This window comes from Erinaceus europaeus, chromosome 17, assembly GCF_950295315.1.
Source record: "Erinaceus europaeus chromosome 17, mEriEur2.1, whole genome shotgun sequence".
NCBI lineage: Eukaryota > Metazoa > Chordata > Mammalia > Eulipotyphla > Erinaceidae > Erinaceus > Erinaceus europaeus.
In genome coordinates this window covers 6,372,366-6,444,454 of record NC_080178.1, presented here as the reverse complement: position 1 = coordinate 6,444,454, position 72,089 = coordinate 6,372,366, and the positions used below count along the sequence as shown (strand labels likewise).

Here is a 72,089-nt window from a genome sequence, read left to right as displayed (position 1 = left end):
GCTCTGACTAGCCCACATTCTTGTGCTGCATGACACAGCTGCAGTGTTTGATACCGGGGGTCTACTTTTCAATTCCTTGTAGATTTTCTCTGATGCTTATACTACATATGTTATGTTGACACAAATTTCATTCACCTGGCTTTTTAAAAACTGCCATCTTTCATATCATTGTATGCATTCCTTTCGACTTTCTATTTTGAGTCTTTTATCCTCAAGTCACAATAACTATTTATTTTGTTATAAATACTGTGTTCTGGTGCCATGATTTGGATGCCAGAGTTTTTCTTGGGTATCACATATACAATTGAGACCCTGATTCACAGAAAATATAGACTCTAACCACAGATAGGCAGTCCACCCTCAAAAGTGTGACACTGAGTAAGAGCATGCTACTCAGTCTGGCTGCATTGAATGGTTGCATGGGTGCCTCTGGGTCTTTAAAGTGCTTATGTTTCTAAGATGAAAAGACATGGAAAAGTGTTCCAGGAACTGTTTAAGAACAAAATCGATGAAGCTCCGCTACATAAGAGACAGAAAATATTTTTTTAACTTCCTTTTTTTAAAAAAGTTTTTATTTATAAAAAAGTAAACACTGACAAGACCATAGGATAAAATGGGTATAATTCCACACAATTCCCACCTCCAGAACTTCATATCCCATTCCCTCCCCTGATAGCTTTCTTATTCTTTATCCCTCTGGCAATATGGACCATTGTGGGATGCAGAAGGTAGGTCTGGCTTCTGGAACTGCTTCCCAGCTGAACATGGGAGTTGACAGGTTGATCCATACTCCCAGCCAAGAGACAGAAAATCTTAAACATAAAAAAGAAATCACTGAGATTATTTCATTTAAAATTAAAAAAGAAAAAATTAACTTAGCATATTAGTGCTTGTTTTATAAAGTGCCTATAAAGATACTACTCATTTTATGTCATAAGCCAAGATCATTCTTAAACTGAGGAATTAGAGATCTATTAAAATATGAAGACAAAGAGCTTTGATTTAAGACTTTATTTTTATCTAATTAACATGAAAATTGATCTAAAATTTGTACATTCCAGTTTTTTTTAATATTGTCTTAACTTTCTAAATGTTGATCTCCTGGATGATGTATCAGGGAGGGGAGGGCTTCTTTGATTTGGATTTAAAAAATGAAGCCTTGGTGGCCGAGTGGTGGTGCACCTGGTTGAGTGCACATGTTACATTGCACAAGGACCTTTGTTCAAGTCCCTGGTCCCCACCCATGGGAGGAAAGCTTTGTGAGTGGTGAAGCAGGGCTGCAGGTGTCTCTCTGTCTCTCTCCATATATATTTCTCCCCCCTCTAGATTTCTGACTTTCTCTATGCAATAAATAAATATAATAAAAAACTTAAAAAATGAGGCCTCAGGATGCAAATTACTGACAACCCCTTTTTTGAAATATAAATAATCCAGATCAAAATATGATTTCCATCTCCCCTAAAGGAGAAAAATCTTTATTTAAATATCTTATTCAAAGCCTCTTTTATATCTTTATTCCTCAGACTATAGATCATGGGATTCAACATGGGAAATACCACAGTGTAAAATGTAGAAACTATTTTGTCTGTGCCCAAAGAAGAACTGGACCGGGGGATGGCATAGATGTAGAGAATGGAGCCATAATATAGAGTGACAGAGAGCAGGTGGGAGGAGCACGTGGAGAAGGCTTTGAGACGGCCCTGGGTGGAGCGGATCCTCAAAATGGTGGCAATGATGAAGAGGTAGGAGGCCAGGATGAGCACTGTGGGGGTGATGACGTTGGAGGCCAGGAGGAAATACAGTAATGGTTGGTAGTCTAACTTTCTGCCGCAAGCCAACTTTAACAGCGGTAGTAAATCACAGAAGAAATCATCTATGACATTGTCCCCACAAAAGTTCATGGTGAAAATTCTTTTGGAGATGATGGAACAGTTTATAAAGGCACCAAGGTAGGAGGACATGACCAAAAAGGCACAGAGCTTTATGGGCATGGCCTGAGCATACAGCAGAGGCTTAGAGATGGCCATGTAGCGGTCATAAGCCATGGCAGCCAACAGGTAGCACTCAGTGTAGGCCAGTCCACCTGAGAAGAAGAACTGAGCTGCACAGCCAGCAAAGGAGATGCTCTTGTCTTCAGAGATGCATATAACTAGGATCTTTGGGGTGTAGACAGTGGCATACCAGAGATCCAGGAAAGAAAGATTCCCAATGAAAAAATACATGGGTGTGTGTAGCCTGGAGTCATTGCAGATCAAGGCTATGAGGGTGGTGTTTCCCACCAGGGTGAGAGAGTACACTCCCAGGAACAGCACAAAGAGGACCAGCTGCATCGTGGGGTCTGTAGTGAAGCCCACCAGGATGAATTCTGTGACTGTGTGATTGCTCCTCTCCATGGCTGTAGAGACTCTCACCTAAGGGGAGAATGAAGATGTCTGCTTGAATTTGTACTAAATAATTTTTCACCATGGGTGAACCCTAATAGAAATTTCATAGTCACCAATGTTGTGCATGTTCATTATCAACCTTTCCCGTTTTGCAAGAAGTCACTGACTATTTCTATATAGCTTACTATATTATAAATTATTAAGACATGAGAGCTGGGGAAGATAGCTTAGCATAGTGGTTATGCAAAGAGAATTTCATTTTTGAGGCTCCATAGTAGCAGGTTCAATTCTCTGTACCACCATATGCCAGAACTGAGCAGTGCTCTGGTAAAAAAATATATATATATATACATACATTGCATATATATATATGTGTGTACAATGTATATATATATATATATATATATATATATATGTACACACACACACACACACACACATATATATATGAAGGACAGGCATGTTAATGTTTGTTCTTTGAACAAACCTTCTTTCAGTCAAAGATAGAGAACTCTTCACCAGAAAATACTAAGGGAAAAATATGTACAGAGAAGTAAAAGTCAATCCAGAGAATTGTCTATAAGTTATGTGGTTGCCTTATTTGGGAAAGTTCGGTTGACCATCTGTGGTTGTTCCTAATTTTTATTCTGCTAGATTTCAGTGAACGGACTTTGACTTGGGCTTCAATTTGCTTTTGGAAATACCTCAGTCTAAAAGAAAGCTTCCTTAACAATATTCCATCCAACTTGTCAAATTGGTTCATCATTATTTTTTCCTTGACAAACAGTCATCAGCAAATGGATTCATCAGAATAGCTCACCTGGAGAGTGTGTCTGCTTTGCCAAGTACACAACCCTATTTTGAGCCTGGTTTCTTTCTATCTGAAAAAATGAAAATGTCCCATCTGCCTGGAACAGTGAAGCCCTAATGATGACAAAAAGAAATGAGAAAGAGAGAGAGAGAGAGAGAGAGAGAGGGAGAGAAGGGACACCAAAGGCATATATTTACTTTCTTGAACTTTGGTTTTCAAAAATCAAGTCACTTTTGTACTAAATTCTTGATTTCTTTGCTTAAACCAATTCAATGTACTTGTGTCCAAAGTACCAAATGTCACATTTTAGTCATCTGTATTTTAACCTCAACTGTTTCCATGTAGTGGACCACCTGGGAAATAATACAAACTCACATCTGATAACAGATCCTATTAACCTAAGAGAAATTACTCAAGAGAGCCTAAAAAAAAATCAGCATGTTAGTTTACAAAGTTTGGCTGATTAATGAATACAGTAGGATATTACACAATGATGGTATTGTAAAGTATACAGTATTAATTATGATATATATAGTTTAAAATTAGATGTGCCATTAAGTGAACACTCCAATTTTAATATAATAATAATGCAGTACTATTATTTTTTTGTATTCCTAATTTTTAATGTGAAGGATTTTTCCTTTAATGAGAAGAACTAGGAAAAACATTTTTCCTTGATTTTTTTTCATGTTTATTTATTCCCTTTTGTTGCCCTTGTTGTAGTTATTATTGTTGTTGATGTTGCCGTTGTTGGATAGGACATAGAAAAATGGAGAGAGATGGGGAAGACAGAGAGGGGGAGAGAAAGATAGACACACCTGCAGACCTGCTTCACCGCCTGTGAAGCGACTCCCCTGAAGGTGGGGAACCAGGGCCTTGAGCCGGATCCTTATGCTGATCCTTGCACTTGGCGCCACCTGTGCTTAATCTGCAGAGCTACTGCGTGCGATTCCCAAAAAACAAACAAAAAAACCACATTTTCTACTATGCTGACAAGACACACTTTCATCTCTTGACATGAGTGAGCAGTCATTAGGCAGTGAGCAAACTTTACTACTTGTGTTCTGGCTTTTACCTAACACATAAAGAAAAGAAGAAAGAGAAATTTCTAATAAGCTGTGTGTTGCTTAGTTGGACTGGTAGGAAACTAACAGATGTGAGGGACAGACAGTGTAGACACAAGACATACAATGTTCACTCCTTGATTTCTCTCAATCCAACAATTCCTCAGTTTACTGAAAACAATTGCCAAAATTCTTACAAATAAGTATGTCTTACCTCTCCCCATTATTACAAATTGCCCTCTCTGCTCTTATTTTATCTTTTATTCTAGTGACACCAGTCTTCTTTTAATTCCTTGAATAACAGAACAGCAGGAGTTTTGCAATCCAATTTCTTTATGGGGAGAATACTCATCCTCAGGTGTCTTTGTGGTGATCACCTCACCTTTTTAAAATGACTTTAAAGTCTATAATCTTGCCCCTTTTCATATGTTTCTTGATCATCATTGACAACCTAGTTCCTTGAAATTTCTTTTTTTATGAAAATATTTTTCTCAGTGATTTAATAATGATTGACAAGACTGGGATAGGAAGGGTACAATTCCATACAATCCCTACCACTAGAGTTCCATATCTCACTCCTTCCACTGGAAGTTTCCCTAGTCTTTATACCTCTCTGGGAGTATGGAACAAGATTCTTTATGGGTTGCAGAAGGTATTAGTTCTGGCTTCTGTAATTGCTTCTCTGGTGGACATGGGTGTTGACAGGTCCATCTTCAGACAAGACAGAAGAGAGAGGATATCAGACAGAAGTGGATGACTAGATTAGCCCTTCCAACCCCAAATAGATGACTACAATGGAGGAATTCCTAGTGTTAGCAGTGAAATCACTTGGGATGAATATGAAGAATCAGAATGAAAACTACCTCAAGGGAAGTGAAAATAATAGTAGAACTGGAAGAGGAGGAGACTAAAACAAAGGAGCCTCTGGCTTCACTCAGCACAGCTGAGCTCAAAACACATACACTGAGAAAACACCATGCTAACTGACATGATAACTCTTGCAAAAGAAAAAAAAATAGAAATTTCTTATATTCCTCTTCTACTTTACTATTTTAACTTTCCCTCTAGATCTTCACTACTACAAGCTGTCCTTTTACAACTTCACTAAAACTTTGCTCAGCATTGTGATATTTCTATAGGTGTACCACGCTCTAAGCTAGGCTGCATTCATGGCAAAGCAGATACCTGTTTACCTTGGAGGGCCCCCATGGTGTAAGTGAAATGAGTCACTCAACACAAAATGAAAGTTTCTGTGACAGGAAATCTTTGAAAATTGTTGATTGAGTAGTAGAGATGGACCCTTGGAAAAAGATTTTTTTTTTTTTTAAAAACCTTACCTAATCTTCAACTTAGTATTTTTTTTAGTATTTATTTTATTTATTTATTCCCTTTTATTGCCCTTGTTGTTTTATTGTTGTAGTTGTTATTGTTGTTGTCATTGTTGGATAGGACAGAGAGAAATGGAGAGAGGAGGGGAAGACAGAGAGGAGGAGAGAAAGACAGACGCCTGCAGACCTGCTTCACCACCTGTGAAGCGACTCCCCTGCAGGTGGGGAGCCGGGGTTCGAACCGGGATCCTTATGCTGGTCCTTGTGCTTTGCACCACCTGCGCTTAACCCGCTGCGCTACAGCCCAACTCCCAGTATTTTTTTTTATTATATTGTCTTGTATTTGTCCCAGAGTTTTGACATTCCCAAGAATAAAATTCAATCACTTTGAACACTGTTGCGTTAAACCTCGTGTTTGCTATTTAACATGGAATATTTTATTTGACTGCACCCCTCTTAGGTATGTTTAATGAGGAGTGACAATGAATTTAAAGCATATTACTTATAATAAACTTCTATTACTAATATCAATACTATGACAAGAAGTAACAACAATAATAATAGCAGATGGCCAAATGAGTTTTAAAAGGTACTAGTCCCATAATACATGGTTTTCTCTGACCTTTCACTCAACTGCTCAGTTAGTGACTTTCATATTTGGTAATAGGTTAAACAGTTGCCCCAGAGTGCCCTGGAACCCTCATATTTGCTTATAATACCTTAACATAAACCAAAAGGACAATGTCAAGAGATTCAGATGCTGTCACAGATGAGCAGTTCAACCCTCTGGGGTCAGATCATACTTCCAGGTAGTTCTCAGATCCTCATCTGGCAGAGGACCATGTCTGTAACCATCCACAGACAGCCAGCCCCATTGGTGAGAAAAGAACTGTTTTACTCACCTCACAGCAGGACCAACACACTTATCTGCTACGTATAACAAGCAACAAAGGACCATGCCCAGGACACAGATAACTTAAACTTGCTCAGGCTCCCAGATGTATTGGACCTTTTAAACACCTTAGGGCATTGCAGCTTTGAAAGTCTCTATAAAGGCAATTAGCCAAACAAGTGGGGTAGAGGTATGTATAACACAAAAGAAGATTCATCAAAATATAATGACAGAGAAGTGAAGAGATAGCTCACATGACAGGGTGTGTACCTCCTTGAATATGTCCACGTTTGAGACCTGATGCTATCTGAGAAGGCTACAGCACTGGGGGAAGCTCTGGTAACTGCAGTCTCTCTTTCTTTGTGTGTCTCTTTCTCTAGCTGCATGGAGATAGTGGCAAAAATCAGAAACAGCAGGCATGTGAAGGCCTTGGCTCCACAATGAATCTATCAATAGCAATGATATTAATTGCCGTACTTGGAGAAATTCTTCTTTGCAAATCTCCATCCTGGGAACTTTATCTAATGTCAAGTGATGCTATAAATTCTGTATTATAATTCTAGTTGTGGGAAAAAGCATATATTCATGTTAGGCTCTATTATTTAGAAGTGGAATTCACTTATACTGGGTATCTATAAAACTGGTATTATAGACAAGAAGTAAGAAAAAAAATATGGGGCCTGTGTTCAAGTAAGGTGTAGTTGAATAGACAGAACCAAGTATTAAGACACATGTTTAAGAGATTGTTATAATTTTACTTTTTATTTATTTGTCTACTTATTTTTCCATCAGGGCTATCTGTAGGCTTCAGTGTAAGCATTAGGAAACTATCATTCCCAGAAGCCATTTTTTTTTGTCTTTCTATTTTTTAAAAATAAAACAGAGAAAATTTAGTGAGGAGTAGGGAAGACAGAGAAGGAGAGAGAGAGGGTTGGGTGATAGCGCAGTGGATGAAGCTCACGTGGCGCCATGCTCAAGGACCGGCTTAAGGATCCAGGTTCGAGTCCCTGGATCTCTACCTTCAGGGGATTCTTTTCACAAGCGGTGAAGGAGGTCTTCAGGTGTCTGTCTTTCTCTCCCCCTCTCTGACTTCCCCTCCTCTCTCCATTTCTCTCTGTATTATCCAACAATGACGACATTAATCACAATGATAGTCATAACTACAACAGCAATAAAACAACAAGGGCAACAAAAAAGGGGGTAGAGAGAAGGAGAGAGAAACAAAGACACCTGCTGACCTGCTTCACTGCTTGTGAAGTAGCCCTACTGCAGGTAGGGAGCCGGGACTTAAACCAGGGTCCCTGCACATAGTAATGAGTATGCTAGACCAGTTTTGCCCTGGTCTGGCCCTCTATAAAATTCTTTATGTACTTTTCCTATATTTGGGAGCTACTCTCTGCCCTGATCCAGTTTTCTAGTCCTACTCCCAACTCTGACATCATCTCCCCAGACAATACTTGTAGCCCAGCTGCATGTTTGCTGTCAGGCTCAGGCAAAAACTTAGTAATGTCATGGGCCCCTTGGAATATACCTAAAATAGACTTCCTAGCTTCTTCCAGCATGAAGACCCCCAAATCTCTTCTGCTATATTCTTACCTTTAGGTTCCTGCTTTGTTGGGCATTATGCCAGCTGCCCCCTGCTCCATGCTGCATTGCTTGATGCTGTGGTCTATTTACATAATCATTGTTTTGCCTGAGACCCGCCCTGCCTGCAAGGCATTGGTTTAATCCCTACTGGTTAGATGGAAGCTTGCTACCTTTGCACTCTTTTCTCCTCTCCACTCCCTCTCCTAGCCATTTCCTTTTCTGACCTACCACTTCCATTTCAATAGAGATAAAGGCATTCTATCTGGTCAATAAAGGATTGCATTGCGTTCCCGCTCAGCCATGAGTTCCTCTCCCATGTTGCTGAGTAAGCAGCAGCCTAGGTTGGCTCCGGCTGAGTTCTCTCCCCTGTGACGCAACCCAACACTGCTTGTTAAACAATTTGTCCTGCTTTGTATCTTAATGTTTTCCAGCCACCAAATTGCAGATGCTACCAGGATGGCAACCTGACTTCTCTGGGCATATTACCTCACCAATGTGTCCTGGAGCTCCATTTCTCCAGAGACCTACCCCACTAGGGTAACAGAGAGACAGGCTGGGGGTATGGATCCACCTGTCAATGACCATGTTCAGTAGAGAAGCAATTATAGAAGCCAGACCTCACCACCTTGTGCACCTCAATTATGAGTCATTAATCCTGGGTTCATACTCCCAGAGGGATAAAGAACAGGGAAGCCTCCAATGGAGGGGATGGGATATAGAACTCTGATGGAGGGAATTGTGTGGAATTGTACCCCTCTTATCCTATAGTCTTGTAGATCATTATTAAATCAATAAAATGCCTTTATCTATACCTTTATCTATAGATACTGTCAAGTACTTTATGCTGTAGTATATTATTTATCTATAAATGACATAGACCTATGTGGGGACAGGTGTGTGTGTGTGTGTGTGTGTGTGTGTGTGTGTGTGTGTGTGTGCCTAAAGAGTCTGTTATTCTGTTATTGGATTAGGGGAAGTGTTTTGTGCTGTTGGAAGTTATGCACAAAAAGGAAAAGCATATACCTGTGCTTGAATATGAACAGACCATTACTACATAGGAAGAAGCATTTTCTGGCAAAGAAAAATAAACTACTACGCTAAACAAGTTACTCATTGGAGAGTAGAAGAACTATAGAAAATCTTCAAGATCTGTCTAGAGAATGTAAAAAATCAAGAGTCAGTTTTCACTGACTAGAATGTTATCCATGAAAAGCAGGGCCAGATGGTGGCACATCTGGTGAAGTGCATGCATTACAGTGTGCAAGGATCCAGGTTCAAGCCTCTGGTCTCTACCCACAGGGAAAGCTTCACAAGTGGTATAGCAGGGCTACAGGTATCTTTCTTTCACTTTCATCTTCCCTCCCCTCTCAATTTCTCTCTGTCTCTATCTAATAATAAATAATAATAAAAACAAATAAAATAAAAATATTTGGGGGGTGCTAGGAGGTGGCACACTTGGTAAAATGCACACATTATGGTTCACAAGGACACAGGTTTAAGCCCCTGGTCCCCATCCACTGAGTTGAAGCTTCACAAGTTGGGGAATAGAGCTGCAGGTGTTTCTTGGTCTCTCTATCTCAGTATCTCCCCCACCATTCTCAACTCCTTTCCGTCTATCCAATAATAAATAAATACACAAAGAGAAGAAACATAAACAAATATAGTATGGTTTACAAGGATGTAGAATCCATCGGAGAGAGCTGTGGAGGTTCATGTTTCTGACATAAAAGGCGGCTTGGATTATAATGTATCAGCCTTGAACCTTTAAACTGATGATACCTATTCAAATTCCATCTCACTGCCTCCTAACTGTGAGAAGGTATTATACAAGTAATTTAATTCCATTATGCTTTATCAATATTGCTTGTAAAATGTCAGTGTTATTTGTAAGTGATGGACAAGGGATGTACAAAGATTAAAGCATATCACAGTTTTAAAGTTTTTATTTTTATTTATTTATTTATTTTGCCTCCAGGATTATTGCTGAAGCTTGGTGCTTATATCATGAATCCACTGCTCCTGGAGGCTATTTTTTTCCCTTTGGTTGCCCCCACTTTTTTATCATTGTGGTTATTAATATTGTTGTTACTGGAGTCATTGTTGTTGCATAGGACAGAGAGTAGTCACTAAACTGTCTCTTAGACTTTGTAAGAATCATGGTGACTATCAGGGCTATCAGGGTGGGCTAGGGGAGGATACAAGAATTTGATGTTGGCATACAGTGTCATCTAATTGCATCATGACAATTTTATTTTATTTTGTTTTGTATTTTGTCTCCATGGTTATCACTGGGGCTCAGTGCCTGAACTGATCTTGGCAGCCCCCCCCCCCCACCTAATTTTATTTATTATTGGGCAGAACAGAACAGAGGGAAATTGAAAGAGGAGTAGGAGATAGAGAGGAAGAGAGAAAGAGACACACCTGTAAACCTGCCTCACGGATTGTGAAAGGTCCCTACTGCAGGTGGGAAGCCAGGGGGCTCAAACACGGATCCTTGTACAGGTTGTTATTATTATTTATTTTGTTCTATTTATTCTTTTATTTCCTCCATCTCTATACAAAGGGAATAATGCTATTGTCTATATATTTTTTATGTTTGTATTGGAAATGAATATATTGAGTCTTTTGACATTGTAATAGTATGTTTGTAGTGGCAAGACTGTAAATTCTCACACTGGCTTTATTGTTATTACTATTTTTTTGTTATTGGACAGAAGAGAGAGAAATTGAGAGAGGAGGGGGATACAGGAAGGGAGAGGAAAAGAGACACACCTGAAGACTTTACACATAATATGTTTAGTTGCTATGGACAGAGATAACTGAGTCAATATTTTAAATTTATGATGTGGATAACTGAGATTATACTGTCATCCTAGCCTTTTCTAAATTCCATTAGATTTCAGAATGTAATTGTGTGATTCCCAAAAGCAGCATTCAATATTAAGCTATATTGTGGCCACCATATCATTGTTATGATTACCGGTGTTAAGAAATTCAATAAGATGAGTAGACCCTGCTCACTAAAATAATGTGTCACACACTCAAGATGTAGGGATAAGAGTGTGAAGAGGGTTATCAGAGGACACATCAAACAGGAATCCCTCAGAATAGATCATTACATTTTAATTATAGATCTGGGACGTTATCCCTCAAGAATATTACATGTATCCCTAACTCTTAGAACAATGAAACCCAGACAACTTAAAGATTTCACTGTGTATACTCATTACCTCTATCATTAGTCTATAAATGAGCTGAATTGGATTATAGTAAAACTTATTTGTGGTTATGCTAAAAGGAGATTTAATTTATCTCAATGCAATTGCAATTTTTAGTAGATAGATATCATGTCGGTCTTTTCCTTTTTTGGCTTACTTTTGCATGAGTATGCGGTGAGGGTGGTTATGAAGCAGATATTTCTTAATGTTGCTAATGACCTTTGGGTAAGTTTTGTTGACTGTATGAAATAATGATGATAAAATAAAACCAGTCACTACTTAACTAATGGAAACTGTGGAATCAACGGGACTTAATTACGAATCATGAATCTGCCAACTCTTCTGAGAAAGTTGTGTAGACTCTCTGATATTCAGTTATGTTTTTATCTTTCACAACGAATTTAAATTTAATATAGGATTGTGGTGAAGGTGTCACTTTTAGCAAAACATATAAAATTGTTACTCTGTAGAGAATTATAACAAGTAGGAAGAAACATCATTTTTAGCATTTTTGAATTTTTTTGTGAGAAGTTATTGGGGGTTGAAGGAGACATTTGTCCCCATTTTACATTAGATGTCAAATAGCCTGGTCTATATTTAGTTTGGTGAGTTTATCTTTAAGCTATAGTGTTCTAGTTATTTACAAATGTCTTTATTCCTCTCTTTTTATTATGGGGACAGAATCCTGTATGTTCTGACAGTTTACTGGATTCTAGCTAGTTTATGTTCATTGTATTAAGGAGATGACTAAAAACATGCTGAAGAAATTGAGTTTAGAAGTGCTAGTTAAATACCTTCAAAATATAATGTTTAGATGTTAAACCGAAATATTTGCTTTTATTTAAGTATATATAACCCCATATATACATGTATATTATTAATATGTAAATATATGATGTATTTGCTCCTTGCCCAAATATTCATTATCAAGTTATTTTATGCAAGCCATTTAATGTTTTAAATGCAGTTTCTGTCCCAGTGAGTGACAATTAGGAGAGACAGTATTTCTTATTCTATACACTTGACAGTAACACTCTAATGAAGAACACATAAGTCAGAATAATAAACATTAAGCTAAGGAGCCGGGCGGTAGGGCAGTGGGTTAAGCGCACATGGAGCAAAGCACAAGGGCTGGCATAAGGATATTGGTTCGAACCCCCAGCTCCCCACCTGCCAGGGGTTGCTTTGCAAGCTGTGAAGCAAGTCTGCAGGTGTCCATCTTTCTGTCTGTCTTCCCCTCCTCTCTCGATTTCTTTCTGTCCTATCCAATAACAACAGCTATGACAATAATAACAGCTATGATAAGCGCAAAGACAAGGGCAGCAAAATGGAAAAAATGGCTTCCATGAGCAGTGGATTCGTAGTGCAGGCACTAAGCCCCATCGATAACCCTGGAGGTAAAATAAAATAAAATAAAATAAAATAAAATAAACATTAATCTAGATTAAGCTCTTACTGTATATTTATTACTGTGTTTTACATGGGGATTCTCATTTATTTCAATCATGGATGATATGATATGACGATGCTACCCTTGTCCTCTGCCAGAGGTAGAGAATTATGCAAGACTTCTCACTGGTTGAGTGATAGGACTGTACATGTAATCCAATTCTCTGATGGCAAATACTATGCACTTCACCTGTCATACACTGTCCTGCTTATGTGTCCTGTCAGTTAAAAAGGTCACTGTATATGTCACTTGTAATTATGACCACTCATACAATACTACCCAAACATCTTAATGCAGTGGGGGTTTTCAACCAGTGTTTGGAGGAGCTTGAAAGGAATTCTGTAACTTCTCTCACTTTCTCTTTTTTCTTGATACTCTTATATTGAAAATAAAATGTGATATAGTTTCTCTTTCTCTTCAATTCTTTTCTCCCTTTACCCTTGGATTCTATATTTCAGATTATATGCCTTGATAGTTTTTGGAGTATTTAATTTTAAAAATCCTGATCAAAATTAAAACATAAGAATGTCTTTAAAATGAAGCAATATCATTTGAAGCAAAAAAAAAAGATGCTTACCTAAAGTCATTTTTTTTTCATGGACCACAACTATTACTCTCTTAAATGTCTTCTTAGTAGGTTTCTTCACTTGTACAGAAATGTGCCTGTTTTCTTTATAGTGACTTTTCACTGGACTATAAGCTCTGTGAGAGTATCAGATACGTCCATTGTGTTTAGTAGTGTGTGCCTAGCATCTGGTACATAACGATTATCAAAATCATATCTCAGATGGAGAAAAGTTAGAAAAAAAGAAATACAAAATTATAAACTAACGAGTGAATAAATTGCAGCTGTGCCTACCTCCAGGATTCTTCATGACATCTTATTTTTCTAGGTTGCTGCTTTTCACCTACTAAAGTCTGAAAGTCAGTTAAAGATAACTCTATGTGTAAACTAAAAGTAGGGTTGGAGAAGAGGGGCTAGGGATATCTTGGTGAAAGTACCTAGACTCAACAAGTCTAATGGATCTGAGTCCTTTAAGTAATATTTTCATGAAATGCAGACACATGTAACATCGCTGTAAATGTAGATGTTATCTACTTTCTAAAATCTTTACCCATGGCATTTAATGTTCAAGAGTTAGTTGTTTTATAATTATCATTTTTTTAAATATAATGGAACTGTCTAAGACCTCATGAGATGTTAGTGTTGAAACTAGGAGACCTGAATATTAGTGAGACTCACTGGAGGTAGTGAATGCTGTTATTACTGCACAATGTCTGTTTTCTTTTGTAATTTATCTAGGACATCAGAGTGTCTAACAGATAAAGACTATATTAAGTTAACACAGAAAAAATATTGAATATCACTCTTGTTTTTACATATAAGCTAGTGAAGCAACAACGTTCACTGTTCTTTTTCATTTGGGAAGTTCATTTTACAAGCTGTTTTGTTGCTATAAAAGAAAAAAAATTTTTTTTCCTGAAGAGGTGAAGAAAGTGTAAATCTTTAAACCTGAATAGGATCTGAGACAATTGTGAAAGATCCAAAAATCATTGGAGAATATATAGGAGTACCCTGTTTATATAGGATTTGAATGCGAATTTATTTTAGTTTTAAAAAATCCTCCACTTGATTGGGGAGGTTAATAGTTTACACGATGGTTGTTGACACACAGGTATAACCTCTTATCTCCCCATAGTAGAATTTCTTAATCTCATCCAGAAAATATGTCTTGAAAATCAGAAGAAAAATTTTCCATTGGAAGTACAACTCAATATTCAAGATATACTCTCTGATCAAGAAGTATCTTTTCTTTGCTATTTATATCTTAAACTTTCAGCACTGGACATATAGGGCAGATTTTTGTCTGTAGATAGCTTCGCCCTTCTGTGTGAAGAATGAGTATGACAAAGACTAATTACACTGTGACTGAATTTGTGTTCCTGGGACTTTCATCTCAGCCAGAGACACAGCTCATTCTTTTTATTATGTTTCTTTTCTTTTATTTATTAACAATCATTGGGAATATTGTTATTATTACTGTGATTCAGATAGAACCTCGTCTCCAAACACCTATGTACTTCTTCCTCATGAATTTATCCTTCCTGGATATCTGCTATACCTCCACCAATGTCCCGCAAATGCTATCCAATATGGTGGGGAAAATGAAGACCATCCCATTTGCCAGTTGTGCCACTCAGATGTTTTTCTCCCTCTCTTTTGGAATGATTGAATGTGTTCTCCTGGGTGTCATGGCTTATGACAGATATGTGGCCATTTGTCATCCTCTTCATTATACTGTCATTATGAACCACAATACCTGTGTTCAACTGGCCGCTATTTCTTGGGTCAGTAGCTTCCTGAGTTCCATGGTTATCAATGTTCTCACCTTAACTTTACCTTACTGTGGACCCAATGTCCTTGATCACTTTTTCTGTGAGGTCCCCTCTGTCTTGAGGTTGGCCTGCACAGATACGTCATTCACTGAGATGGTTGTTTTTATCTTTAGTGTCATCATTGTCTTCATACCGTTTCTTCTCATCGCTGTGTCCTATGCCCGGATTCTCCTATCGGTTCTCAGGATGCAGTCATCCTCTGGGAGGTACAAAGCATTGTCCACCTGTGCCTCTCATCTGACAGTAGTGGCTTTGTTCTATGGAACTGCAATCTTTATGTATATGAGACCTCAGTCAAAGTCCTCCAGGGCTGGCGGTAAAATCATTGCAGTGTTCTACACTGTAATCACACCCATGCTCAACCCCATGATCTACAGCCTAAGGAATCAGGATGTAAAATTAGCTATCAAGAGAGCTATTGAAAAACAGAGGTCATAGAGTTCCATGAGACCCTAAGTTTAAGTGTCACTATAAGGAAACTGACTTTTGAATGTGAAGTGAGAAAATGTTTTCCTTTGTCAACATTCTGTTTTGCTTTCCATAAAGGACAGATAAGTTAAACTGAAAACTCAACAGTGAATATGTTTTCTTCAAGGAAGAGTCACAAATTGAATGTTTATAAACATATCAATAGATAGTAATGACACTTATTTCCATACTCAGTTAAAAAAAAAAAAACTTTTGGCTGTCCAAAATCATAGACTGCCTAAAATGAATTTTTTTAGGTTATAGTAGTAAGATGAAGCATCCTGCTCTGTTTGGAGGATCTAAGGAATTTTGAAAAGGACATCTACCCCTTAATCAAAATGCACAGTACTTTATATTTTATATTTTTAATATTGGTCTAGTAATGATTAACAAGACTATAAGATGACAGGGGTACAATTCCATATAGTTCCCACCACCAGAGTTCCATGTCCTATCCCCTCCTTTGGAAGTTTTCCTATTCTTTCTCCTTCTGAGAATTTGGGAATATGGACTCAAGTTTTTTTTTGGGGGGAGGGGGACTGCGGGAAGGTGAGAGGTCTGGCTTCTGTAATTGCTTCTCTGTTGGATATGAACCCATATCACCAGGCTTTGTACAGTATTTCAAATAAGAGTCTGTAGACACATTTCACATCTATATTAGTATTTTAGTATCCAAGGAAACAGAGCCCAGTATTCACTTTTTGGTTTAGACTTGTTGTCTACAGCTTCTCAGAGATCTCTCCTGTGTTATTGTCATAAAGAATCTGTCATAATATTTTTTCATTAAAAATTTTACCTAAGCACTGCCTCTTCTACAAATCCTCATGTGTAATTTTTTTTTTGCAATGGATAAATAAATCTTATATCGTATGTCTAATTTTTTTGTTTTGGTAGTTGTTAGCTGAATATATGGATAGAGAGACAATGATAATAAAAGCAGAAAGAATTAATGTACCCACTAAATTTTATTGGATGATCATATGGCAAACTGCTAAAATCAGAAGAAATAGTTTATTCATCATATATATGGACATATAACCAATAGATATAAGGTACTGATAAATAATTATCAGTGTAATAATGCAAACAATCATTGAAGAGTGATGATGTTTTATCAATGGAGAGACTTTGTACAAAACTGGTAGGAAGAGTTGGAGTAAGATTAAGAAGAATCTCATGTGATGTGAAAAAAAACTGTAGAGATAGGAGAGAGTTTGTCATATTTTAGGGGATGTTCAAAACTAGATAGAAGAAGGTCATCAAGGAAGTCTGACTAGGGAGGAAAACAGAACAGATCATGGAGAGATGACTTGACCGTAGAAAGGACATCAAATTTAGGTGTTATCAAGAGTACTATATCATGACTCTTCTAGATGCTTGGGAAGTTCAGATCAACTAAAGGTGATAAAGAGTTATGCAAATGAGCACATTCACTATGTTGAAGCTACATGGCACCTTTGAAATTGATTATTCTTTGAGTGTAGAGAATAGTAAAATGTAATGTAGCATTAATACTCCTCAGGAGATCACCTATACCTTGTGATGATATTACTAAATTAGGTTTACACTCTAATGAACCTTATAAATCTACATTTGTACCCACTACATTATGGTTGTCACTTAGAGTCCAGTTGTTTACACACATACAATTGATTAATTTTACATTTATTTATTGATTTACCTGCCCTCTTTTCTCTTCAGGTCGCTATTCTATTCTTACTCTAGACTATTTTTCATTTCTTTCTTTTTTTGGTATAGCTAGGGTCTGATGGTTGTCCAATTTCACCACTCTGGATCTGGACTGTTTTTTCAAGTTAAAATAGACAGAAAGAAAGTGACAACAAGAAGGAGAGATGCAAGGGCAGGCAGTGGCTCACCTGGCTGAGCACACATTTCAGTGCACAAAGACCCAGGTTCAAGCCCCTGGTCCCTACCTGCGGGGGAAAGCTTCAAAAATGGTGGAGCAGGGCTGCAGGTGTCACTCTGTCTCTTTCCCTCTTTCTGCTTCCCCCACCCTTCTCAATTTATCTCTGTCTCTATCCAATTGTAAATATATAAAGATAAAATAAATAAACAAAAATTAAATAAATAAAACAAAAAGTGAAGCAAGATTTCAGGTATCTCTGTCTCCCTCTCTATCTCCCCATAACCTCTTAATTTCTCTCTGTCTCTAATAATATATAAATAAATAAATAGAAGAAGAGATACCACACCTAATGCCATGCTACCTTCCATGGGGATCTGTAGCTTCAACATGGGCCTTGAACTTGGAAATACAGGCACATGACCCAATGAATTACTTCTTAGGCCCCTTTTTGTTTGTTTGTAAATAAGTGTACAGCCTAGAGTAGCCAAAGTAAGTTGGAAATAGACTATTTTGTTCTATTTTTTGTGTGGATAAACTCTTTCTATTAACTACATTTTATCTTTGTTAATTGATTACTTATAATGAGAATAACAGTGTTGTAATTCCAAGCTCTTAATTCAGCTATATTAATACGAGGACATTTAAACCTCTATAACTCCATCTTCTTCATGCTAATACTTAGGGCCAAAAATGTACTTTAAATTTCAGGTGGCCAGGTGGTAGAGCACCAGGTTAAGTGCACATAATGCAAAGGACAAGGATTATGGTATGAGTGCCCCACCCCCACTCCAGCTCCACACCTGCAGGGGGGTTGCTTTACAAGTTTTGAAGCAGGTCTGTCTATCTTTCTCTCCCCCTCTCTATCTTCCCCTCCCCTCTCAATTTCTCTCTGTCCTATCCAACAATAGCAGTAGGTTTTTTAATACCCAGAGCTGAAACTAGTTGTCAGTAGTTCTCTTCTTTAGCAAAACACAATTATTCATATGTTCAGTAAACATTTATTTCTAACTTAGTACAGCCCAGACCCTGGGTTTCAGGAATGATGTCACATGGGAGCATCAAGGATGACACTGGGGAACTCTATGGATGGTGAGACAGTGCTTCGATATACATCTTCTCTCTCTGTCTTTACTTTACTAAAAACAAATAGTAAAGATTGGGTCAAGGATATCCAGAAGTATTGTACATATATGAAGCTCTCATATGGTGGTCCGGGACTTGAACTAGGGTCCTTTTGCATGGTAACATGTGCTTTCTACCAAGCAAGGCACTTCCAAGCACCTCAGACTATAGAAATTTTAGCACTTAGTTATGTCATTTCTTATAGCCTTGAAAAAAGTATGCTTTGTTTCCTGGAACTTAATAGAGTTATATGTTTATTGACTGAGTACAATAATTACTTATAAAAATAAAAGAGTACCTTATTGATCTAGAAGTATGGGATTTAAACATTTTCATTCAAGCAATCTCTCTTTTAACTGCAGATGATCATATTATACTTAGCATATAAGTGAAGGATTCTGGAATAAGAGGCACCATTTCCTTATATTTCATATACCATATATACTTATATAATAGATCACATTAAAAAAAAACTAAAAACTGAATCTCTGGATTTTTCCTAAATTGTTAAATCAATGTTTCTCTGTAATGTGACAATATGTATATATCGTTGAAAATGCACTATATGATTTGGTAATTTTGATCTAGGTCCATTACAACTTATCTTTAATGACACCCTGCTAGAAGTCCAGTAAATTCGGAGTCTTTTATCCATACAAGTTTTTATAGCCTTTCACATGAAAGGAACTCTTCTAGTCATTAAGACAGCCAACATATTTCCCTGACCTTTGCTTTCATTGCATTGGAATAAGAGTCTGGCTAGAAAGATTATTGATGATATTTATACCTGATGATGTAATAGAGAATTTCAGTGTACCTGAGAAAACACCTTAACTCGTTCCTAATCTCAGTCTCCTTACTTTATCTGCCACTGATACTTTGTTATTTAATCTAGTGAAGTTTTGAAAACATGCTGAGAGGAGTTATAGTTCCTTCTATTGTCAGTCATGAACATGTCATGGTTAAATAGTTTATTTTTTCAAGGAGGGCCTGGGGTAATAGTAAAAGTATGCAAAAAAGATTGATTAGCCAAATTGGAGTCTGTTAAGCTAATTTGTGCATGTTCTATCACTTGTAGTCCAGGCAAGGAAATGAAGTGCTGAAAAGAAAGGGGGACCATCAGATAGTCACATTTAAGAAATGTTCCAAGATTGCCTCCTCCCTTTCTCCGACCCCTAAGGTCCTTAAGGCATTAGACATGACAAATGTGGCAACCTCCCAAGCATGGTGCTGAGAGACAGAACCAAGGTATTTATTTATTTATGTACTTATGTATTTATTTATTTATTTGTATCTGTGGTGCTATACCAGTGCTCACAAAATTACCATAGAGTTTGGGTCTGCAGCTCTTATTATTCAGCTTTTTATAATGTCCTCCTTATTCTTCAACTTTCAGTCATTTTTTTTTATAAATAAAAATTAAAAAAAAACAGTATGCTTTAAGGTGACTATTTCCCCATCATTTCCTATCTCCAATTTTAAACAACATATGGACCAAATTTCCATAAAAATTAATGTATACTGGACATCATGTCTCCCTAAAATCTATTTAATTAGAAAAAATTCTCCCAATGAGATTATATTTCTTTCAAATCATATATTTAAAGGCTATGAAATATCCTTCCTGATTTAATACACTCAACACATAGATGGTTTGGTTCTGTGGGTAGTGTTTATTGCATGCTATTTGCATCTTTATATGGCTTAACACCATATTTCTATCACTACCACTTACTAGTCGATTAGTAGATTTTCAATATTATTCTTATTGAGGTTTTATTCCAATTAGTTTTTTGAAAGCACCTTTGACATCCTTATTCCGTAAACTATAGATTAAGGGATTCAGCATGGGGATAATGATAGTATAAAACACAGAGGCCCACTTGTCTTGGTCCAAAGAGTAGCTGGAGGTTGGTCTCAGATACATAAACATGACGGTGCCATAAAAAAGTGTGACTCCAGTGAGGTGGGACCCACAGGTGGAGAAAGCCTTAAGGCGACCTTCAGCTGAGCGCATTCTGATGATTGCAATGAGAATGAAGGCGTAGGAGATGAAGATGATGAGGATGGTGCTGAATTCAATGAAGCCACATAGACTAAAGAGCAAGATCTCACTGATGTAGGTGTCTGAGCAAGAGAGGGCCAAGAGTGGAGGGATTTCGCAGAAGAAATGATTGATGACATTGGAACCACAGTAACTCAAACTGAAGGTGAGAGAAGTGTGAGCTACTAAACTCACCAGACCAGCCAGGTAGGAGCCCACCATGAGAGCCACACAGACACGCTTGGACATGAGAGTGCTGTAGTGGAGGGGTCGACAGATGGCCACAAAACGGTCATAGGCCATGGCTGCCAGGACATAGCACTCTGCATCTACAAAGCCTACAAAGAAGGCAAACTGAGTGGCACAGCTGGAGAAGGAGATGACTTTGTGCTTGGTGAGGAAGTCAGCCAACATCCTGGGGGCGATGGCTGAAGAGTAGCCCAGGTCAACAAAGGAGAGGTTGCAGAGGAAAAAATACATGGGCGTGTGAAGTTGGGGTTCTGTGATGATCAGGATGATCATACCAACATTGCCCACTACGTTGACCAGGTAGACCAAAAGGAAGACCACAAAGAAAATGATCTGCAGTTGAGGGTCCTGAGTGATACCCATGAAGATAAATTCAGTCACCACGGAGTGGTTTTCATTACTCATCTTTCCAATTAGGTGTGCCTTGCTTTAGCTGATGCGTTGTAGTGATTCTTTAAAGATAAAAATTCTTCCAGTAATTAGGTTATATGAACTGGAGATAATTAGATTATATGAACTCAGATGACTTGGGAGAAGGTGATGGTTTGGAGTCTTCTCAAAGTGCTCAGTTAAAATAAGGAGAGATGTCAGTGTCTTGGGATGGTAAAACCTGCTTCTTCAAAGCTATTGATGTTCTGAGGTTCTCTTCATATGGTACCAATCATTTGACCTGATTTGTGCAATTAATTAGTGACAACCAAGTTTGGAAGTCTCTCCTTTTTTTCTAAAATAAACACATATAGAAGTCATGAATAAACAATAAATTTAATTATAGTTAGGCACAGAGAGAAAAATAAAATATTTAGGGATCTCAAAATATAACATATCATTTATCTCTCTCTCTCTCTCTCACACACACACACAATTATTTACATAGAGTAGAAATTGAGAATAGCAGGGGGTTAGGGGAAGATGGCGGCCTGAGAAATCGCTAACAGCGAGTGCTCTGATAGCATAGTCGGCAACGGTAGGATTTTCTGCCTTTAGCAGGCCAGTCAATAAGGGGGGGGCACCAAAGAAGTGATTACAGTTTAATTTGGGTTAACAATTAGAGCAAAGGTGACACGGACTAGCGGGGCGCCAGAATTCCCAGGCGGCGCCAGGCAAGGCGAGTGCGCCGGGCATTGTCCTCCACCCGCCCGGGAAGGCAGCTCCTCCGCCAGTTGCAGAGCGCGGCGGGCAGAGGACCCGGAGAGAGCACTTTAGCTCGGGGGCTGCCTCTTGGGAGTCGCCAGGGTCCACCGCGACCCTGAGGGTGGATCCAAAGACTTCTTGAGTATAGCTCTCATTGGATCAAAGGACTTGGAGCTAGTTTTCATTTTTGAGAAATCCTTTAAAAAAGTCTGGAGGGCGGGGTTTCCCGGAAGATGGCGGATTGAGAAGCGGCTAGCCTTTGAGCTCCGGACACATCTCGTGTAAACAATAGGATTTTCTGCCTTTAGCAGGCCAGCCAATAAGGGGCCATAACGGTCATACCAAGGATGTGTCTATAACTTAATTTGGGTTAAGAATTAGAGTAGGGGAAAAAATTCTTTTTTCTTCCTTTTAATTTTCAAGCATACATCCTTCCCGCCGCCCCCGCCCCCCCCCCCATAAGCAGTGCCTGGGACCAGCTACTAGCAGGATACCCCATACCACCAAACAGGTTTTTTTTTTTTTTTTTTTTTTCTTTTTCCTTTTTTTTTTTTTTTTTAATTCACTGATACACATTTGGGAAGTTCCTCGCACTGCTCTTTAATTACAACTCTTCTTCTTATCTTCTCCCTTTTCTCTCCCTTTTCTCTCTCTTATCTCTCTCTATCTCTCTCTCTCTTTTTTTTTTTTAATCTTGTCATACACTTCTTTCTTCTTTGCCTTTCTGAATTTGTGAATTACTTTGGGGAAGAAATCTGACCCAGAGTGGACTCTCTATGTGTCTATCTCTGCTCTAGTTCCCTTTACACTCTTGTTACCCTTAGGATATACACTGGATAGTAGATTTGCATAACTGTCTATTCTTGCTATCCTCTCTTCCTTTTCTCTTTCTTCACTGGGATTTGGTTACTATTCTTTCACGGACTGGAGAAATTGTTTGGCTAACTGGTAACGATTAAACTCCTTCAATACTTACTTCAGTTGCTACTGTTATTCCGGAGGTTGGTGAGTGCAATTGTCATAAAGGTATTTAGTACAGTGTTACTTGTGCTCAAAACACAACAACTGAGGAACAACAGAGCATTAAAAAAAAAAAAAGAGAGAAACACATAAATTTAAAAAAATGGGGATTAAAAACAAATAAAACTGCTACCCCAATGAATGAAGACAAGAGCCCAGAAGAAACCACAAATCAGTCAGAAGTAACCATAGATAAGAAAAGTATGCAAGCAATAATAAACTTATTAATCACAGAAATGAAAACAACATTGGAGGAAAGAAATGGCAGTATTAGGGAAACAACAGTCGAGACCCCCAAGGAAAATACTGATTATCTTGAGACAATTAGAGAACTGAAAGCTGAAATAGCTGTAATGAAGAAAGAAGCTGAGGCAAGGGAAAGCAGACTAACAGAAGCAGAAAACAGAATTAGTCAGACAGAGGATGAGTTAGAGAAAACTAAGAAAGAGGTGAAAGAGCTTAAAAAGAGATTGAGAGACACTGAAAACAACAACAGAGACATATGGGATGATCTCAAAAGAAGTAACATTCGTATAATTGGCCTGCCAGAGGAAGAAAGAGAGGAAGGGGAAACAAACATTCTAGAAGAAATAATACAAGAAAATTTCCCAGACCTGAATAACAGAAAGGATACCAAGGTGCAAGAGGCCCAGAGAGTACCAAACAGAATCAACCCAGACCTGAAAACACCAAGACACATCATAGTCACAATGAGAAGAAGTAAGGATAAAGAAAGGATCCTAAAGGCTGCAAGAGAGAAACAAAAAGTCACATACAGGGGAAAACCCATAAGACTTTCTGCAGATTTCTCAACTCAAACTCTAAAAGCCAGAAGGGAGTGGCAAGATATCTATCGAGCCCTGAATGAAAAAGGGTTTCAACCAAGGATTATATATCCTGCTAGACTTTCATTCAAGCTAGATGGAGGGATCAAAACCTTCTTAGACAAACAACAGTTAAAGGAGGCAACTATCACCAAGCCGGCCCTGAAAGAGGTACTAAAAGACCTCTTATAAACAAGAACATCACTATAATACTTGTAATATATCAGAGTAAACAAATTGTTTTTTAGAACAATGGCACTACAATACATTAAATCCATAATATCAATAAATGTCAATGGCTTAAACTCACCCATCAAAAGGCACAGGGTGGGGGGATGGATCAGAAAACATAACCCAACCACATGCTGCTTGCAAGAATCACATCTGTCACAACAAGATAAACACAGACTTAAAGTGAAAGGATGGAAAACTATCATACAGGCTAACGGTCCACAAAAAAGGGCAGGAACAGCCATTCTCATCTCAGACACGATAGATTTTAAATTAAATAAAGTAATAAAAGATAGGCAAGGACATTACATAATGATTAGAGGATCAATCAGCCAAGAAGACTTAACAATTATTAACATCTATGCACCCAATGAGGGACCATCTAAATACATTAAACACCTATTGAAAGAATTTCAAAAATACATCAATAGTAATACAATAATAGTGGGAGACTTCAATACCCCACTCTCACACTTGGACAGATCAACAAAGCAGAGAACCAATAAAGATACAAGAGAATTGAATGAAGAGATTGACAGACTAGACCTCTTGGACATTTTCAGACTCCTCCACCCCAAAAAACTGGAATACACCTTCTTTTCAAATCCACACAACACATACTCAAGGATAGACCACATGTTAGGCCACAAAGACAGCATCAATAAATTCAAGAGCATTGAAATCATCCCAAGTATCTTCTCAGACCACAGTGGAGTAAAACTAACTTTTAACAACAAACGGAAAATTATTAAAAGACATAGAATTTGGAAACTAAACAACATGCTCCTTAAGAACCACTGGGTCAGACACTCACTCAAACAGGAAATTCAAATGTTCCTGGAAACTAATGAAAATGAAGACACAACCTATCAAAATATTTGGGACACAGCTAAAGCAGTACTGAGAGGGAAACTTATAGCTATACAATCACATATTAAACACCAAGAAGAAGCCCAAATGAACGAACTTACTACACACCTCAAGGACTTAGAGGAAGAGGAACAAAGGAACCCTAAAGCAACCAGAAGCACAGAAATCACTAAAGTTAGAGCAGAAATAAACAACATCGAAAATAAAAGAACCATACTAAAGATCAATGAAGCCAAATGTTGGTTCTTTGAAAGATTAAACAAAATTGACAAACCCCTAGCCAGACTCACCAAACAAAAAAGAGAGAAGACTCAAATTAATAGAATTGTAAACGATACAGGAGATATCACAACTGACACCACAGAAATCCAGAGAATTCTGCAAAACTTCTATAAAGAACTATATGCTACCAAGCTAGAGAATCTGGAAGAAATGGAACAATTCCTAGAAACCTATGCACTTCCAAAACTGAACCAAGAAGAACTACAAAATCTAAATGCACCAATCACAGACAAAGAAATTGAAACCGTTATTAAGAATCTCCCCAAGAACAAAAATCCTGGACCAGATGGCTTAACAAACGAATTCTACAAAACTTTCAGGAAACAGTTAATACCCATACTTCTTAAGCTATTCCATAAGATTGAAGAAACAGGAATACTCCCTTCCACCTTTTATGAAGCCAACATCACCCTGATACCAAAAGCTGATAGGGACAGAACAAAAAAGGAAAACTACAGACCAATATCTCTGATGAACATAGATGCCAAAATATTAAACAAGATCTTGGCCAACCGGATACAGCAACACATCAAAAAGATTGTTCATCATGACCAAGTGGGATTCATCCTAGGAATGCAAGGCTGGTTCAACATCCATAAATCAATCAATGTCATTCATCACATCAATAAAAGCAAAGCCAAAAACCACATGATTATCTCAATAGATGCAGAGAAAGCCTTTAACAAAATCCAACACCCATTCATGCTCAAAACTCTACAAAAAATGGGAATAGATGGGAAATTCCTCAAGATAGTGGAGTCTATATATAGCAAACCTACAGCCAACATCATACTCAATGGAGAGAAGCTGAAAGCATTCCCCCTCAGATCAGGGACTAGACAGGGCTGCCCACTGTCACCATTACTCTTCAACATAGTATTGGAAGTTCTTGCCATAGCAATCAGGCAAGAGAAAGAAATCAAAGGGATACAGATTGGAAGGGAAGAAGTCAAGCTCTCACTATTTGCAGATGATATGATAGTATACATAGAAAGACCTAAAGAATCCAGTAGAAAATTACTGGAAGTTGTTAGGCAATATAGCAAGGTATCAGTCTACAAAATCAATGTACAAAAATCAGTGGCATTTCTTTATGCAAACACTAAATCTGAAGAAGAAGACATCTAGAAATCACTCCCATTTACTGTTTCAGCAAAATCAATCAAATACCTAGGAATAAAGTTGACCAAAGAAGTGAAAGACTTGTATGCTGAAAACTATGAGTCGCTACTCAAGGAGATAGAAACTGATACCAAGAAATGGACAGATATCCCATGCTCATGGATTGGAAGAATAAATATCATCAAAATGAACATTCTCCCCAGAGCCATATACAAATTTAATGCAATACCCACCAAAGTTCCACCAAGCTTCTTTAAGAGAATAGAACAAACACTACAATCATTTATCTGGAACCTGAAAACATCTAGAATTGCCAAAACCATCCTAAGGAAAAGAAACAGAAATGGAGGCATCACACTCCCAGACCTTAAACTATATTATAAAGCCATCATCATCAAAACAGCATGGTACTGGAACAAAAATAGGCACACAGACCAGTGGAACAGAATTGAAAGCCCAGAAGTAAATCCCAACACCTATGGGCATCTAATCTTTGATATTGGGGCCCAAAGGATTAAATGGAAGAAGGAGGCTCTCTTCAATAAATGGTGCTGGGAAAACTGGGTTGAAACATGCAGAAGAATGAAATTGAACCACTTTATCTCACCAGAAACATAAATCAACTCCAAATGGATCAAAGACCTAGATGTCAGACCAGAAACAATCAAATACTTAGAGGAAAACATTGGTAAAACACTTTCCCATCTACACCTCAAGGACATCTTTGATGAATCAAACCCAATTGCAAGGAAGACCAAAGCAGAAACAAACCAATGGGACTACATCAAATTGAAAAGCTTCTGCACATCCAAAGAAACTATTAAACAAACAGAGAGACCCCCCACAGAATGGGAGAAGATCTTCACATGCCAGACATCAGACAAGAAACTAATCACCAAAATATATAAAGAGCTCAGCAAACTTAGCCGCAAAAAAGCAAATGACCCCATCCAAAAATGGGCAGAGGAAATGAACAAAACATTCACCACAGAGGAGATCCAAAAGGCTAACAAACATATGAAAAACTGCTCTAGGTCACTGATTGTCAGAGAAATGCAAATTAAGACAACACTAAGATACCACCTCACTCCTGTAAGAATGGCATACATCAAAAAGGACAGCAGCAACAAATGCTGGAGAGGATGTGGGGACAGAGGAACCCTTTTACATTGCTGGTGGGAATGTAAATTGGTACAGCCTCTGTGGAGAGCAGTCTGGAAAACTCTCAGAAGGCTAGACATGGACCTTCCATATGACCCAATAATTCCTCTCCTGGGGTTATACCCCAAGGACTCCATAACACCCAACCAAAAAGAGGTGTGTACTCCTATGTTCATAGCAGCACAATTCATAATAGCTAAAACCTGGAAGCAACCCAGGTGCCCAACAACAGATGAATGGCTGAGAAAGCTGTGGTATATATACACAATGGAATACTATGCAGCTATCAAGAACAATGAACCCACCTTCTCTGACCCATCTTGGACAGAGCTAGAAGGAATTATGTTAAGTGAACTAAGTCAGAAAGTTAAAGATGAGTATGGGATGATCCCACTCATCAACAGAAGCTGACTTAGAAGATCTGAAAGGGAAACTAAAAGCAGGACCTGATCAAATTGTAAGTAGGGCACCAAAGTAAAAACCCAGTGGTGAGGGGTAGACATGTAGCTTCCTGGGCCAGTGGGGGGTGGGAGTGGGCGGGAGGGATGGGTCACGGTCCTTTGGTGATGGGAATGGTGTTTATGTACACTCCTAGCAAAATGTAGACATATAAATCAGTAGTTAATTAATATGAGAGGGGGAAATCAATTGTATGTCTCAAAGGTTCTCAAAAGACAAACTGAATCTTTTTAATAGATAGGCTACGTATTTGACATGCGGACTCTCTCAAAAGCCTAGACCAAGTAGATTAGAAGCTTCCAATAGCACAGCTATATACAAGATACTGGGTACTGTACAGCAAACCATAACAAAGGGACTTTTCAAAGTTAACCCAATTAACAAATAATGTGATGATAATATTAACTATTGATTGTCTTTTTGAACCCTAAGACAGCAGGAACCTCACATCTTCACTATAGAGCCCCTACTTCCCCCAGTCCTGGCACCCTTGGATAGGGCTCACTTTCCCGTATGCATCTCCCAATCCATACCAAATAATATTGCATCCGCTGATCACAACCTAACCAAAGCAACGATTGCCATCTCAACATGCTTCACCTCAGAGTGTATCCAGAGACTTCACGTGTGGAATGACAACCCTTCAGCTTCATTACTCGGGTGAGACCTTTCCTTTTATAGTACACTCTAATTTCATCTCAGGTAGTTCACTTTCTAACAAAGTCCTATAACCTAGACATACACCAGTTTCTGTGAGAGAGAGCGTATGTGCACACGTATCCATAAACTACTGCAAAATATATACCTGAAAGCAGGATTACACTAGAGTTTGCAGTGAGTACCTCCCTAACACTTCCTCTCCACTATTCCAAACTTGGGATCCATGATTGCTCAACAAATTGTTTGGCTTTGTATGTTAACTCTCTTTTCAATCACCAGGTTCCAGATGCCACCAGGATGCTGGCTAGGCTTCCCTGGATTGAAGACCCCACCAATGTGTCCTGGAGCTCAGCTTCCCCAGAGACACACCTTACTAGGGAAAGAGAGAGGCAGACTGGGAGTATGGACTGACCAGTCAACGCCCATGTTCAGCGGGGAAGCAATTACAGAAGCCAGACCCTCTACCTTCTGCAACCCTCAACGACCCTGGGTCCATGCTCCCAGAGGGCTAGAGAATGGGAAGGCTATCATGGGAGAGGGTGGGTTATGGGGATTGGGTGGTGGGAATTGTGTGGAGTTGTACCCCTCCTACCTTATGCTTTTGTTCACTAATCCTTTCTTAAATAAAAAATTAAAAAAAAAGAAATTGAATAATAGGAATAGAAGGATGTAATAGTACTTTATTTTTTAAAACAAGGAGCTAATGAACATTAACTCTATGTTGTTACTTTAAATGTATTAACACATAATAAAATTTCAAGCTTTTTATGAAGTAGGTAAATATCACTATTTCACCATATATCTGAAAAGAAAAAGTCTAAATCTTAAATCATTTCAAGAGAGTCAGCAATCAGCTTGGGTCTAATTGTAGAAACCTTTAGATTTTATTATCTTCTGTCTCATGTCTCCTAGTCTTTCTTTATCCTGTCTTGCCTGTTAAGCACGGATATAGAATTAGCCCTTGGGTTTTCCTGATTTCTAGAGACACTCAATGAGTGAACTAATAAGTGTAGTCAGAGTGAAGATTCAGGTGTGTCTTGAGATAGTTCTATTGCAAACCAACAGGCTGCTGTATAATTTTGTTCAGAGCTAAGATTCGAGGGGCCCTCACTCAAGGAAAAAAGAAAAAAAATATTATTCACAGAGAAGCCTGCAATTATTGAACTACTCATATTTGGCTACATGAATATATGATTCATAGAAAAGCTCACACTTAGATGACAGGTTGGCTTGTTCCATATAACATGGATAGATATCAAACTAACTAGAACAAGAGCCAATAGCCAAGCTAAAAAAAAAAAAACTGGACTTTTTTTTTTTTTTTTTTGCCTCCAGGATTATTACTGGGGCTCTGTGCCTGCACTACGAATCCACTGCTCCTGGAGGCAATTTTTCCCCATTTTTGTTGCCGTAGTTGTTATTATTATTATTGTTGGTACATAGGACAGAGAGAAATTGGGAGAGAAGGGGGAGACAGAGAGGGTGAGAGAAAGATAAGCACCAGCAGACCTGCTTTACTACTTGTGAAGCGACCTTCCTGTAGGTGGGGAGCCAGGGTCTCGAACTGGGATCCTTAAGCCGGTCCTGTTCCCATTTGTAAAGCTCTTGGAAATGTAAGCTAATAAATAATAGCATACAACCAACGGGCTAATGATGACCTGATTAGATGTGTATATAAGAAGTAACAAAAGGAGAGTCAAATGGTGTCACACATTACAGTGCAAAGCCAGAGGGATAAAGTCCTTTGACCCCACCTCCATGGAGGAAGTTTCATGAATATATATATATATATATATATATATATATATATATATATATATTCTTCTTCCCCTCTCAATTTCTTTGTCTCTATCCAAAATAAAATAAATAAATAAATAAAATACATTTGAAAAAGACAAAGAAGTAACATAAGGTAGGGACTCCAAAGGAATACAAAGACACTTTTCGTGGGTAATAAATATATTACCTTACTCTGTTGGTGGTGATGATTCTACATGGGTTAATGATATATTAAAGCATATAATATTCAGGGGCCAGGCTGTGGTGCACCTGGTTGAGTGCACATGTACATGTTACAATGTGCAAGGACTGGTGTTCAAGCTCCCAACCCCTACTTGCAGGGGGAGATCTTTGCAAGTGGTGAAGCAGTGCTGCAGGTGTTTCTCTGTCTTCCTCTCTGTAGCCCCTTCCTGATTTCTAGCTATCTCTATCCAACGAATAAACAGATGTAATACAAAAATTAAGAAAAAATATCAAATTTCATGCTTTAATAATATAGACTTTATCATATGTTATTCATGATAATATTGCTATAAAAAGCACAAAGTGCTTGCCCCATCACAACTTACCTTCACTTCACCAAAATGCAAATAAAATTTCACAGATTACTGAAGAAGCAAAAAAGGTTTTTGCACAGTAAAGCAATGAGTTGGTTGTAGGATCTGCAACTGAGCCTGGGGCTGCCATTTATATTGTATTCACACGGGATCAAAATATATATAGTATTTTCACATGATACTCACTGAGTCCAGGACAAAATACATATGCATGTTTGTAACTCAATACACACACACACACACGTGCATTGTATGTGGTCTAACCAATTTTTGCAGAAAGTTGCTAAGAAGGGCATTGATCTTATTTAACAAATGAAAACCTAAGAATCCACTGTATTGTATTTGTATTATACCACTTAGTACTGTATTGTAGCATTAAGTATTGTCTCTCCACTATTCCAAGCTTGGGATCCATGATTGCTCAACCAATTGTTTGGCTTCGTATGTTAACTCTCTTTTCAATCACCAGGTTCCAGATACCAACAGGATGCTGGCCAGGCTTCCCTAGATTGAAGACCCCACCATTGCGTCCTGGAACTTAGCTTCCCCAGAGACACACCTTACTAGGGAAAGATAGAGGCAGACTGGGAGTATGGACTGACCAGTCAACGCCCATGTTCAGTGGGGAAGCAATTACAGAAGCCAGACCTTCTACCTTCTGCAACCCTCAACGACCCTGGGTCCATGCTCCCAGAGGGCTAGAGAATGGGAAAGCTACCATGGGAGGGGGTGGGTTATGGAGATTGGGTGGTGGGAATTGTGTGGAGTTGTACCCCTCCTACCTTATGTTTTTGTTCATTAATCCTTTCTTAAATAAAAAATTTTTAAAAAAAGTATTGTCTTGTTTTCCATTCCTATCCCACAGTTTAACGAAAGCATTTGAAAATAATCAACACTAAGGAAAATTCTGCCACAAACCTAATCTTTTCCTTACCCTGCTTTAGAAAGATAAAATAATCCTTCTGTTGACACAGGAGGAACTAAGACATTTAGTCTAATTTTGTACTATGGATAGGAAGGCAGACCCAGGCATCAAACTTGAAAACCAAGAACTGACAGCTTATTGCAGTAATTGAAGAACACATACCAGGTGTCAAGACTGATCTCTAGCCTAGTTTATTTAATTAGAAAGTATAGTTACAGAGTTATTGTTATTCCTCTTTTATAGTTCTAAGCTTCTAGCCCCATGAGGATTGATATAAAATGGTGTATTAACAATCACAAACTATCCTGAAATTCTCTCTTTTAGTAGGTAGGTGAATCTCTATTTTGCCAACACTATTGACTTCAAACAAGTTACTTACCTTCATGGATTCTCAGGTTTTCATTTGTTAAATAAGATGAATGCTGCTCTTAGCAACTCTGCAAAAATTGGTTAGACCACATACAATGCGTATATACAGAGAGAAAGAGATAGAGATAGAGAGAGAGAGAGAGAGAGAGAGAGATGTGCATATATATCTAGTCCTGGAATCAGTGATTATCTTGTACAAATACTATATGGTGATCTTGTGTGAAGTCAGGTTAGGTAGAGTCCAGATCTGATGGAATATCAAGCACACTTTCATAAGGGAAGGATCAAGAAGGACATCAGACAGCTGCCACCTTATTACTCTTCCTATTTGATTTGGCTTCAAGGTGTTTGGAGAAGCAGTTTGTGTAAAAGCATTTGGTTTTTTGTGCGTGAATGTGTCTGTTGTGTGTGTAATTCAGCAGGTAAATGTAGGACTCATTAAGTATGGGAAAGAAGTTAAGCACTTAGTGTTAAATAACTTCTCAAACAGATGTGATTCTAATTTAGTAACAGTCCTATTAAATGAACAACATCAACAACAAAAAGCAGAGAACAGAATATAAAATTCAAAACCACGGCTTGACTGGAATGAAATGCATTATGTCAACAATCATACTGTAAACCTCTAGCATCCCCCCCCCCCCAAAATAGAAAAATTGGCTTAGAAGCGCTGGTGTGATGAAGCAGGGCTGCATGTATCTCTCTGCCTGTCTCCCTCTCTATCACCACCTCCCCTTTTGATATCTGGCTGTCTGTATCCAATAAGTAAATAGAGATAATAAATTTAAGAAAAAAGAAATCAGTCACTAAGTGTGTATTTTCCACAGAAGAGTAAGAAGCATTTTTTTAAAAAAGAAACTTTAAGATGCATGGTTTTATTATCAATACTCAAACAAGCACTCTAATTCCAATAGGTTACAGCTATTATTAATTTGTACTCCGCTGTTCCAAATACTGACCTATGACTTGACTTTTTGGATTGTTTTTCTGACAGCTGATAATGAGTTGAGTGTTTCCTCTTTGCAAGGATTATAGGTGTAAAAAGAAAAATCTAGGTAGACTCTAAGATGGTGACTTTCTTTGGTAGAGTCTGTGAGCTACCCGTTCACTCCACCTTTGCTCCTTTGTGTAAGAAGTATTTAAATTTCAGGTACAAATAATTCCCAGAGGCCAAGTGATGAAATAGTTTGCACACTCACAGGAGACTCAGAGACTTGCCCAACTGACATATGCTATGGGGAGTTTCATTCTCCCTTCCTTCCCCCATAACTATGAAGTTAGGAAACACAAGGGGTTTTGTTTGCAACACGCCAGTCATAGTGGTGGGGTGAAACCTAATTACTGCATCTTCTAGCGTTTGCCCTTCTTCCGTAGCCAGTCAACAGGTCAGCTTGAAAGCTGTCAGGAGCTGCTTGTTGCTGGCTTTGAAAGTGACTGGGATCCATGTGGATTCAGTCGGCTAGGAAGGATCGTCAGTTTCCCCAATGAATGGGTACTGCATGATGAGGTTTTAGAAAGCTATTTAGAAAAGTCTAGTTCCTGATGCTTGAAAGGCCTTTTAAAAGAGGGTAATGTGTTTTCCACATGATGTCACATAGAATATATTTATTGTTATGTTTTTCTCTAATCTGATAAATTCTGACATAAGAAACACTTTTGAAATTTAGCATTACAAAATAAGTGATTGATTTTTTTTTCTTTAATCTTGTTTGAAGACATAGTGCAGTGAAGAGGGAAATGAAAATTTAAAAAATATTTTATTTGAGAGAGAGACCAGAGAACTGCTCAGATCTTATTTATACTGGTGTAGGGAACTGAACCTGTGACTTTATAGCCTCTGGTATAAGAGTCTTTTTGCATAACCATTTATTATCTCCCTTGCCCATGAAACTTTGTTTAAGATAATTCATACAACAGCAATGAGAAACAACAAGGGCAACAAAAGGGAATAAATAAATAAAATAAATATTAAAAAATAAAAATAAATAAAAATGGGAGTCGGGCTGTAGTGCAGCAGGTTAAGTACAGGTGCGGCAAAGTGCAAGGACTGGCATAAAGATCTCAGTTCGAACCCTGGCTCCCCACCTGCAGGGGAGTCGCTTCACAAGTGGTGAAGCAGGTCTGCAGGTATCTGCATCCCTTGAGTACCCATTCATTGGGGAAACTGACGATCCTTCCTAGCCGACTGAATCCACATGGATCCCAGTCACTTTCAAAGCCATTAACTGGCTACGGAAGAAGGGCAAACACTAGAAGAAGAAGCAAGGAGCCTACAGTAGATAACTGGGCTGTTTCTGATCTTCTGGTGTTAGAGGAATGGCATGCAGCAACAAATATGATTTTCCATGTTGAGAAGCACAAACCTGAAAACTCCTAAAAAGTTGTCTTATTAGGTCAAACAAATTAATGAATATTTTTTACTAAATATCTCAATCCCCCCAGCTTTGTATACTTGTACTTTTTTCCCACTATCTTGTCCATAGTTTTTTTTTTTTTTGTCAAGCAGTTCACCTTCAATAAGTTCACCTTATTTAAATCTATCTTTCCCTCTCTATCTCCCCTACTCAATTTATGGCTGTTTCTATCAAAATAAATAAATAAATAATTATAAAAAATTAAAAGTCCCATCAATTTGATCTGATCCGGGGCTTACATTCAGCTTAGGAGCCTTTGTGATCTCTGCATCCCTGTAGATCTGAGTTCACGTTCTGTGCTCATGAGGAGGAACGTTCCATGCTGCCCCAATATCAGGACCCATCTTCCTGAGGTGTAGCATAGAGTATGTTGTCCAACCTTCCTTCAGAGGATGGAACATTCTCTATCATTGTTTATCCAAGTTGAGGGCAAGGTCCTATGAGGGCCCACAAAGGGGCCTATTGTGTTGTTCCTGACTGACAGCAAGGAAGCAATTACAAAAGCCAGACCTTCCACCTTCTGCACCCCATAATGACCCTGGATTCATACTCCCAGAGGGATAAAGAGTAGGAAAACTGTCAGTGGAAAGGATGGGATACGGAGTTCTGATGGTGGGAATTATGTGGAGTTGTACCCCTCTTATCCTACGATTTTGTCAGTGTTTCCTTTTTACAAATAAATAATAGGGAAAAAGTAATAGTTCACTTAGAAAAAAAATTTTAAAAAAGAAAGAATGAATTTTTTAAAATATTAATTTTTAAAAAAGATAATATTTTAGGGGCTTGGTGGTAGCACACCCAGTTCAGCACACAAAGCTCAAGGACCCGTCAAAGATGCCTGGAATTTTTGAACCTCTGACTCACCACCTGCAAAGGGCAGGGAGCTGATTCACAAGCAGTGAAACAGGTCTGCAGGTGTCTCTCTTTTCTCTTGCCTTCTCTGTCTCCCTTCTTCTCTCAATTTCTCTCTGTCCTACCCAATAACATGGAAAAAGGGCCACCAGGAACAATGGATCCATAGTTTAGGCACCAATCCCCAGCAATAACCCTGGAGGCTATATATATTCTTTGAGGATAACCAGAATTTCCATAATTTATTCTATGAAAATGTACTGGGGAAAGTGAGGACCCTGTTCAGGCTCAGGCTAGATCTTCTAGGCCAACAACCATTTCTTATTCTGGACTGAAGGGAAGAATATCAGTGTCTGATGGGAGGAAACACAGGTTTTGGAAAGAATGAGAGTGGTTTTGGTTTATAATCCTGGTTCTTCATTGCACTGGTTGGTGGGTGCTTTTGAAGATGGCACCAAACCTCACTGCTTCTTAGTGTTTTCATTTCTGTGTGCAGATACTAATGTCTAATTCATAGAGTGATTCTGTAAATAAGATAAATACATGTGAATCCCTGTATTCAATGCATATAAATAAAAGACTGATGTATTATTCCATTCCTGCCCAAGGTGGAGCTAAAGTGTTGCTTTGTGGGTTCTCTCAATTGTGTCAAGGGAACTGGATCCCAATTATCTGGGGAGAATTAAAATAGATGTTTACTGGTTGGTAGATGTACTTGACTGAATATTCATTCTCTTCTTGGTCTAGGTGCCTCACGGGTAAAGGGGAGAACTATGAAAGGGACATAAGATTTCCTGAGCTTCAGAAGATTTCTGAAACTGATTTAAATGAGTGGGCTTGAGGTATGTGAACTCCTTGGCTAAAGAAAAAGGTATATACCATTTTGAAAATAAGTCAGGATGCTGACTTTTACTCCAGCGTCCGGTCTAGAGACTCTACAACCTAATGTAACTGCAAACAAGATCTCACTTGCATTATGTTTGTAATGGATAACGGCCATCTTTTACTTCAGCTGAGATCACTGCTCAATATGGTAGAATTAGCTTGAGTAACTTTTCTAAGAAAAACGTTCTTATGTTTCTCTTAATTCTGTTCTTTTCAGCGATTTTAGGCATTGTTCAGGAACAAATGAAGCGAATCAAACAGAATTCAAGTAATTGAGAAAGGTAAGGAAAATGAATTAAAAAGTTTTGTTTCTCTAACCTACTCACCTGATATAAAACTCACAATACTGCTAGTTCTTTTCAAAGACATTTCTTTGTCTTTCTTTTTTGATTGTTAGTTTTATTTATTTATTTAATAGGGATAGTTATAAATTGAGAGGGAAGGGGAAGATACAGGGGAAGAGAGACAGAAAGAGATCTGCAGCCCTGCTTCACCACTCGCAAATCATTCCCCCTTCAGATGGGGACTGGGGGCTCGAACCCAGGTCCCTGTGCAATGTAACATGTGCACTCAATCAGGTGCACCACCACCCAGCCAGAATCCTGCTAATTCATTCATTTAACCAGACACCCAAAGTGCCAAGAACACTGAGTGGTTATGAAAGTGTGTTAAATATATGCTTTTTCCTTTTACATTAAAAACAAACAAACAACAACAACTAATCACTGTAAATCCTTATGAGAAGTATTCACCATGATATACAATACAATTTAAAGTCTTTTAAGACACCATTGAATATCAGGAACTCTCATAATTATTTTACAGAGTCTTAGAAATTGAAAACCGAGGGAGTCGGGCTGTAGCACAGTGGGTTAAGCACAGGTGGCGCAAAGCACAAGGACAGGAATAAGGATCCCTGTTCGAACCCCGGCTCCCCACCTGCAGGGGAGTCGCTTCACAGGCGGTGAAGCAGGTCTGCAGGTGTCTATCTTTCTCTCCACCTCTCTGTCTTCCCCTCCTCTCTCCATTTCTCTCTGTCCTATCCAACAACAATGCCATCAATAACAACTAAAACAACAATGAAAAACAAGAGCAACAAAAGGGAAAATAAATAAATAAAATAAAATATAAAAAAAAACATTTCTTTAAAAAAAAAAGAAATTGAAAACCAAGATCAAGACTGTCTGGATTAGGGCATTCCATTAAAAAATCTCTATTGGAAGTCGGGCAATAGTGCAACGGGTTAAGCACACGTGGTGCAAAGCACAAGGACCAGCTTAAGGATCCTGGTTCAAGTCCCCTCCTGGTTTGAGCCCCAGTCTCCCCACCTGCAGGGGAGTTGCTTCACAGGTGGTGAAGCAGATCTGCTGGTGTCTGTCTTTCTCCCTCCCTCCCTGTCTACCCCTCCTCTCTACATTTTTCTCTGTCCTAACAACGAAGACATCAATAACAACAACAATAACTACAACAACAATAAAAAAACAACATGGACAACAAAAAAGGGAAATAAATAAATCTCTACTGAAGTGGGAGGACCGTTGCACAACATCAGAAAATGTATTTGTCAAAGCTGAAAGTAGATGGGAATATGCATTTTATAGCACCAATGTCAAACCAATGTTCCTTTTTCTAAGTAGGAATATTAGGGACAATCACTTCTACAAAGACACATTTCAGCAACTATGGTTATATTTTTCTTCACACGCCATATACATATGTCTATGTAAAGGCTCCCATCTGTCTCACACACATGGCAATTCAAGCAATGTACTGAGTTAGTTATATTTTAGTCCCCATGTCTTAATTTTGTAGAATATCAAGGGACTTCTTGCTTTGAGTGTAAAAGGATTTGACACCCAACTTAAAAATTGAAAACTTTTTGCACAATGTTATTATTTATTCTCTGAGGTCATGAGAAGTGTGAACAAGTGGAGTGGAGAATTTTGGCTATTGCCTATATGTTTTCATGAAGGATCTAGGTTGAACATTGATTTCAAGCTCCTCTCCCACTTTGTTTTTCTCTTGGATCTGGCTTCATTCCACATTTCAAGGGATTAAAAGTCATTTATACTAGTTGACTTGGTGTGATAGTATTTCTCATCTTCAGATAGCTAGCATTTTCTGCCTGTCTGGTTATCCAGTGACTCTAACTATGAGATAAGGGTTTTCACTGTCATGACTTATATTATTTTCATCTGTAATGCCTACTCATTTTTTCAAATTTTCATTTTTTTTACTTCCAAAGGAAACGATTCATCATTCTCAATATTGAATCTGGGAGGAGGTTTACTCAGGAACACACACCTTATTATGCTTAGTCTTTTTACCACATGAAGGTACCGTAGACAACACCTGTAGGACTTCCATGAGTGGCTCAACACGACTGTGACATCTCTTCTATTTTTTTCTTTGAGATACAGAAGGAGAAAGTTGATCTGAGGAGACCTCTGAGAAGTGATAACATCTAGTCTCTAGAGCCCAATGCTGTATATCAACAACAACAACAAAAAGAAAGAAAGAAAGAAAGGAAGGAAGAATGAAAGAAAGAAAGAAAGAAAGAAAGAAAGAAAGAAAGAAAGAAAGAAAGACAGAAAGAGAGAAAGAAAGAAAAGAAACTCAACATTTAACTGACAAACTTTTGGTAGATGTTGACTCAGTTATACTGTACTGCTGTGTTGGACCTATATAAACTGCATAAGAATGTCCTCTCTATATTTTTTAAAAATATTCTATTTATTTATCTTAATGAGAGAAAGATATGCAAAGAGAAATAAACAGAGAGGAAGGGAGATAAGAGAACTGCTTTGTTCTGGCTGAAGGTAGTACTGAGTACTGAGTCTGTAACCTCAGAGCCTCAGCCATGAAAGTGATGATTTTGCATAACCATTATGCTCTCTCCATAACCTTCTTCTGTTTCTTTGTTCAGTTATCAGATTTTAATGTCTTTCTTACCTCTCAGAAAAACACTTCTTTTTTAGTTTGACACTTTTTAATAATTTTACTAACTTGAGATTTCTTTTCTATTGTGTTAATACTTCAGAGGAGCAGTCAGCAGACTCAATTCACTTGTCCATCTTTCTCCAGAGCTTGTGTCTACAGGGTATGTTCTTATCATGACTGCTTTGTAATCCATAAATAATTATACATGTTAGTTGCTACAATTATCTAGTGAATAATTCATGCCCAAGGTAATCCGACTTCCTAGATATTAAATTTAACAGTTTAAGGTCATTAACAAACAACACACCTAGAATGCACATACAAGACTTTAAAAAATATTTTTATTTACTTTAAAGAGAGAGGTAGAGAGAGAGAGAAAATAGAGAGATATCAGATCACTGCTCAACTCTGGTTTATGGTGGTGCTGAGGACTGGAGTTGGGAAGCCAGAGCCTCAGGCATGAGAGTCTTTTCTTTTTAATATTTTAAATTTATTTCTAGGTAAAGACAGATAAATTGAGAAGGAAGGAAGTGGAGGGGAAACCTGAAGTAGTGTCTCACTGGTCATAAAGCTTTCCACCTGGTAAATGGAGACCAGGGGTTTGGATCCAGGTCCATAAACACTGAAGTGTGTGTACTCAACCAGGTGCACCACCCCTGAGCTCCTGTGTGGGGGTCCTTTGAATAGCTATTATGATGTCTCCCCAGTTTTACAAGCCATTTTTTTATGTTTTTTGAATTGACATCAAGTTCGAGACTTCTAACTTTTTACTATGCTTTCCACTCTGCATGCTTTTATTAAAAATTCATGTTGGTAAGTTACATCATGCCTCCTGTCTGACCTCATACTATGCTTCACTTTCTCTCATATTGCAGTTCACAAGACCACACACATGAAGAAATTTCAACACAGGAATCAAACAGAAGTGACGGAATTTATCCTCTTAGGACTCTCGGATAATTCAGATTTGCAAGAGGTCCTCTTTCTGTTGTTTTTGTCAGTCTATATGGTGACTATGGTGGGGAACTTGGGGATGATTGTGTTAATTAAGATTGACCCTTCTCTCCACACTCCCATGTATTTCTTTCTCAGTAGCCTCTCCTTTGTCGATGCCTCTTATTCTTCTTCTGTTACTCCTAAAATGCTGGTGAACCTCATGGCTGAAAATAAGGCCATTTCCTTCAGTGGATGTGCTGCCCAGTTCTACTTCTTTGGCTCCTTTCTGGGAACGGAGTGCTTCCTGTTGGCCATGATGGCGTATGATCGTTATGCAGCCATCTGGAATCCTCTGCTCTATCCAGTCCTCATGTCTGGGAGGATTTGTTTCCTGCTAGTAGCAACGTCTTTCCTAGCAGGTTTTGGGAATGCAGCCATACACACTGGAATGACTTTTAGATTGTCCTTTTGTGGTTCTAATAAGATCAACCATTTCTACTGTGACACCCCACCCTTACTCAAACTCTCCTGCTCTGACACTCGCATCAATGGCATCGTGATCATGGTTTTCTCTAGTTTTAATGTCATCAGTTGTGTGATGATTGTCCTTATTTCTTACTTGTGCATCCTTGTTGCCATCTTAAGGATGCCTTCCTTGGAGGGCAGGCACAAGGCTTTCTCTACCTGTGCCTCTCACCTCATGGCTGTCACCATATTCTTCGGAACTATTCTCTTTATGTACTTGCGTCCTACTTCTAGTTATTCAATGGAGCAAGACAAGGTTGTCTCTGTCTTTTACACAGTCATGATTCCTATGTTAAATCCACTCATTTATAGTTTAAAAAATAGGGATGTGAAAGGGGCATTAAAAAAGATTTTGCAGGGCCGAGGTGGTAGCACAGCGGGTTAAGCGCGCATGGTGCAAAGCACAAGGACTGGAGTAAGAATCCCAGTTCAAACCCCCCAGCTCACCATCTGTAGAGGGTGGCTTCATAAGCAGTGAAACAGATGTGCAGATGTTTATCTTTCTCTCCCCCTCTCTGTCTTCCCCTCCTCTCGGTTATTCTCTGTCTGATCCAACAACAACAATAACAATTAAACAACAAGGGCAGCAAAAATGGGAAAATTGGCCTCCAGGAGCAGTGGATTATATTAATTTATTTTCAATTGCTTGTAGTCTTTATCTATGCTAATGCAGATTGTTTAAAACAAATATATAATATTTAACCTACTGGTATCCTAAATATGAAATGAATTCTATGTACATGACAAATGAAAAACACAGGGGAAGTTGGTAAAAGGATCAAAAATACTTGGAATTGACTCTCCGGGGCTCCTTTGATTAGGATCCAACCAAACAGACCTTGTGAGCCACATTAATATGTAAGAAGGGTAATAAAGGGTAACCACCCAGTAATACATGTTAGGGAACGAGGGTGCAGGACTATTTCAACAGAATACTCAGTGCAGGGGTCAGGTGGTGGTACACCTGATTGGGTGCTCATGTTGCAATGTCCCAAATATAGGGAAGATTAAGTTTGGGTGAAGGGTGAAGAGAGGTGATATCCATCTTGTGGAGATATAGAACTTTACCTCTGTGACAAAGACCCTGGAATCAGTAAAGTGATCAGAATGAGCAGTTGGCTTTGCCTGCTTGGTAGTTTCCAACGTCAGGCGTCCGAGGAACAATCACCCCTTTTCTACTATAAGCTAATGTTAGGGGCAGATCACTGCAGAAGAACTGAGTCTTCTATCTCATGTCCTTTTCCATGTTAAGATACGAATGATAACATCTGGGAGCCGTGTGGTGGTGTACGGGGTTGAACACACACATTATCATGTGCAAAGACCCAGGTTCAATTCCCAGCTCCTACCAGCAGGGAGAAGATTCAAGACCAGGTGTGGCTCCTAATTTCTTCCTTAGTTTTCAATTTCTCTCTGTCTCTATCCAAAATTTTTAAAAAAATCCAATTCAATTAAAAATAAGCAATGACTTCTGTAATGATTCCCTTGTGTTTGGAACAAGGAAGCACTTGTTATAACTTTGTTTATATATATAATCCATTAAAAAATCACTGTTGCAGCAAATACTTATGTAAAGGTATATCACTTGCTGATCTCAGAATACATAATCAATGAAACTGTTAAAAATGAATAATATAAAGACTAGCTGGTAGGTAATATATACGGGGATTACAACAGATAGGTAAACAAAGCTTCTGATATCAGAAAATATTTATTCGAGTGAGAAATATTTTACCTAAACAAGTGTAGAGGTGAAAGATGGCTACCAACTAGTTTTGCTTGTGTGCAAATCTAAAGAATAGTAATACATGAACTTGCAAATAAAACAAACAAGCAACACCCATGTTCAGTGGGGAAGCAATTATAGAAGCCAGAACTTCAACCTTCTGCATCCTACAATGACCCTGGGTCCATACTCACAGAGGGTTAAAGAATAAGAAAGGGGAGGGGAAGGGATATGGAGTTCTGGTGGTGGGAATTGTTTGAAGTTGTATCCCTCTTATCCTATGGTTTTGTCAGTTTCCTTTTTATAAATAAAAAAAAAAAAAGTTAACAACAGCAAAAACCCTAGAGGTAAACAAACTGTCTCTAAGACTTTGTGAGAACTCTGGTGATTATCTTTGAAAATGTAGTGGGGGAGGGATGGATAGCAGTTAACTGAGGACATTCCCTAGTTCCCCCTCTGAAGGCTCTAGACTGACTCCTACATGGGAGAGTCACAAGACAACTAGTCATGTTTCAGGGAGGTGAGTATTTATTAAGAGAAAGTATAGATGGAAAAGGAGGAGAAAGTACAAGTCACGCAGACATGTAGACCCCTGAGGAAGAAAGCAAGGGAATGGGGCTGGTCTTCCCAGATTTTCAGTCCCTTCAGAGGAAGAACAGGGCCTTTGGGGGATGAGCTTCAGCCTTTTGTCTTCAAGTGCTCCCCCTATAATTTATGGCTCTTGCAGTCAGGGAGGGAGTGCTGGTGGATATGCTCCTGGTCCCTTTTCTTGGCTTCCTGCAGGCTGCAGGGGGAGGAGTACAGCTTTCCCTCAATTGTCTGCCAACAGAAAAGGGGTGCTAGAAATAAATTAACCCACTCACCAGTTCAATCATGAATTCTGCAAACTTGAAGAAAGGTGGGAAGTGAGACATTGATTTGGTTCTGCAGAATCAGGCCCTGGCCCTACCTGAATGCACCATGTTGGGACATGCCAGCCCCAGACAACAGGAAAGAATTTCTTACCTAACAGAAAATCCCTCTTCCAGTTTTGCACTTGGATAAGTATTTCTGGAGTTCCAATCTAGTCTGCATGTCTAGCAACAGGAAAACAATAAGCTTCAGGTCCTGGAACATGATGGCAGAGGAGGATCGAGTGAGGGTTGAATGGTTATGTGGAAAACTGGATATGCATGTAAAAACTATTGTATTTACTCTTGACTACAAACCACTAACTCTCCAAGAAAGAAATAAAAAAAAAGAATAAAAATCATAAGCAGTGCAAGGTTTGAATAAGTGGGAGTTGGCATTTCTTGTAAAATAATCCCTCTCTCTCTCTCTCTCTCTCTCTCTCTCTCTCTCTCTCTCTCTCCCTGCAGGATTATCTCTGGAACTTGGTACAGTGCCTATACTATGAATCAGTTCTCTTGCAGCCATTTTATTTATTTTGATATGACAGAGAGAAATGGAGAGATGAGGGGAAGACAGAAAGGGGAAGAAAGATAAACCTGCTTCACTCCCTTTGGAAGCCACCTTCCTGCAGGTGGTGAGCCAGGGGCTCGAACTGGGATTCTTGAGTTTGTCCTTGTGCTTCCTATCATGTGTGCTTAACCAGGTGTGCCACTGCCCAGCCCCTGTAAGATAAACTCTCTGTGTAACTTTGATGAACTTGTTTCCCGAAAGGATCCTGGAGAAACATGAGACACTGAGGTCACATATGTCTCATTCTGATCCTTTATATATTGAATAATTTGAAAATACTTTGAAAATGAAATGAAACAATGTCCCTTCTTTCACTGGGAACACAGTTTGGTGGCAGTGTGGAACTCTGTAGCCTGCAATCTTATAACTTTGTAAACCACAGTTAGTCGCAAATAAAAAACAAATCCATCTGAAAATCAAATAAAGTATACGTGAGAGAGAGATGAGAGAGAGAGAGAGAGAGAGAGAGAGAGAGAGAGAGAGATGCCAAAATATCACATGCTGGATTAAACAAAGTATTTGTGGAACATAGTCAGGAATGAATATGGTCCAGTTGAAATGACTAGAGATCACAATCTACCTTCTATCCACTGCACCACTTCCTGGACCACAACATAATGTATTTTCTAAGTTAGAGGTTACAATTTCAATGAAATTGTAAAGTCTGGAGGGAGGATGTCATTAGTGATGCACTATTTAAGTCATTCTTGTGCTCCCTAGAGTCCCAGGACTAGAGAAAAATATCCTCACTTCTCTAAATGCCTGTTGTTCTCCAGGCTACGTCTGGTTCACTGGGGAGAAGATAACTCAATCATCTCAGGAAAAGATAAATACTTTTGATGTTTGAACTGGTATATGTCAGGTTGTGAACTGTCTAGTGTTTTGTGGAAACTAAATCTCAAGAGAATCACTGGAAACTTAGTAACATTTTCTCTCTGCTTTGTATTTGTAAGCAGTGCTTTCTGTCTGTTTTGTTAAAATTACCCTCACCAGAATTCTTTCCAAACAGAATCTCATGACATTTTCATTTGCATCAGTTATAAAGTACCTTTTAAAATAGATATTCAGTATTCTTCTAAAAGCTACCAGATAAAGCAAACATTTCATAAAGATAAACAGTAAGATCATTTAATTTATCTAAATTTTCAGCTATAGAAAATATTTTAGAAAAACCAATGAACCTCTAAAGTGATGAAAACTAAGATTATCAATGGGAATATGTCTGAAAACACTTAAGCTGCCGACTAGTAACATAGAATTTTTTAGATGAGAAGTATTTATAATAACTAATAACAGATGAAAACTGGATGGACCATCTAACATGTGTAATCATTATATATCTATGAATGTGTAAGTGTAGATGAGAGAACAGGAAAGTTATTTTGTGTAGAAAAATTCTGTTTTTGATTTTTTCATGCATACATTGAGAAAATGACTATATCATGTGTATATATATGTAGTAATATATCTATCATATAAAAGACACATAATAATAGTTTGTCAACTTGCATTTTTCTTCACAAGAAATTTGATTTTTATATCATCTGTGTACTATCTATATTCAAAAATAGACTTCTACAAAAATTGTAATTATTTTTGATATTTGACAGGTAGAGTAACAGAGAGAGAGAGAGTAGAAAGGGTCAGAGTAGAAACCAGTTTGCACATAACGCAAAGTAGCACATTAACTGAGTGATTTTGCTGGCCCCCAATCTGCAAGTTTTTGAAGTTGATTATCTTATATAAGATCTAACTGATTTCAGTCATAAAGCAAATGGTAGACTACTGTAATAAGCCAGGTAACATGAGAGGTCGACTTTGATTTTGGTGGTAGAACCAACAGAAAGAATTTCTGATAGAGCATTTAAAGGATCTTTCTTTACATTTTAATGGATAGCGCAGAGAGAGATTGAGAAAGGAGGAGAGACAGAGAGGGAGAGAGAAAGATAGACACCTAGAGACCTACTTCACTGCTTGTGAAGTGTATCCCCCCTGTAGGTGGGAAGTCGGGGCTTGAACCTGAGTTCCTGCACAGGACCTTGTGCTTAGTACTATGTGTGTTTAAAAGGGTTTGCCACTGCCTGGGCTCCTAGACATTCATTTTTAAATAAATTAGGTTACTAAGCTTACTTGCTGACATTTTTATTTGTATTATTTCTCATTTTATTTTGGAAGTAGACAGTTTTTTAATTTTTTATTTATAAAAAGGAAACATTGACAAAACCATAGGATAAGAGGGGTGCAAACATCAAACAGTTCCCACCACCAGATCTCCATATCCCATCCCCTCCCCTGATAGCTTTCCTATTTTTTATCCCTTTGGGAGTATGGACCCAAGGTCATTGTGGGATGCAAAAGGTTGAAGGTCTGGCTTCTGTAACTGCTTCCCCACTGAACACGGGCCTTAACTGGTAGATCTATACTCTCTGCCTGCCTCTCTATTTCCCTAGTAGGGTAGGGCTCTGGAGAAGCAGAGCTCCAGGACACATTGGTGGGGTTGTCTGTCCAGAGAAGTCTGGTCGACATCATGCTAGCATCTGGAACCTGGAGGTTGAAAAGAGAGTTAACATACAAAGCCAAACAAATTGTTGACAAATCATGGAACTTGCTGACATTTTTAAAACTGTGATAAGAAAAATCCTTACTGTGCATTCTACCAGAACTTCTTTTAAAATTTTTATTATTTATTTTAACTCCAGGGTTATTGCTGGGGCTTGGTGTCTGCACAGCATATCCACTGCTGTTTATCATTGTTATTGTTATTATTGTTGTTGTTATTATTGCTGTCATTGTTGTTGGATAAGACAGAGAAAAATGGAGAGAGGAGGGGAAGACAGAGAGGGGGAGAGAAAGACAGACACATGTAGAACCGCTTCACCACTTGTGAAGTGACTCCCCTGCAGGTGGGGAGCTAGGGGCTCGAACCAGGATCCTCATGCAGGTCCTTGTGCTTTGCTCCATGTGTGCTTAACCTGCTGTGCTACTGCCCCCCGATCCAGGACTTCTTAAGAGATAATTTTACTAAATTTTATCAGAGAAGGGATTATTTGATTTTCTAGCAAGTCAGTACAATTTATTACCTTGGCTTCTTTCTTATTTTAGCAAATGATTCATCTACTCTAATACCAAGGCATGAGGAACCAGACAAGAGTGACTGAATTTATTCTCCTTGGATTCAGGGATCACCTGGAGCTACAGAGTCTTCTTTTTGTGGTATTTCTACTTATCTATATGATTACTGTGCTTGGAAACCTTGGCATGATCCTATTAATCAAGTTTGACTCATGTCTCCACACTCCAATGTACTTTTTCCTCAGTAACTTGTCCTTTGTCGATTTCTGTTACTCTTCTGTTATTGTCCCAAATATGCTCGTGAACTTCTGGGTGAAGAATCCGGCCATCTCCTTTACTGGATATGCCACTCAGTTCTTCTTTTTCGGATCCTTTGCTGGGATCGAGGGCTTCCTGTTGGCTGTGATGGCCTATGACCGATATGTGGCCATCTGCAAACCTCTACTTTATACAGTCACTATGTCCCCCCATCTTAGCGTCCTCCTAGTATCAGCCACATATTTCTCAGGGTTTACGAATGCTGCCATTCATACTGGCTTAGCCTTCTAGCTGGCATTCTGCCGCTCAAATATCATCAATCACTTTTTCTGTGACACTCCGCCTCTCCTGAAACTTTCTCGTTCTGACACGCACGTCACTGAAGTCGTCATTTTTATTTTTCCCAGTTTTAATGAGCTGAGTTGTCTCCTAACCATTCTCATCTCCTACCTCTACATCCTGGTTGCCATCTTGAGGATTCGTTCTGCCCAGGGTAGGCACAAAGCCTTCTCCACCTGTGCTTCTCATTTGATAGCAGTCACTATCTTTTTTGGTACCATCCTGTTCATGTATCTACGCCCCAGTTCCAGCTACTCAATGGGCCAAGATAAAGTGGTATCTGTCTTTTATACAGTGATTATCCCCATGATAAACCCTCTCATCTACAGTCTGAGAAACCAGGAAGTCAAGGCTTCCTTAGGAAAAATGTTCAAAGCAGCCTCTTTATATTTCTGTTCTTAGAATCATCCAAAATGTGGATAGTTAGGACTGCAAGGGGACATAGAAAAGATGATATTTATCTTCATTCACCTGGATTTTATTTCACTTTCTTTGATGGTGGGGTTAGGAAAAATGTCTCAGAGGGGGGACTGGGTGGTGGCACACCTGGACGAGAGTACATGTTACAATGCACAGGGATCAAGGACCCAGGTTCAAGCCCCTGGCTTGAGAAAGAAAAGAAAGAAAAAAAAAAGGAAAGAAAAGAGAATAGAAAAGAAGAAAAGAAAAAAAAAATAAGAGAAAAGACTGTCTCAGATGCTTTGGGGAATATGGTTTCTCTGTAAAATTTCCATTTGTTCCACAGAGCCAAGCATGTATGTTTTAAAACCTCTAAATGTTATAATTTAACACCCTGCTTATTAGATATAGAGGCAACTATAGCTGTAGGTAGTACCAAGAAAGACAAAGTGGCACAAATAATGTTTTAGTGTTCTTCCCCATATGAGTGTTCCATTACTGGACGGAGATGTATAACTACAGTGGACAGGTTAGAAGAAATAGACTAAGGCAGATTATTCCAAATGACTAAAACCAATGCTCAGTTAGTAGCTGCTTGACCCCTATCCCTCTGAAAGAATATTAGCGGAACTAATTCCCGTCAGAGGGATAGGGCTCAATTTTCCAATGTTGGCAGACAGTCTAGGGTCTACAATAAGGAAATGACATAAACAAAACACAGGATAAATAAGAAGCATTACAGTGTATTTGGGGGAAGGGGTTGGGTGGTGGCATACCAGGTTAAACACACAGTAAGAAGCACAAGGACCTGAGCAAACATCTGGGTTCAAAGCCTCAGCTCCCCACCTGCAAGAGGGGTTACCTCAAAAGCGGTGAAACAGGTCTGCAGGTGTCTTTCTCTCCCTCTCTCTATCTACCCTTCTCTCTCAGTTTCTCTCTGTCTTGTGGAGGAAAAAAGGGTGAAGCACCAGAAGCAGTGAATTCATAGTGTTGACATGGAGACCCAGCAACTGGAGGCAAGAAAAAAAAATTACAGGGCTGGTAGATTTACTCATTGAGTAATGCATGTACCTGGTTTAATCACTAGAACCACATGGAATATTCAGTGACACCAGAAAAATCTCCAGGGCTCTGATGTTTCTCCTTCTCTGTCTTTTTATCAGAATGAACTTGTGAAATTTCACATGCAAGAAACACTCGCTATGCAATATAATCCATAAACGTAAATCAAAGAATGAGACTATTATGCTAGCGACTCTCTTCCCTGATCTAGATTTCTTGTCTTTTTTTTCCAACTTTTATACCATCTCCCTAGACAATAACTTGGGTCATGTTAGCTGTCAGGCTCAGGAAAAAACTAGTAAAGTCACGGGCCCCTTGGAATATACCTAAAATAGACTTAGTAGCTTTCTCCAAAATGGAAACCTCAAATCTCATCTGCTATATTCTTGCCTTTAAGTTCCTGATTATTTAGCAATTTGTTCTGCTTTATATCTTAATTCTTTTTTTAGCCACCAGGTTCCAAATGCTACAATGACACCAACCTGACCTCCCTGGACAGATAACATCACCAATGTGTCCTCAATGTCCCCCACCCACCGCCACCCCCCCTGCAGAGCTCTGCCCCACTAGGGAAAGACAGAAACAAGTTGAGAGTATGGATTGACCTGTCAATGCCCATGTTGAGCAGAGAAACAATTACAGAAGCCAGACCTTCCACCTTCTGCACCCTATAATGACCCTGGGTCCATACTCCCAGAGGGATAAAGAATAGGAAAGCTTTTTAGGGAGGGTAATGGGATAAGGAGTTCTGGTGGTGGGAATTGTGTGGAGTTGTGCTGGTGCTTATGTGAGTGGCCTCTTAACCTGAGATAAGCTGCTGGCCTTCTCGTCTAAAGTTCAAGGGACCTCAAGATGCAGAAGTAGCGCCATGAGAGGTTCAGGTATGAACTTCCACTTTATTTGGGGTAAGCACAGGTCTTATAGCAAACAGAACAAAGGACGTTTTTCAACTATGTCAGAAATTACAGGTTTCTAAAAGGTCAGCTACCCCTATGGTGGGGAGGGGTAGGAACGACAAGAATTGATGAGATACAGAAAGGTCAAAGCAATTAATTCCCATGATACAAGGCATGTTAATTATCTAAAGGTATTAAGAAAAGCATAGTGGTAAAACCAGTACGGTGAGATAAAACAGAGAAGGACATACCTTGATGTAAATCATAGGAAATAGGTATGGGGGGTATCACTTTCACAGTGCTGGCAAGGCTTGTGATGGAGTATGCTTATGTATGTGATCCAAGGATGAAAGGTTAGTGAACTCTGGGTGAATATAGTGAACTCTGGGTGAATATAGTGAACTCTGAATGAACTTACAAGCAGACAGCCATTTGGTCTGCTAGCAGGGGAGTGAAATAAGTGTGTGAGGATGCAGGCTTTTTGTGAGATTTTAAGAGACTAACAAGGGGAAACTGAGTCACGGAAAGCATTTCCTTCTTAGCTCCATCCCTAGAAGGGAGAGTCTAACAAGTGGGGTGTCTTTTCAGATCTCCATCACAAGAATGGGAAAGCTCACCTAAGCCCTCCCAAGCTTTCACATAGTCCCACAGAGTTGTACCCCTATTATCCTATGGTCTTGTCAATATTTCCAGTTTATAAATAAATAAAAATAAAGAAGTTCTCTGCTTCCAATTATGTTAATGAAATTGACTCACTGGGGGAGTATTTGCTCCAGCAAAACACTATACCCATCAGTTGTCAATGTCAAACAATTAGTATTTCTTATTTCCAAACCAATTATTTTTATTTTTCTACTACTTAGATAGAGACAGAAAGAAACCAGGTGGAAGGGGGAAGAGAGATAGAGAGAGCAAGAGAGAGAGAGAGAGAGAGAGAGAGAGAGAGACGTAACATTGCTTCACCAGTCATGAAGCTCCCCTCCTGCAAATGGGGATCAGAAACTTGAACCTGGGTCCTTGCAATGATGACATGTGTGCTCAACCAGGTGTGCCACCACCCAGCCCCTAGCACTTCTGTCTTACACTTCTTCTTCTAGCGTTTGCCCTTCTTCCATAGCCAGTCAACAACGTCAGGTTGAGCCTGATGTCTGCTTGTTGCTGGCTTTGAAAGTGACTGGGATCCATGTGGATTCAGTCGGCTAGGAAGGATCGTCAGTTTCCCCAATAAATGGGTACTCACGGGATGCACCACGAGAAGGTCGATCCAAACTCATCTGTTTTTTTTTTTAATTTCTTTATTGGGGAATTAATGTTTTACATTTGAAATATAATAGTTTGTACATGCATAACATTTCCCAGTTTCCCATATAACAATACAACCCCCAGTAGGTCCTCTGTCATCCTTCTTGGATCTGTGTTCTCTGCACCCACCCACCCACCCCAGGGTCTTTTACTTTGGTGCAATACTCCAATTCTGGTTCAGGTTCTACTTGTGTTCACTTTTCTGATCTTGTTTTTCAACTTCTGCCTGAGAGTGAGATGATCCCATATTCATCCTTCTCTTTCTGATTTATTTCACTTAACATAAAATTTTCAAGGTCCATCCAAGATCAGCTGAAAACAGTGAAGTCACTATTTTTTATAGCTGTGTAGTATTCCATTGTATGTATATATACCACAACTTGCTCAGCCACTCATCTATTGTTTGACACCTGGGTTGCTTTCAGGTTTTGGCTATTACAAATTGTGATGCCAAGAACATATGTGTACACAGGTATTTTTGGATGGGTGTGTTGGGTTCCTAAGGATATATCCCCAGGAGAGGAATTTCAGGATCATAGGTTAGGTCCATTTCTAGCCTTCTGAGAGTTCTCCAGACTGTAGAACTCATCTGTTTTGCATATTCTTTCTGCCTCTCAAAATGTGTTCTAACTTTATTTACCTATGTGTCATTGTAATTTAAAGAACTCTCCTCAGGCTTATAGAGAGAAACACTGAGACTTGCTGATGAGAATTCTTTCATCTTCATAATACTGAAATTTATATCTTTATATACTGAAAATTCATGGTAACAATGTGTGCTCAGTCAGGAACATCACTGTCTGTTGGAATGAAAGAAATAAGAACAGAAAGAAGAAAAAGAAAGTAAAAATTTGACTGGACTTGGTGTGTTGCATCTACATAAAGTACTCTAGGGAAGGAGGGCAGAGAGGGAGCAGGTGGTGGGTTCATGGGTTCTTGGTCCATGATGGTGGAAAAGGCCTAAGTTGTTGGTGAACATATTTTACAGACACTTCTGTGATGAGATGAGAATTTTGCCCATGTGTCACTACTATACTGACTGCAAATAATATGATAAAAAAAAACATTGAAAATACAAAGTCATATTGGCCTCTACACACAGTGCTAAAAGTGAAGATGAGGGAGCTGGATGGTGGCAAACCGAGTTAAACGCACATAGTACTAAGCGCAAGGATCCTTGTTTGAGCGCCCACTCCCCACCTGAAAGGGGGGGGGGTGCTTCATAAGCATTGAAGCAGATCTGCAGACATTTAATTTTCTCCCTATTTCCCCCCTTAATTTTTCTTTTTCCTAGCCAATAAAAAAATGAAAAATGAAAAAATTGGCTACCAGGAGCTGTGATTTAGTAATGCTAGCACTGAGCCCCAGAGATTACCCTGGAGGCAAAAAAAGTGGGGGGTCGGGCAGTGGCGCAGTGGGTTGAGCGCATGTGGCTCAAAGCGCAAGAACCGGCATAAAGATCCCGGTTCGAGCCCCCGGCTCCCCACCTGCAGGGGACTCGCTTCATGGGCGGTGAAGCAGGTCTGCAGATGTCTATCTTTCTCTTCCCCTTTCTGTCTTCCCCTCTTCTCTCCATTTCTCTCTGTCCTATCCAAAAATGAACAACATCAACAATGGCTATAATAATAACTGCAACGAGGCTACAACAACAAGGGCAACAAAAGGGGGAAAAATGGCCTCCAGGAGCGGTGGATTCGTGGTGCAGGCACCCAGCCCAGCAATAACCCTGGAGGAAAAAAAAAAGAAAAGAAAGAAAAGTGATGGTGAACTTTGTATATAGCTTATGCATATGGGTATCAAGTCATGTACATAGATATTAGGTAGGGATTTCAGCCTCAGCTCAGTGGAGATTCTATGACCGCAAACACCAAATTAAGGTTATTCCCTTGAGAAACAAAGATGATTTTTAATTAATTCTTTAAAATTGCTTAAAAATACTTCAGGGAATGTACCTTTTATATACATTATAAGTAATCCCACTGTATAAATATATTTTTACAAAGTACGGCCAGTCAAAATTTACAGGTAGGTTATTTTCTGTTTTCACTAAAATTGTGTTCATCCTATTGTAGGGGTCACTGTTTCTCACCTGTGTGGAAACTATTTTCATCAATTGTATATAGTTTTTACATTTAACCATTAATACTTATGGCATCTACAAAAATCATTACAGGCAAGTTCTTCTGATATTTGTTTGACAATTAACTGCATTGGGCATAGAATATCATTCTTAAGACATGATGATTTGTTCTATTTTATTTTCACAATCATCTAGACCAAGGTGACTTCAGCTTAGAGTAAATGATTTAAAGCATGTTTTACCAAAAATATTTAAGCACTATTTGTACCCTTATAAATAGATATTTTAAAGTGCTTGTCAATTAAAGAAATATAAGCTACAAATATTCCTGTACTTTTCTCCAAATATTTGCATTGCTTACTTACAGGGAAAACCTGTAAACTTCCTTCAGAGGCCATCTGATCTGAACACACACACACCGCCTTAAAGTCATTACTTCCAGTTAAAATTATATCATATGTCTTTCCTGTGTATTTATTTTATAATTTTCTTCTTTTAACTTTTACTTATTATTGCATAGAGATACAGAGAATTTAATAGAAGTGGGGGAAATAGAGAGGAAGAGAGACAGAGAGACACCTGCAGCCCTGCTTCACCAGTCCTGAAGCTTTCCCCCTACAGGTGGGGATCAGGGGCTTGAGCATTATAGGCCTTGAGAATTGTAGTGTGTGCATGCTTAACCAGGTGCACCGTTGCCTGGCCTTTATTTTTGTATGTGTTACTCTTTTTAAAATCATTTTCATTCTCTTTTAATTTATTTGATAGAAACAGCCAGATATCAAGAGGGGAGTGAGAGGTAGAAAGCAAAGGAGACAGAGAGATACCTGCCAGATATCAAGAGAGGAGTGAGAGGTAGAGAGCAAAGGAGACAGAGAGACACCTGCCTCCCTGCTTCACATCTAAAACTTTCCCATTACAGGTAGGGACTGGGGGACTCGAACCCGGGTCCTTGCACACTGTAATACTTACACTTAACCAAGTTTGCCATCACCCGGCTCCTCCTGTGTGTATTTACTAATTGGTTATTCTCCTACAACAAGGAGAAAAACCTCTTTCATGAGGTTGGAGAATGTATTCAAGCTTAAGACCAAAATTCATAAAGAAGAGACATGAATCGAGGTCGTACACATGAATAAATGAGTGAGCAACTTTACAAGAGGAAAGCGTAATTCTTCATGCCCTAGCTACATGAACAAGAGACCAATGAAGGGATACAATGCATTATGAATAAAGATTAACCAAATATAGAATTATAGTGAAAACACTGCTCTGGATATTTACCTTGCATTCTGTAGCCTCGACAGGAATACCAAGCTGAAGAGATACTCAGAATCCAACATCCTTTATTTATTCATTCAACTGGTCAGAGTTGAATGAATAAATAAATTAACTGCATTTAACTGCTTCACATATCTGGGTAATTTTCATTCATATGAATTTGTGAACTCCACAAAGTTGGGAAAAAAAACCATGTATGGAGTTGGCCAAGAAAACCTAAGTAACATGAAGTACATTTTTATAAACAAAGAGGGAGAAAGCTATCTACGTGTGCTTGAATAATAGAGAAATTTAGGCTACTGTACAAAATGTTTTTGTTTTTGTAGAATTCCAGGTGCATTTGTAAAAAAACAGAAGTACTCAAGTAAGACAACAAAACAGGATAAACACATAATGTGAATCAGGTAAAAGACCTCATTTTCTTTTTGTCCCTTTCAGTTTCAAGGGTGAAGGGGTAGAGAAAATGTCTTCTGCAAACCAAACTACTGTCACAGAATTCATTCTCTTGGGACTCACAGATGACCCACTCCTAGGGAAGATCCTGTTTGGGGTATTTCTGGTCATCTATCTCATCACGCTGGCAGGAAACCTGTGCATGATCATGCTGATCAGGACCAACACCCACCTCCAGACTCCCATGTACTTCTTCCTCAGTCACCTCTCCTTTGTAGACCTCTGCTACTCCTCTAACGTGAGCCCAAACATGCTGCATGACTTCCTCTCAGACAGAAAGACCATCTCCTTTGCTGGATGCTTCACACAGTGCCTTCTCTTCATTGCCCTGGTGATCACTGAGTTTTACATGCTTGCTTCTATGGCCGTGGATCGATATGTGGCCATCTGCAGTCCTTTACACTACACTACCAGGATGTCCAAGAACATCTGTGTCACTCTAGTCGTGTTTCCTTATTCTTTCGGCTTCCTCAATGGACTGTCTCAGACAATACTGACTTTTCACATGTCCTTCTGTGGCAACACTGAGATCAACCATTTCTACTGTGCAGACCCTCCTCTCATAATGCTGGCCTGCTCTGACACTTATGTCAAAAAGATGGCCATGTTTATAGTTGCTGGATTCACTCTTTCAAGTTCCCTGTTCATCATTCTCCTGTCCTACCTTTTCATCCTTGCAGCCATAGTGAAGATCCGTTCTGCTGAAGGCAGGTCCAAGGCCTTTTCTACCTGTGGTTCCCACCTGACAACAGTGACTGTCTTCTATGGGACTCTATTCAGCATGTATCTAAGACCCCCTTCTGAGAATTCTGTGGAAGAGTCCAAAATATTTGCAGTCTTTTACACCTTTTTGAGCCCCATGCTGAATCCTCTGATCTACAGTCTAAGGAACAAGGATGTGATTCATGCCTTGAAGCAAGTGATTAGACAGAGTATCTTCCATAACAGTGTGGTATAGAAATCTCTTCACTTGCAATGACAAAGAATCAGGGGTATCACAGTGACTACATTCTATCAATGAGTTACACAAGCATCCTAGCCTCTGATTTATTTTTCAGAATGTTCATAAATTAGTCCATGGGATTATATTTTTTAAATTTATAAAAAACATTTTTTGGAGAGGAAGAATATAATTGCATTACTTTTCATCAGAAGGGTTTATGTCCAAATCTATTATCTGACTTGAAAAATGTATTTGAGATGGGTAGGAGTTGGAAAAAAGACAGATTAAATACTTGTACGTATTAATTGCTGAAACTGATTTCTGTCAGCACAGACCAGCATGGTTGTTTCTTCCTCACTAAATAAATAGGTCTCCTTAAAAAGAATATATATTCTAGGATTATTATGAACAGACTTTATATTTAGCCTGAATTGAGGTGCTTACTGCCCCCCCCCCGAGTATTGTAAGCCAATACTCAATTTTGGTTTTCAGGCACCAAAATTAGGCTCAGTCTTATCAGTCCTCTACCCTCTCTGTCTCTCTCTTTCCCTCTGTTCTTTCCTCCATTTATTTTGCTAATATTCACTGGGGCATCACCTCTGTGTATGGTTTTATCAGAAAGAAAGTGAGATCACCACTAGATAGTGCATATTTACATCTTACACAGGCTGTGTTATTTTGGTAAACATAATTTCAAGCAGGAAAAAAAAACCAGAAAGAAATATTCTTTTGTGAATAAAAGCAAGTTAACTTAGACTCATTTCTCTAAAGGGAGAATCTGCCAACATGTTGGTGTCCATTTCCTCTGGAATATCTTGCAAACCCACATTCCTTTGTGTCAACGTAGCTTTTTATTCTTTTTTTTTTTTTGCCTCTGTGCTTTATTGATCTGGGCTGAATTTTTCTAGTAGAAAGAGTCATAGAAGGGGGTGGGCTTGTTATGCCCAGATAAACACACATATTACTAAGCACAAAGATGTTTGAGCCTCTCCAGCTCCCCACATCCAGTGGAGATGCATCACAAATGGTGAAGTAATTCTGCAGGTGTCTCGTTGTCTCTCTCCCTCTCTATCTCACCCTCCTCTCTCAATTTCTCTCTGTCCAATCCAATAAAATGGAAAAAAATGGCCACCAGGGGAGCAGTGAATCCATTGTACTGGCACTGAACCCCAATGATAACCCTGGAGGCAAAGCCAACAAAAGAGACAAAGGAAATACATCAAAGCTTCAAAGCTTCCTTCAGTGCTTAGGGCTTAGGCTCCCATTCAGGTCTAGCTCATGGCAGGGAAGGTGCTTTGTCCAGGCCAGTTGTTTTTTGCTGGCCCATCAATGTAACTATCACCCTTGCTGTTGTTGCTGCTATTGACCATAGCAGAAATTGATTCATCTGCATTAATTGTTTCAGACAGAGAGGGAAAGAAGCCTCTCTGAGGCTGTAAGCTATGCTAGGAGGTTGTGATCAAACTGGGTGTGCACATGAAAAAAACAGTGAACTATCCAGGGGCCAGATAGGGGTGCCTATGGTTGAGCACACATGTTATAATGCATAAAGCCTTGGGTTCGAACCTCCTGTCCCTACCTGCAGGGGGAAAAGCTTTCCGAGTTGTGAAGCATGGCCGGCAACAGGTGTCTCTCTGCCTCTTTCCCTCTATATCACTCCCTTATCTGGCTGTCTCTATCCAGTAGATAAATAAAGATAGTAAAATTTTTTAAAATGCACTATCCAAATGAGTTATTTTGTGTACCCTGTAACAACTTCCTCTTATTTCTCTTCCTTTCTTCCACTTCTCCTCCTCCTCCTATTCCTTCTTCTCTCTATCCCTCCTTTCTCCTCTCCTCTCCTCTCCTCTCCTTCAAATAATAATAATACTTTTATATTATTATTATTTGAACCAGAGCATTGTACGCCTCTGGTACATGGTGGTGTTGTAGATAGAGCCTGTGACTTCAGCGTCTCAGGACTGAAAATCATTTGCATATAACTATGATGCTGTCTTTCCAGCCCTGGAACTTATTACCTTTAAGTTTAACTTGTATCTCTGTGTACCTAACTTACAGATGTCCTTGAGGATATATTCTTGTACTTGTCACAGTTGAATTACATGTTGAGAACATTTCTAAAGCTTTTGACAACTTTTATCCAGGTTTTTTTTTTCTCCAAAATGTTTCTAGAAATTTATATCTCTGTCTAATAATAACGGAGAGTAATCATTATTCAGTACACTTATTCATATTAGAAAACTGCCTCTAAGTTAATTTGCATATCTGTTGTCTCAGCAGATATTCTTAAAAAAACCTTTTACTTTGTTTTGAGGGAAGCATATTTAAATCACAGTTAATTATTCTGATGATCAATTTTCTTTATATTTTTGATGCTCTCTCAGATGAAGAATAAATTATTTGAGAAGAAAAAAATGTTTTCTAGCTCTTCTTCATTCTAAGCACATATCATAGGCAGCTATCTCTATTATGCTATTTTTTCATGAGAATATTTTGTATTTATAATATTTATACCTTGGATTTTTTGACATATAATTGTGCTGTAATATTGCATATAACATTACCACTCACATTTAAAGCTTTTTATGTTGTTTTTACTTGGCATTATTTTAAGATATTTTTAAGAGAGAGAGAGAGAGAGAGAAAGGGAGAAGAGAGAAGAGAGAGGGGGGGGCAAAGCAACAAAGCTTCCTTCAGAGAAGTGGGACTGGGCTCAACCTGGGTGTCTACATGATAAAACAAACAACACACTACCCAAGTGAAACTGTCTCACCAACAATTTCTACTTTTTTTTTTTTTTTAATTAAGCTCCACTTCATTTTCCATTGAATTGTTATCTCACCTGTTTTTATACTGATTCCATTTCTGGAGTATGCTATTCATTTGATCAGTCTCTACATATTTTTTTAAACTGAATTCTATAGTTGGTGTATATATTTCAAATACTTTTTAAATTCTGGGAGATAAATTCCACTTTTCTTATTTTTACCTTCCAGATATACTTTAGGAAAATGCAAATGTGATACTTCTAGAAACCTAATAGTCCAATGTGGACATGCACAGTTTCATTCTATGAATTTGAATTCATATACACACATAATGACAAGTTGCTAATATAGAATATGGATCAATTTCAAATCCTAGTAAAACAAAGGAAAATATTGCTATTATACTTATTTCCTTATTCTTTATAAAGATAAATAGAATGGTAGCCATAGAGAGGACTTATTATCATTATTTTTTAATAAAGACAGCCAGGAATCTAGAGGGAAGAGGTATATAGAAAGGGGGAGAGAGACAGAGAGACACCTGCAGCCTTGCTTCACCTCTCATACCATTCCTTCTGAAGGTGGTGACCAGGGGCTTGAACCCAGGATCTTGCATATTATAACATATGTGCTCAACCCGGTAAGCCACCACCCAGCCCCCAAGAGCTATTTCTTAATCATCAATTTTAATAACATCGAGTGAAGAATTTGTACTGATTGACTCTGAAGAAAGTGATGCTGGCATTTAAATCAAATTATGGGGTACCTGGTAGTGCGTATAGACAGACAGTGCATATACTTTACTGGGCCAGAGATCACATCATTGGCTCAGTTAAAAGATCAAAATGGTAGAACATTGCTGTGGGGTCTTTCTTGATTTCTACAAGTTTGTCTTTTTCATATCTTTATTTCACCAGTGGAATAGTCAAATCATAAAGAACTCAGTCTTGTTCTGCTGACCATCTACATAGGCCAGTTGAAATACTTCACATTCCTAGCAGTGAGAATATGAGAATCACCATTGCTCCACTCGCTACCACTCATTTACAAATTGTATCAACATGATGTTATGTAATCTGGTGTCACATGACAGAACATGATAATCATCATGAACTTTATGAGAATCATTATTATAACTATCAAATAGTATCAAATTTTATTTGTTTGTTTATTTATTCTGAAGACAGAAAGAAATTGAGTGAGGAAGAGGAGAAAGAAGCAGAAAGAGAGCCAGAGACATCTTCAGCACTAAAGCAGGCCCACCCAGAAGTGGGGACTGGGGGCTTAAACCCAGATCTTTGTTTATGGTCACATATGTGCTCAGCCACCAGACCCCAGCAATTAATTTTTATGTCAACTTTTTAAAAATATTACCATTGATAGAATCTGTGTGGTATCCCATGGATTTATAATTCACATTTCTATGACAAAGATAGATGTTAAAATCAGAGATGTGGTTATTGGCTTTTATAAAGTGTCTGTTCATAGGTAAGACAATTAGTTGGAATAATTTGATCTTGGTCAATGAACTGTGTAGGATCTCTATGCATTTCAAGATAACAGGTTTTGTCTAAACTACCTAATATGAATGTTTTCTCTTGTCTGGGATATTAATAGTATTTTTCCTATTCAGATTTCTCACCTATGGTACCATGTTAATCCTCACTCTCATTAAATGTCCCCCATCTCCTCAGAAAATAACTTAGATCCACCTGCATGTCAGATTTCAGGCTCAGGAAAAAACAAACAAACAAACAAACAAAAAACACTAGTATAGCTACAGGCCCACTGAAATATAACTAAATATGCCTAGTAGCTATTGACAAAATGGAGGACCCCCCAGCACTTCATTTACACTATTCCAGCCTTTAGGTTCATGATTGTTCAACAATTTGTTTGGCTTTGTATGTTAACTCTCTTTTCAGCCACCAGTTTCCAGATGCTAGCATGGTGCCACCAGACTTCCCTGGACAGACAATCCCACCAATGTGCCTTGGAGCTCGACTTCTCCAGAGCCCTTTCCCAGTAGGGAAAGAGAGAAACAGCTTGGGAATATGGATCGACCTGTCAACACCCATGTTCAATGGGGAAGCAATTACAGAAGCCAGACCTTCCACCTTCTGCATCCCACAACAATCTTCGGTCCATACTCCCAGAGGGTTAAAGAATAGGAAAACTATAAAGGGAGGGGATGGGAGACTGAGGCCTGGTGGTGGGAACTGTGTGAAGTTGTACCCCTTTTATCCTATGGTTTTGTCAATGTTTCCTTTTTATAAATAAAAAAACAAAAATGGGATAAAAGAAAAAAAAAGTCCTCCTTAATGTTCTATATAAAGAAAAACAAAGCTTCTTGCACTGAATCTTTCTCACTTGCTACACTAAGATGAACAGTTATCTACTCAGACATACTTCCTTCCTTTTTGCCAATCATGACCTACACTGTCTATCTGTTCTCATGATCACTTGCATGTTACAGAGCATTGAGTCAGGTGTGAGGTTAAACTATTAGCCTCAAAGGACACCTAGTTCCCAAAACATCAAATTAAGTTCACACCTTACTTGAGAAACAAAGTCTGTTTAATTTATCTATTTAAATTATTTTAAAAACACTCTAGAGAATGTATTTAAAAATATAAACCTCCCCACCTCGCTTCTACAAATGACCACAGGCAGATTTTACAGGTAGGTCACTTATTTCCTACTTTAACTACAAAAACATTCCCCCTAACCATGATTTTTTTTTTTTTTTTTTGCTTGATGGGGTTGAGAAAATGTGAGAAAATTCACATAAAAGAATGCTACCCATCTCCATTTCTCCTCACCCAACAGTCTCTAACCAATATCATCACATTTAGCTTCACCTTTGTGTCTAATGATGGTTCTTGTCCCTACAATATGCCAGTATGCGTTCTATGATATTGGGGGGGGATATTCTCTTTGCTGCAAGCCCAAAACATGAAATAGAAAATCAACTACTCATTGGAGTGCTTAGGAATAAATAACTGAGTGAGTTCAGTTAGCAGGACTATCTTTGCTCTCGGTTGCATCAAGTTGTCAAGAAAATTTCACAGTCTGTGCCTCTTCTGTGTAACATAAAATCATAGAACAGTACATTTCAAATTAAAATAAATATGTATTTTCTGTCTAAGCAAAAGAAGAGTAGCAGATCTGAAAGTACCCTAGAAATCTAAATTCTTAGGGGGTTGAATTGTTTTGTAGAAAACTGAGAAATGTTATACAAGTAAAAACTATGATATATCATTTTATTGTTGATTTTAAACCATGAGTTCCCCAATAAAATAATTAAAACAAAAAAGGAATGTAAATTATTTTATTTATCTATCTAAATAACACCATTTTACCAGCTTATTTCCATATAGCATTTTCAGTTCTTCAATCCCCCACCCCAATGTTAGAACTTAAGTGATAGAAGTTTACAAATAACTGAACTATGAATAATGATATCTGTCTATCTATCTATCTATCTATCTATCTATCTATCATCTATCTATCAGGTATCTTCTGCCTATCTATATATTAGTTATATATTGAAATGTGTGGGATTTCATTTATTTCTATTTATTGATTGCCTTGTTTTTGGATTTGGAAAGTAAAATGAATTTTCAAATGGGAAAATGTGTTGGAGAATTTTTATGATATTTCCAGTTGTTTTTAGGTAAAGTGATAGTTATTTCTAGATAATATGTGTATAACTCTAGAACCAGTAGCTCAGCAAAGTATAATAACATATCTTTATTGAGGATATAGTGTTTTTTCCTGAGTACAGTTTCTTACGGATCCAAAATAGGTGGGTATGTCTTACACTCCAACTTACAACTGACAGATGTTGGACACAGTATTTTTGATTGAATCTTGATGAATCTGTTCGTAGAGAAGTGTCCACATACATAGATTCATTTGCTTGAAAGATAAAAATTCATAGTATTACTACATGATCTGAATCAAATAGAAGTCTTCACTTAATTTCTGTCCCTTTCAGTTTTCAAGGGTGAAGGGGTAGAGAAAATGTCTTCTGCAAACCAAACTACTGTCACAGAATTCATTCTCTTGGGACTCACAGATGACCCACTCCTAGGGAAGATCCTGTTTGGGGTATTTCTGGTCATCTATCTCATCACTCTGGCAGGAAACCTGTGCATGATCATGCTGATCAGGACCAACACCCACCTCCAGACTCCCATGTACTTCTTCCTCAGTCACCTCTCCTTTGTAGACCTCTGCTACTCCTCTAACGTGAGCCCAAACATGCTGCATGACTTCCTCTCAGACAAAAAGACCATCTCCTTTGCTGGATGCTTCACACAGTGCCTTCTCTTCATTGCCCTGGTGATCACAGAGCTTTACATGCTTGCTTCTATGGCCGTGGATCGATATGTGGCCATCTGCAGTCCTTTACACTACACTACCAGGATGTCCAAGAACATCTGTGTCACACTAGTCCTGCTCCCTTATTCTATTGGCTTCCTCAATGGACTGTCTCAGACAATACTGACTTTTCACTTGTCCTTCTGTGGCAACACTGAGATCAACCATTTCTACTGTGCAGACCCTCCTCTCATAATGCTGGTCTGCTCTGACACTTATGTCAAAAAGATGGCCATGTTTATAGTTGCTGGATTCACTCTTTCAAGCTCCCTGTTCATCATTCTCCTGTCCTACCTTTTCATCTTTAGGGCTATTTTGAGAATCCGTTCTGCTGAAGGCAGGTCCAAGGCTTTTTCTACCTGTGGTTCCCACCTGACAACAGTGACTGTCTTCTATGGGACCCTCTTCAGCATGTATCTAAGACCCCCTTCTGAGAATTCTGTGGAAGAGTCCAAAATATTTGCAGTCTTTTACACCTTTTTGAGCCCCATGCTGAATCCTCTGATCTACAGTCTAAGGAACAAGGATGTGATTCGTGCCTTGAAGCAAATGATTAAAGGGAGTATCTTCCATAAAACTGTGGTATAGAAATCTGTTCACTTGCAATGACAAAGAATCAGGGGTATCACAGTGACTACATTCTATCAATGAGTTACACAAGCATCCTAGTCTCTGATTTATTTTTCAGAATGTTCATGAATTAGTCCATGGGATTATTTTTTCTTAATTTATAAAAAACATTTTTTGGAGAGGAAGAATATAATTGCATTACTTTTCATCAGAAGGGTTTATGTCCAAATCTATTATCTGACTGGACAACTATATTGGAGATGGGTAGGAGTTGGGTAAATGACAGAGTACATACTTGTATGTATTAATTACGAAAAACTGATTTCTGTCAGCACACACCAGCATGGTTATTTCTTCCTCACTAAATAAATAGGTCTCCGTAAAAAGAATATATATTTTAGAATTATTATGGACATACTCTATATTTTGCCTAAATTTGGCTACTATAGTTTTGACCCTGAGTATTATAAACCACATTTGTTTTCAAGAACCAAAAGTAGGCTCAGTTTTGTCATTCCTCCTCCCATTCTGTCTCAGTTTCCCTCTATCCTTTATTTGTTTATTTATTAGATGAAGATAGAAAGCAATTGAATGGCCAAGAGAAGGAAGAATCAGAAAGAGAGCTAGAGAGAAGTACAGCACTGAAGCTTGCCCCCCTAAAGTAAAGACTGGAGTCTTGAACCCAGATCTTTGTTCATGATCATATGTGTGCTCAGCCTGACCTTAGCAATTATTTTATTTTATTTTATTTTATTTTATTTTATTTTATTTTATTTTATTTTATTTTATTTTATTTTGCCTCCAGGGTTATTGCCAGGGCTCGGTGCCTGCATCATGAATCCACTGCTCCTGGAGGCCATTTTTTCCCCTTTTGTTATCCTGGTTGTTTTACCATTGTTGTGGTTATTATTATTGTTGTTTTTGATGTCATTGTCGTTGGATAGGACAAAGAGAGATGGAGAAAGGAAGGGGAAATAGAGAGGGGGAGAGAAAGATAGACACCTGCAGACCTGCTTCACCACCTGTGAAGCCACTCCCCTGCAGGTGGGGAGCCAGGGGCTCAAACCAGGATCCTTAAGGTGGTCCTCATGCTTAGCGCAACCTGAGCTTAACCCACTACACTACCCACCAACTCCCTCAGACATCTTTTATAAAGTGTCTGTTCACAGGTAAGACAATTAGTTGGAATAATTTGATCTTGATCAGTGAATTTTGTATAATCTCTATTCATTCAGGATAGAAGGATTTATCTAAATTACCTAATATTAATGATTTCCCTTGACTGGGATATTCCTAAACTTTTTCCTATTCAAATTTCTCACCTATGACATCATGTTATTCCCCTCTTTCATTAAATGCCCTTCTTAATGTTTTCTATAAAGAAAAAACACAGCTTCTTGAGTTGAATCCTTTCTCACTTGCTACACTATGATAAACATTTATCTTCTCAGATGTCAGGTAGTGTCGCACCTACTTAAATCAGCACACACTGCTGTGCTCAGGGACCCAGGTTCGAGGCTCTGGTCCCCCCTGCATGCAGAAAGCTTCACAAATGGTGGAGCAATGCTGTTGTTGTCTCTCTCCTTCTCTATCACTGCTTTCTGCTCAATTCTGAATTTCTATAACTAATAAATAAATCAAAATAATAAATTAATATATATATTCATATATTCCTCCTTCCTTAGTGTCAAATATTCGCTACACTGTCTATATGTTCTCATGATCACCTGCAAGTTACAAAGCAAAGCATCAGTTGTTAGGTAAGAACCTTGGCCTCAAAGGAGAATCTAGTTCCCAAAACATCAAATTAAGTTCACACCTTACTTGAGAAACAAAGTTTGTTTAATTGCTACATTTAAATTATTTTAAAAACACTCTAGAGAATGTATTTAAAAATATAAACCTCCCCACTTCGCTTCTACAAACAACCACAGGAAGATTTTACAGGTAGGTCACTTACTTCCTACTTTAACTACAAGAACAGCCCCCGCCCCAACTATATATATATATATATATATATATATATATTTTTTTTTTTTTGCTTGATGGAGGTGAGAAAATGTGAGAAAATTTCGCTTAAAAGAATGCTACCCATCTCCATTTCTCCTCACCCTCTAACCAATATCATCACATCTAGCTTCACCTTTGTGTCTAATGATGGTTCTTGTCCCTACAATATGCATTCCATGACATTGGGGGGATAGTCTCTATATTGCAAGCCCAAAACATGGAATAAAAAATCAACCACTCATTGGAGTGCTTAGGGATAAATAACTGAGTGAGTTTAGTTAGCAGGACTATCTTTGCTCTTGGTTGCAGCAAGATGTCAAGGAAATTTTTTCTGGATAACATAAAATCATGCAACAGTACAATTCAAATTAAAATAAATATGTATCTTCTATCTAAACAACAACAAAAAAAAATAGCAGATCTGGAGTTACCCTAGAAATATAAATTCTTGTGGGGTTTGGATTGTTTTGTAGAAAACTGAGAAATGTTACACATGTACAAGCTGCTGTATTTTATTTTACTGTTGACTGTATACTGTTAATTCCCAAATAAAGAAATTGAAACAAAAATAAATATAAATTATTTTATTTATCCATTTGAATAACACCATTTTTACCAGTTTATTTCCATAGGGCATTTTCAGTTTTTCAATCCCCCCATCCCAATGTTAGAACATAAAATATAAATGTTTCCAAATAACTGGTCTACGATTAATGATTTCTATCTGACTATCTATAATCTATCTATATATCTATCATCTGTCACATATACTCTATCTAGCTATACATTAACTATATATTGGAATGTATGAGAATTCACTTATTTCTGTTTATTGATTCTTTTGTTTTTGGATTTGGAAAGGAAAATTTATTTTCAAATTGGAAAATGTATTGGAGAATCTTTATAATATAACCAATTGCTTTCAGATGAAGTGATGGTTATTTCTAAATAATATTTATACAACTCTAGAATCAGTAGACCAACAATATGCATTAACATATATTTTATTGAGGAAACAGTGTTGTTTCCTGTGCATAATTTTTTATGGCTCCAAAATAGACGGATATGTCTTACGGAGCTCCGTCTTACCACTTACAGACATTGGACACTGTATTTATGATTGAATCCTAATGAGTCTGTTCAAAGAGAAATGTCCACATACATAAATTCAAATGCTTGAAAGATAAAAATTCATAGTATTACTACATGCTCTGAATCAAATAGAAGTCTTCACTTAATTTCTGTCCCTTTCAGTTTTCAAGGGTGAAGGGGTAGAGAAAATGTCTTCTGCAAACCAAACTACTGTCACAGAATTCATTCTCTTGGGTCTCACAGATGACCCACTCCTAGGGAAGATCCTGTTTGGAGTATTTCTGGTCATCTATCTCATCACGCTGGCAGGAAACCTGTGCATGATCATGCTGATCAGGACCAACGCTCACCTCCAGACTCCCATGTACTTCTTCCTTAGTCACCTCTCCTTTGTAGACCTCTGCTATTCCTCTAACGTGAGCCCAAACATGCTGCATGACTTCCTCTCAGACAGAAAGACCATCTCCTTTGCTGGATGCTTCACACAGTGCCTTCTCTTCATTGCCCTGGTGATCACTGAGTTTTACATGCTTGCTTCTATGGCCGTGGATCGATATGTGGCCATCTGCAGTCCTTTACACTACACTACCAGGATGTCCAAGAACATCTGTGTCACTCTAGTCGTGTTTCCTTATTCTTTCGGCTTCCTCAATGGACTGTCTCAGACAATATTGACTTTTCACTTGTCCTTCTGTGGCAACACTGAGATCAACCATTTCTACTGTGCAGACCCTCCTCTCATAATGCTGGCCTGTTCTGACACTTATGTCAAAAAGATGGCCATGTTTATAGTTGCTGGATTCACTCTTTCAAGCTCCCTGTTCATCATTCTCCTGTCCTACCTTTTCATCTTTAGGGCTATTTTGAGAATCCGTTCTGCTGAAGGCAGGTCCAAGGCCTTTTCTACCTGTGGTTCCCACTTGACAACAGTGACTGTCTTCTATGGGACCCTCTTCAGCATGTATCTAAGACCCCCTTCTGAGAATTCTGTGGAAGAGTCCAAAATATTTGCAGTCTTTTACACCTTTTTAAGCCCCATGCTGAATCCTCTGATCTACAGTCTAAGGAACAAGGATGTGATTCGTGCCTTGAAACTATTGATTAATGGTAATATGTTTCACAAAATTGTATTATAGTTCTCTCTTTGTAAATTCTCATGTCTCTGAAAATGTATTTATATTTTCAAAAATAAAAGGAATGCTACCACTCTATCATCTTTATTTTTATATCTTGTAAATTCATTTCTAAATAGTTTATCTCTTTAAAATGCCTAAATTGAAGAGCTATTGTAGTAAAAATCAGGTTTAGTTAAGTTTTAGATTATTTTACACCATATCCTTTCTGGTATGTTATTGAGTGTTACTGTTAATCCTATCTAACACATCAGGATCACTTGCTTGTTGACAATCATTATTTCCTATAGCGGATAGAAATGCAGGGAGTTCATTACATTTGTACCATCTTTAGAAGCAAGGTGATATTCTAAATAAGACAACTAATTGCATATATATATATATATATATATTCATTATGAAACATTTTTCTCTGCAGGAGAGTCATTTTGTTAGTCATTTTAAAAATTATTAATAAAATAAAAATATCAACAAGACCATAGGATGAGTAGGGTACAATACCAGACAATGCCCTCCACCAGAGTTCTGTATCCCCTCCCTTCCATGGGAAGTTTCCCTATTCTTTATCATCTGGGAGTATGGACCCAGGGTCATTATGGGGTGTAGAAGGTGGAATGTCTGGCTTCTGTAATTGTCTCTCCATTGAACATGGGTTTTGACAGGTCAATCTATACTCCCAGTCTGCCCCTGTCTTTCCCTAAGTGATTTATTTCTAATGTGTTGTAGAGAACAATGGTTTTACCACCTGACTGATCACTGGGGTTACCTACGAGATTGTAAATATATTTATCCCCTCAGGATTTAAACTTTCTGTAAATTTCCCTTTATACCACATCATAACTGTACTTAACAATTGTTTATTTCTGTTAGTTATAGTTCTGTACTCTGAAATAAATTTTCAATACAAACTTAAGGCATTTCCAGAGACATGGACTCATTTCTGTCACCACTACTTACAGTGACAGTCTAGGTACAGTTTTCATGAAATCATTCCAAGGGGGGCTTCCTTTTCACTTGTGAAAAGAACCTATCAAAGGAGTTGGGCAGTTGTGCAGTGGGTTAAGCGCACATGGTGGGAAGTGGAAGGACCTGCATCAGGATCCCGGTTTGAGCCCCTGGCTCCCCACCTGCACGGTAGTCGCTTCACAAGCAGTGAAGCAGGTCTGCAGGTGTCTGTCTTTCTCTCCCCCTCTCTGTGTTCCCCATCTCTCTCCATTTCTCTCTGTCCTATCTAACAACGATGACATCAATAACAACAACAACAATAACTAAAACAATAATAAAAACAAGGACAACAAAACGGAAAATAAAGAAACAGAATGTAAAAAAAACATTAATCCCCCAATAAATAAATTTTAAAAAGAACCTATCAATTGATCTATTTATACATTTCAAATACAATTAAATCATATATGAATGAGAAAACATGGTTGTAACTTTCTGAGAACCAGTTTACTCCAGTTCAGAAAATTATCTGTGACTCCTTTGACTTTAGATATGTCAGATTCAGCAGTTCCCACACTTCTTTTGAGGTGACCAGTAACACAGAGGTTGTATAGATACATAAGACAAACATTTCAATCAATATATTGTTAATTAAGTAGGTGCTTCCATCTTGAAGCATATATTTAACTTTCTTTAAATAGTTTAAATCTTTAAGATTCTTAGATTTTATATTCCTGCACTATCTATAGAACAATTTTTTCAGGTGTCATTGGTCATTATATTTACTGTATTGGGCTTAACCATAGTCAAATAACCTACAGTTATAGAAAAAAATAAGTTCATCCTTAAGTCACAGTTGATTGAAGATGCCTAAGTCTATCAAATGTGCTTACTGGACTAGTGTGATGTTTCAGAGTGCACAGCTCTGGCTCAAGCCTGGTCTCCACCACATAGAAGGGAGCTGTGTTGCTCTGTACTCTCTTTCATGCTCTCTCTATCTAAAAACTGTGTATGTTACTAATATTTGGGAAAAAAGTAGACACTTAGACATAGTAGTCACCAGTGAATTACCAAGAATCAATGAGCTTTCATTTTGTTAAATTCCATATATATATTAAATTTACAAAATGAAAGGAATCAATTACTATGTGCAGGTTTGGGACTGATTTTCATTTGATAGTATAGTGGTTGCATTTTCAGAGAGACAAAATTCTTCTTCTTCTTCTTCTTCTTCTTCTTCTTCTTCTTCTTCTTCTTCTTCTTCTTCTTCTTCTTCTTCTTCTTCTCCTTCTTCTTCTACTACTACTACTCCTACTCCTCCTCCTCCTACTCCTACTCCTACTCCTACTCCTACTCCTACTCCTCCTACTCCTACTCCTACTCCTACTACTACTACTACTACTACTACTACTACTACTACACATACACCCACATAGATGAGAGAGAGAGAGATAACTGAGCATGAGATAGATACCTGCCCCTTAGCTTCCTTCAGTGAGGTGGGAGGATGTTATATTAGTGCTGTATGTATGTTCAATTGAAGCATCATTGGTTTATAAAAGTAGATAGGTTTCAAGTGTGCATCATGTTAAACCAGCCTTCACATTTAAAGCATTAAACTCAAAAATAAAATTCAGTGGGCTGGGTAGTGGCATACCAGGTTGAGTGCACACACCTTATAATGCAAAATGACCTGGGTTCAAGCAACTAGTACTCAGTTGCAGGGGGGACCCGCTTCACAAATGCTGCAGAAGTGCTTTCTCAATTACTCTCTAATTCCTCTTTCTCTCTTCATTTTTATGACTCTATCCAATAAATGAATAAATAAAATACTTAAAATAAATAAAATTCAATTTCATTCTTCATTGTGCCATTGACTTTATTTACCAAATTTACACTGCCGTGTAAATTTCTTTAATCCTATGAGAATAAATATTTTAGTGAATAACATTTAAATATATTGTAAATGTGAATAACTAAATCATATTTTAAATTAATTTAGAAAATAACCAATATTGATTGCATGAAAGAAAATTGAGAAGCACCAACATTTATAAATAATAGAAGCAAGATTTGTTTGTAATCTCTAATAGAAATGTTCTCCATTTTGGTATATGTTTTCTCTACTTGGTTTGTCTTCTGAATGTCTAACAGTGATATACAATGTTCCATCATGTGATTTTTTTTATATCATTGTTATTCCTGACTCACATCTCTGTGTGCAGGTTATCTCTGTTTTTTTGTATAATTTTTATTTTTTAAATTTTTAATATTTATGTATTTACTTATTTTCTCTTTTATTACCCTTGTGTTTTTTCAAATTTTTATTTATAAAAAGGGAAAGGTCTACAAATATTGTTGACTGTAAACCCCCAAGATTTTATGTGATCTTGGGCCCATAATTAGCTTAGGAGTCTATGTGACCTCTGCATCCCTGTAGATCTGAGCTCACATTCTGTGGTCATAAGTAAGAACGTTTCAAGCTTCCGCAGAATCAGGACCCATCTTATTTGGTGTAGCATAGAATATATTATCCAGCCTCCCTTCGGAGGATGGAACATTCTCTACCATTGTTGATCCAAGTTGAGAACAAGGTCCTATGGGGGCCCACAAAGAGGTCTATTGTGTTGTTCCTGATAGAAATGAACAGTCACAATGGAGAGAGGTATTTATTTGAGGGTTACTTCTGCTTATTAGGATACAGAGGCTACACAGAACTGATTAATTAAATCCTAAACTATTATTTTATTATTAGTAGTAGAATTATTGATGTGTGTCTGTACAGTTCTGTCTCTCTCAACAAACTCCTTTTATTTTTTATTTAAAGTAAAGTGAGTTAAGGAGCAAGAAAGAGGGAAGGAGAAAGAGAAACAGAGAGAAAGACAGAGAGAGAGGGAGAGAGAGAGAAACACCTTTAATCCTGTTGTGAATATGCTACCATGCCTGGCTAGGATTCAAACCTGGGTTCCTGTGCATGGTAAAATGTGGGTTTCACTGGTTTATTATCTCCGTTGTGTAATAAATTTAATATTCACTTTCTCTAATTGCAACACATCAGTATCAGCTACATGCTTATATATTCACAGAATT

The 72,089-nt window shown here is 38.3% G+C and overlaps 7 protein-coding genes and 1 pseudogene across 7 annotated transcripts; 6 read left to right on the top strand and 2 right to left on the bottom strand.

The window, feature by feature from the left end:
• Positions 1-1,475: 1,475 nt before the first annotated feature.
• LOC103110278 (olfactory receptor 9G9-like) lies at positions 1,476-2,405 on the bottom strand. The gene has a single exon (XM_007519453.2). It carries the CDS (start codon positions 2,391-2,393, stop codon positions 1,476-1,478), a length of 918 nt encoding a protein of 305 aa, XP_007519515.1. The 5' UTR covers positions 2,394-2,405.
• Positions 2,406-14,633: 12,228 nt separating this feature from the next.
• On the top strand, positions 14,634-15,569 carry LOC103110276 (olfactory receptor 10A7-like). The gene has a single exon (XM_007519452.1). The coding sequence runs from the start codon at positions 14,634-14,636 to the stop codon at positions 15,567-15,569; it is 936 nt and encodes a 311-aa protein (XP_007519514.1).
• A 4,711-nt stretch (positions 15,570-20,280) lies between these two features.
• Positions 20,281-21,300, bottom strand: LOC103110275 (olfactory receptor 5AR1). The gene has a single exon (XM_007519451.1). The coding sequence runs from the start codon at positions 21,284-21,286 to the stop codon at positions 20,354-20,356; it is 933 nt and encodes a 310-aa protein (XP_007519513.1). The 5' UTR covers positions 21,287-21,300; the 3' UTR covers positions 20,281-20,353.
• Positions 21,301-40,257: 18,957 nt separating this feature from the next.
• Positions 40,258-41,211, top strand: LOC103110382 (olfactory receptor 5AP2). The gene has a single exon (XM_007519555.2). It carries the CDS (start codon positions 40,258-40,260, stop codon positions 41,209-41,211), a length of 954 nt encoding a protein of 317 aa, XP_007519617.2.
• Positions 41,212-47,145: 5,934 nt separating this feature from the next.
• On the top strand, positions 47,146-48,084 carry LOC103110381 (olfactory receptor 5AP2-like; annotated as a pseudogene).
• A 7,078-nt stretch (positions 48,085-55,162) lies between these two features.
• Positions 55,163-56,110, top strand: LOC132534024 (olfactory receptor 5M10-like). Its single transcript, XM_060177437.1, has one exon. It carries the CDS (start codon positions 55,163-55,165, stop codon positions 56,108-56,110), a length of 948 nt encoding a protein of 315 aa, XP_060033420.1.
• Positions 56,111-62,889: 6,779 nt separating this feature from the next.
• LOC103110380 (olfactory receptor 5M10-like) lies at positions 62,890-63,837 on the top strand. Its single transcript, XM_007519553.1, has one exon. The coding sequence runs from the start codon at positions 62,890-62,892 to the stop codon at positions 63,835-63,837; it is 948 nt and encodes a 315-aa protein (XP_007519615.1).
• A 3,272-nt stretch (positions 63,838-67,109) lies between these two features.
• On the top strand, positions 67,110-68,057 carry LOC103110274 (olfactory receptor 5M10). The gene has a single exon (XM_007519450.2). It carries the CDS (start codon positions 67,110-67,112, stop codon positions 68,055-68,057), a length of 948 nt encoding a protein of 315 aa, XP_007519512.1.
• The last annotated feature ends 4,032 nt before the right edge of the window (positions 68,058-72,089 follow it).

Excerpts from the sequence above, each read along its gene's own strand:
- LOC103110278 (XM_007519453.2), bottom strand. The coding sequence starts at position 2,393 with ATGGAGAGGAGCAATCACACAGTCACAGAATTCATCCTGGTGGGCTTC.
- LOC103110276 (XM_007519452.1), top strand. The coding sequence starts at position 14,634 with ATGAGTATGACAAAGACTAATTACACTGTGACTGAATTTGTGTTCCTG.
- LOC103110275 (XM_007519451.1), bottom strand. The coding sequence starts at position 21,286 with ATGAGTAATGAAAACCACTCCGTGGTGACTGAATTTATCTTCATGGGT.
- LOC103110382 (XM_007519555.2), top strand. The coding sequence starts at position 40,258 with ATGAAGAAATTTCAACACAGGAATCAAACAGAAGTGACGGAATTTATC.
- LOC132534024 (XM_060177437.1), top strand. The coding sequence starts at position 55,163 with ATGTCTTCTGCAAACCAAACTACTGTCACAGAATTCATTCTCTTGGGA.
- LOC103110380 (XM_007519553.1), top strand. The coding sequence starts at position 62,890 with ATGTCTTCTGCAAACCAAACTACTGTCACAGAATTCATTCTCTTGGGA.
- LOC103110274 (XM_007519450.2), top strand. The coding sequence starts at position 67,110 with ATGTCTTCTGCAAACCAAACTACTGTCACAGAATTCATTCTCTTGGGT.